Raw genomic sequence first — 62502 nt, 5'->3', positions numbered from 1 at the left:
AAAAGAAATAAAAGGGATGCACAACTGAGAGAGTCGATCAGTCACAAAACCTTCTCTCTCTTCCACCTCTCTATAATCTCGAGCTTTTGCTTATGGCAGTGAACAAGCTGCCAAACCCACAACCTTTCAAACAGACTGACTGCTTGCTGCTGTAGTCAAACCCCCAAAATCCCCCAACCAGCCTCAATTTCCACCTCCAGCTTTAACCCCCCCATTCACCCTTTAACCAAAAGTCTTTCAAATCGAATCTAGTTTCAAAAAACGAAAAACAAATACCACTAGTTTCAAACAATTGAGTAATGTAGTTTTCCTTGAAGGGGTCAAAATATAGTGGGTTTAGAAATCTCAAACCTCTTCATAGTGGATGTAAAATATTGACTTAATTTTATCCAGCAAATACAAAATCAAAGAAAAAAGATGCAGAAACACACTAATAGTGTTGATATTGTGTTTCGCACACCCTTGGGCCAGACTCCAAACAACTTAGGTCTTCATGACAAGCCCTGCAATGAGAAGGATGAATGCAGCTTGAGAGGGTGGCCTGGGAGTCGGGAGCCTCCAATGCCAAAGTCAGTAAATATTTTTGAAATATAGTAAATAAGTAAGGAAACTTCAAAACTAGTGAGAATCCTTGTACATGGGATTAACTATTTATACTATAAATTTGGTGAGCAAATCAAGTCTGTTGCTATGGGATCTGGAGTCCTCGTATTGTTCATTCTGTCAGATTCTTTAAATGTGGCGTGGTTCTGCAACGGTTCCATTAATGTGGTGTGCTGCTCGGGTGACAGGGCCATTAAATGCGGCGTAGTTCTCCAACCTTCTTCTCTTGGTCTGTTCTTCCCCTGGTCCATCCATGCTTTCTCTGTTAGTAGATTGACGATCCTCCGCATGTTGCGCTTGCCAAGTGGGCGAGCACTTGATGTTTGGACATTACTCGAGGGATCTTAGACCATTGAGTCCCGGTGAGTCCCATCTCCTATTGCATTGTCTCCTTCCTCAGGTCGTGTACAAGGGGTTCTCTTAGCAAGTCGGGTCTTTTCTCTTTTGTCTTGGGCTAGGCTTGGCTGGGCCTCCTTGGCCTTGAGTAAGGGAGGAAATCCCCTGTACAAACAGCATCAAGTGAAGGAGAGCAGCCCAAGAGTTTTTTTTTAAGAGAGAGCGCACTTGAAAATGGTGGAAATCCCCTTTGCTACAACCCAATAAATGAAATGAAATGCACAAAATAGAGATGAAATGAAGCTGAACACACGAGTTTGGGCGACCTCTATTTCCAACTGGTCAAGGGCAAGTTGGGAGCTGGGAAGAATACAGAGATGAGAGGAGCATCAATAGCGAGAGAGCGGACGAGAGAGAAATTACTTCTCACCAAAAACATTGTAATATTTTTTATCTAAAATAATAGATAGCAAGCTGAATCTCTTGGCCAAATTTAGAGCATTAATAGTAGCCTAGTTATTTTTTAGCTAATATTTGATTAGAAAATTCATTTTTTCTAATTTAGCTAACCACTTTTCAGCAATCCCGAATGACAAATTCTCTAAAACGTATCACTATTCTATTAAAATATCTATTTTGGCATTTTTATTTATTTTAATTCTAATGGTAATTAGAATATTTATTCTTTATTAAAGAAGCACACATTACTTAAGCGCAGTAATTTACAATAAATAATAAAAAAGTCCAAGGATGATAATAACAAAATCGGTGATTAGAGTGATGGCCCAGTGCACTACCAAAGAGTCCAAATTTGCAGATATTTTCACTAATAATCATACCAAAAATCCAAACTGGAAACGAAAGGCAGGAAAATAGAATCGAATAGTGATGGACAATCGCTTGGGAGGTTCTGAACTGGTAAAAGAAAACAATGAAACCGAAAATAATAAAACAACCCAAAATAAACGGACCGAACAAACCGAAAATAAAATACACGTGCCAAAAACAATGAATATTTTAATGTAAAAATATATATAGCCAGCTGAATCTCTTGGCAAAATTTGGCCAGCTGAAATAGCCCAAGCCAAAAACACTGTAGATATTGCCAGTTCATTATTTGCTATATTTTGAAGGAAATGGCCATACTTGAGCTAACATTTTACTTTATATTCAGCCCACTACTAATGCTCCAAGCCAATAAGTTCCTACCAAACATCCACTGGTTTTGAAACCTTTCCTTTTTCAAGCTAACTTCTCATAATCTGTAAGAGGATTCAGCCTCATGTAGTGGAAAGGCCAAAAAATAAAACAAATTCATGTATAAATTATAGAATATAATATCAGGATCAAGGGGTGAAGAAAATCGGCGGCAAATGCCTTTAAATTACCAAGAAGAACCAGCAGCAAAGCATTCAAAGAGGCCGCACGCCATATAACATCAGAAACTGTTGGTATATTACATAAAACTTTGTAACAACAAATTGGGATACACAACACTACCTTGCATTGTCACCAAGAATCTACTTGGACAAGTATTCCATTCGGCTCTTGATCGTGACCTTCTTCCTCGTTTCTGGATCAACTTTATCCAGGTCTGAAGCAGTTCCAAGATAACCATAAAAGATCCTTGTTTTCTCTCGTGTCTTCTCATCCACCTGCATAAGGTTTGGGTTTTTCTCGTCGTCTCTGCTAAACGTCAAGGGCTTTACACGAGCCCAAGCATTCCGTCCATGATTTTCTTTCTCGAAGAATTCTGCAAGCTGCATGGCCTCCTTGAGGCCTAATTGATCACCAGAAAACTTAACCAGTGTTATACCCAGATGACCATCTTTCCCATACACAGACTTTGACTTGCCACCCCCAAATCCAAGATCTGAAACATGAACACAAATGGTTTTTTTTTTTTTTTTTTTTAAAACATAGTTGTCAATAAACTTGTCAAAAGGAATCCATTAATTCATAGTTAAGAGTGCATAACAATGCACAAGGATCATCGAGGATAAATGTAGAATTATCTTCTCAGATTCCACCCGTGATTGAACTCCATATCAATGCATCACAATACAAGGCAGTTTCCATAAACCACAAGTGATAAAACCACCGGTTTCACATACTCTAAAAGAAAACCAAGGCCCCCCAAAAGATCCACTATCATTAGAATCTTAACAGTTCTCACTGGATGCCTACGTGGCTGGGCAAAAGAAGCATAAGAACAAAAAAAACAACTCTACTATATGAAAGCAAAACACAGCATTTAAGTACAACTGAAAAATATACTCAGAAAATGTCTCAGATAGGAGATGAGGAATAAACAAAACATGCAAATCGAGGCACTATAAATGCTTAAAGGAATCAGTAAAACATTATAACGCCCTATAACACAGGACAGAACGTAAAACACCCTAGCAATAACTATTATGTAACAGATTATCCAACACTGACAGGAAAATAAGGAACCGACTATCCATTTACAAAGGCTAGGATCATTGAAATACAATTTACAGACCATTAGGTGGTTCTGCCTGAACAAACAAAATCTAATTAGATTGGCCAGCAACTACTGATGTGGGAAGCTTCAACTTCCTTGTTTTAGCTCTTTGATCAGTAAGTATTAATATATAAGTCAAAGAAAAATCAAATTCTTTTTATAAGTGAGGAAAAAAATCGCATTCTAACCTAGATGCTTGCTCAGAAAGCTAGCAGGCCCATTTCATAAACATGGAAGCAGCATCCATCATATCCATCATTACCATAGCAAGATGCCAAAACAATCACGACAATAAAGCATAATAACCTCAAAAGAAATAACTCAAACTACATCAAAGACACTGCTACTGCAGGACTTGTGTACTTAACAATTTTTGTATCAATGTCAAGGTAGGGAATAATGATAAAAGTATATATCTTCAATAAGATCTAAGCTAGTATCCTACTGCTTTCGTAACACAACTGCACAATAGCTGTCATTGACATATTCATCAGTCAATGAATAATCTCTGTTTTTTTAAAGTAATCAATCAAATTAATCTAAGTTATGATTCCTAGTTCATGATCAGTGGATATGTGTAAACGTATAAGCTGTTATGATCAAACTATCAAACTGATTCAGGTATCGTGGACGGTGAATTCCTTTTCGGACTTTCAGTTGGGGCAACAAACACCGGCACATTGGATATCTCTCACCTCTTGTTTGCAGATGACACACACTTTTTGTGAGGCTAAACAAGATCATGTTGGAGCTTTGTGGCCTCTTGTTTGCTTTGAAGCCGTCTTTGGATTGAGAGTGAATCTAGCTAAGTCAGAAATGGTCCCAGTGGGAAATGTTACTAGTATGGAGAATTTCCTCCCCATTGGGTGCCTCATTCAAGGCTAAGTCTATTTGGGATGGGCTGATTGAAAAATCAAGAGAAGGTTGGCAAGTTGGAAAAGGATGTATCTATCTACCTTGATCAAAAGTACTATTTTCAACTTGCCTAGTATTTCTTGTCCACGGTACACACCCCAATCTAGGGAGGCAGGCTGGGAGTATGGAATCTGCTGGTTTTCAACAAGTCTCCATTAGGAAAGTGGTTGTGGAGATACCAAATAAAAAAGGGGGGGCCTTATGGAGAGCCGTAATTGATTCTAAGTTTGGTGGGGCTTGGGGTGGATGGTATTCGAATAAGGTGAGTGGAGCACATGGGGTGGGGCTTTGGAAGCATATTAGAAGAGGATGGGGTGCTTTTTCTAGGTACACTTGCTTCAAGGTGGGTGATGGGTCCAGAATTAAATTCTAGCATGATCTCTGGTATGACAACAGGTCCTCAAGGAAGCCTTTCCAGAAATCTAACATTGTATTTTCATCTTCACACACTATTCAAAAGATAACAAGTAGTTCCACTAAATAGGAACTCAGCTTAATATATTCTCACTGACCACATAATTTATCTATTACAGTTCACTTCCTCTCCCAAGCATTTTTTTTGTTTTTTTGTTGGGGAGAGAGGGGGGTGGGGTGGAGGGGCTAAAAGCTCATCTCCAAAACCTATTCAACTTTTCTTGACTCAGCATGAGGAGGCCATTAAATGTTCAGAACACAAGCACTGATTCTAAACGTCTGAATCAGTATGGATATTTTAATACTAGTGAACTTTTTTTATTGGCACCACTCATTTGAGAACAAAGTCCCGACTAATCCTAGGGGTGCACAGACTCTTGGCAAGAACTTTCACACAAATGCACCTCAAGTAATTCAGGGCGAAATTCCCTCATTCCGATAGCCCCTAAAAATTGTTTGCGCCTAAGGGTAAAACTGAAGGGAGCATACCAACAAGACCAAGGCTTTTACCATGAAACAATCCCTAGGGGTTAATGCCAGAGACAACACTTGGGAGTCAAATCTCATAAAAAATAAAAATAAAAATCAAAGCCAAGCATGAACTTATGTGAATGTTAACCAATGCTTGGAGAGAGTGGAGTTGGTGGACCCACCAGATCCAGAAATAGGTTAACGCATTTTGGAATTAAGTAGACACAAATGGCAGCTTTGGGAGGTTTGGATAGTGAGTTGAGACAAGATGAGATGAAAGTTGAATAAAATATTGTTAGAATGTTATTTTTTAATATTATTTTTGTTTTGGGAGTTTAGGAAAGTTGTAATGATTAGATGAAATGAGATGAGATGAGTGAAGAGGCTTCTTGTATCCAAACAACCCCTAATCATGATTTAAATACCATTTCCTGTAACAAAAGTACAACCAACGGATCACGTGGATATAGCATACTGAAAAAGATATAATAAGCTGATCCAAATCCAGATGTTTGGGGATCTGCCTGTGAATTAGTATGTTGACTGAACCAGTAAGGAAGAGAAAATGTTCGGAAAGGCACATTCAACAGATGCAAATCCACAAGGTGAAAATCCAGAGGCTTGCATCGGTGGAAAACAGCACCCCATTTATAGACATGAAAGAGGCACACATGTGATACCCAAGATTATGTAGATTGTGAGGTGATCTACAGGCATACATTGAGTCCCACATTAGAAACATACCAAGTCAATCTAGGCTATATAAACAATTAACTACTTTTGTAGAATCACACAAATACAGATAGTGCATCAAATCATGAAATAGAATAAAAGGCAAGTTAGTAATGCCAGGTGGCATACGGGTACTACAACTCCCCGAAGCAGTTCGTCACTTACTACGCCCTTCCTCATCTCGGGTGCCTAGGTATCCACAATGTAGGCTCTAACAAATACATCAGGGTATTTCAATAGGGAAAATTATGTAGTTTGTGATGTGCATTGTGTGGACACATGCAAGTCCCATATCAAGTATATACAAGGCTGATCAAGCTACATAAATGCTAATGGGAAACCCCCAATGGTGACTGGTCCTTTAATATCATGCAGATCTAGCTAGCGCACCCCCAGGTTGCACTCTCAATCAATTATAACATAAAAAGAAAGAAACAAAAATCACCGGAGGAAGAAAAAGATGAGGAAATAGGGGGCAAAGGGAAAATTGTACAATCTTACTGGCAGTTGGACAATAACAACCATAAAAAGGGCCTGCAATTGTTTTTTTAAGTAATAGTTATTTCATTAAAAATACTTATAAAAAAAATTTCTTTCATTAAAAACCCAAAAGACGCAACCCAAGTACACAGGAATCATACAACAAAAACCTATCTTGAAAGAGAAAAAGATAACAACAAATTTTCAAACAAGGAAAAGCATGGAATCAGATCTGTGGTGTAGGTAGTAACAAAGAGCTTCAAGAACAGACAAAAGCTCAAGGTAATAACCAAGAGCTTCAAGGCGAGATAGAAAGCTCAACAGTAAGAAATGCAACTCTTGCAAGTACATCCATCAACAGAAATAATCTTAAATCTTGGTTATTTAATAAAGAAAAAGCTTAGACCCAAACCAAGCACCAGATCGAGCCTATTATTCTGTTAGTAGTAAATCTTGGCCACCAAGTTCCAATAATACATAAATAAAGACTTGGCCACCTCTGTTAATTTGGGGCCTCACATAAGCTCAACTTGACACAGACCTCATCCATAATCATCTTTAACCATACATTAACAACAATAGAATTTAGTAAGCAGCCAACCAAACTGCACGGACCCATTCCTTCTAAACCACACCTCTAATTCTATACATTTCCTACCAAGATTTAAATACCTAGAATCAGCCTCCTTCAAAGTGAAAGGTTTGGAGCACAGTGCCAAGTGAAGTCATCCATTTGAAGACCTGATATCTCTCTTATAGCTAGCATCATCATTCTATGAACCTTCAATAGATTGATACAATTTTCTGTCATTGTATCTATTTTTATTTTTAATCAGGTGATTCTCTTATATTCGTCTTATTTATATGGGCTAACCTATAAAAAAAAACCTATCAAAAATTTATATGGGCTATGCCTTTTGTGTTCTTCACCAAAATTTTAGATTACCCATAAAGGTTTTCCAAAGAACCTCACAAAACCAAGACATTCCTCTCAGGCTGGTTTTCTGAAGAAAGGAATGCTTGTGACATCTTATCAAAGCAAATAAATCTAAAATTATAAAAAAAATATATATCGTTAGAAGGGTAGCATGACAACTAAACTGGAGAGGTTTGCATATAACTTTTCCCTGGAATGAATATCCCTTTCTTGATAAGTAGAACAGATATCCCTTAGAATCTAATAAAGTTCATTATAAAAATATCATATGCATTCTGCTATAGAGGACGGCTGACAACTAAACTAAGATCAGATGCATGCCTCTGACCTACATGATCAGGGACCAACTTTTTGCAGGGACATTTTTATACAAATAAAATAAAAACGATAATATATGGAAGGGCACATTATACCTCTAATTTTATTATCCATTGTTTTGTTTCCCAAACCCTCCATGCGCCCATCCTTAGCCTTTCCCGTAATGGTATTATGAATAATCACCAGAGGTGGCCATACAATCAGATCATCCTGGTTTGCTATGGCTTCGTCGGCAGATAGAAACTGATATGCCTTTGAGCTATCAGGAGGCTTCGAATAGTTCCACCCCATTAACACGCACAGAGCTTTGTGTAAGCCCAAGTGATCCAGAAGCAAGTCAGCACTATCTGAGTTGTAAGCGTGCATTATGAGGCCATGCATGTCCTCATAATCTTTTGAAGACCTGAAATAATGCATACCAAGGGCATTGAAGAATATATTTCAGGCTTTCCTCTCAGATAGCAGTATCTGCCTACAAGTTTCAACTATAAGGGGGAATGAAGGCAATTGATTCACCAGTTTAGAGGAATAGTCAAGGCAAAGGTGAAAAGTCTAGGTATCAGGACTAAACAAAATCGTAGACTGGAGCTAGATAACAAGCATTAATTTATCAACTGCATTACAGGAACAATACTATATACAACAACAATAAAGTCATTCTATTGTGTGCACCCAAAAACAGGAAAAAAATAAGCCTAGATAATTATAAATGAGTTCATCTCTACATATGGAAAGATCTAGTAGAAAGTTAAAGTGAAATAATTTGACTTTCATTTGGGCGTGATACCACAATTTTCTGCAATGATGCTCACCTGATGTGATGGATTTGTGCCTCCAAATCATAAAGAAAGAGTAGCACACAAATTGAAACTAGGGATCTCCAAATGCACACCAAAAAAACATGTATTATCATTCTTATAGACAGCTTTATTTCCATTAAATAAATAACAATAACGCAGCATGCCATCCATGAGTCACCAGAATCTGAGTGAATATGACCTACATAGAGCCAACAAGTTTAAGTACCATAACCAGTGCCAAATAAATCCATTCAATACACCAGCACAATTCTTTCTCTATATCTTTATAATGAAGCTGCAGTATCTGTCCATAGACAGCACCATAAAATGTTGGAAATGTTTAGGGATCATAGGAATGGACAGCAAATAACTAGGAACACTTGATAATTTAGTTAATATGGAATCAGTTTACGGCCAGTATTGCAGTGGATATAAGGTTTGATTTCTGTCAAATAAAACAAAAGGGCAATCAGCTTGAAACAACAGCACATAATGGCAGTTAAATACCAGAAGAAAAGGACAATTACAGTAATTGAACCCGTGTTCAATTAGATCAGACACAATCCAAATCAAACAGACTGATAAACTAATCAATACATCATATTCCACATCTTATGCTCTACCACTACAACCTCTAACTTAACTTCAAGACACTTTAAATATCATTCTATCCGTTTGATTATCACTTATAAAGCTTAACATCCATGCTTTATACACAATCGTCTTTTAAACAAGTGGGGTAAATGACTTGAAAAAAAAGGATTATTTCTTTTTGATAGGTAATCAAGAAATTTTATTCATAAAAAGAGAAGGCATAGCTCAAGTACATAGGAAATATACACAAGAAGGACTTAACTATGGTTTACAACCGAAAGTAGAAAATCATGGACATTTAGTCCATTAAAATCAATGGCCCCACCCATAAGAACAAGGTTTTAAAAAGGAGAACTTTAAGCTCTCATCAGTTGTCCTCTCGCGATCCTCGAAGTTTCTACCATTTCTTTCCAGCCAAATGCACCAACACATACATATAGGAGTCATTCTCCATATTGCTGCCACTTGTGGATTACCTTGGAGGCCTCTCCAGCTTGTTAGGAAATCCAACAGCCTACAAGACATGACCCATGATAATCCAATCCCCGCAAAAAAATATCCCACATGGTCCTGGCCACCTCACAATGTAAAAGTAGGTGGTCTACTGATTCCTCATTCTTCTTACACATGCAACACTAGTCCAACATTATTACCCCATGTTCCCTCAAATTGTGTGTAGTAAGAATCTTGCCAAGGAGGCTGTCCAAACAAGAAAAAACTGCTTCTAGAGGAGCTTTCGTCTTCCATATATTCCTTCATGAAAAAGTGGTCATACTCGAGCTCATTAGAACTTGGTAGAATGATCTAATTGCGAATCTACCTTTCTTGGAGGGACTCTAGCTGATCTTGTCTATGGTACCCTCAATCACTTTTACGGAATATAGTAAAGCAAAGAACTCGATGATAACCTCCAACTCCCAATCTCGTGCAACCTTAATGAAATCTACATTCCATTGAGAGGAGCCGCGAGAGAAGACCAAGAGATTAGCTACTATTGCATCCTTCGCTCATACAAGCTTAACAATGATAGGGAATGTGTCTTTGAGGCTTTGTTCATCACACCATTTGTCGTACCAAAATTTGACACGAGAACCGTCACCCACCACTATATGTGCATGTCTTAGACAGATCTCCTAGCATTTTCTAATGTTTTTCCATAGACCTATATGGCCTGTGTACCTCATTCGAGCACCATCCTCTCCAAGCCTCACCAAACTTGGAATATATAGTTGTCTTCCATAGTGCCCCCCCCCTCTCTCCTTTTTCGTGTTGGTACCACTACAACCATTTACCCGAAAGAGCTTGGTTGAGCCTAATCAAGTTACGGATCCCAAATCCACCCCCAAATATTGGTGTGAACTTTTCATTATTGTCATGGAAGCTCTCGGCAAAATTATTTGAGGCCTTGTGAAAGGTGGTTTTCTCTATGGCTTCTCGGCACGGAATGATGATTACGGCTCTATTGATATTTCTCATTTTCTTTTTGCTGACGATACTCTCATCTTCTATGGAGCAAATCTTGGGTACATCCAATCTTTAAGGGCTCTTGTCCTTTATTTTGAAGCTGTCTAGGGTTTGAGAGTTAATCTTTCAAAGTTTGAATTGGTGCCAGTAGGGGTTGTCCCGAATGCCGTGAGTCTAGCCCGTCTCTTGTGATGTAAGGTACCTTCTTTACACATGAAGTATCTTGGCTTACCGTTGGGTGCTTCCTTCAAATCAGAGAGGATTTGGAATGCCGTGGTTGAAAATGTGGAGCACAGCTACGCAGATTGGCTTCTTGGAAGAGGTTATACTTATGAGGTAATTAAATTTAAGCAAGATTATAGCTAGGTATTAAATTTAAGAGTTCATTTGCGTTCTACGACCACACGATGCTATGGAGCATCAATCCGTTCTAGGACGTCTTAAGTGTCCAATCTTCACTTCCTCAAAAAAAAAAAGTCTATCTGCAGTTAGTTTTTAATATGTAATTGGAAACTTTATTGAGGAAAGCAAAAGACATAGCCCAAGTACACATGATGTATACAAGAGAAACACTTAATGCAAAGAAGAAAAATATACAAGGAAATCATAAAAACTTGGCACATTAAAATATATAACAGCTGCCCAGAGAAACAAACTATTGAAGAACATTTTAAGCTCTTCCATCTTCCGTTGACGATCACGGAATGATCAGCCAAACAGAGGCTAGGTCTGCTTCCTTCCCACGACGTCCTTTCAAAATTTCTATAATTCCTATCCCTCCAAATACACTACACTCGACAAAAAGGAGCCATCTTCTACACCACATTAGATATGCATGTAGGTGTGGGTGTGAGTACACTGCTATACATATTGCCTACGAAAATCAAAAGCATGGAGCCCAACCATTCAATTGCTCCACAGGTCTCGACACATATTCCAGGCAGAAAACAAATTAGAAATATCAAATTTGTGGTGACCTTGATACTATAAGCCACTTATCAAACAACTGACTACAAACGGCATCCAGTTATTACAGATGGCAAGTAACAGAATAAAGGGTGGGTAACCCCTAAATATGCATCTAATCTGTTAATGCATGAAAGAAGATAACGATACAATTGCAACTCTGAAATTCTAAATCAAGTATAAACATTCGCAACTATGCAGTTGGGAACTAATTCAAAATTAAAAAAAAAAAAAAAAAAGCCATAAATGAGATCTGATTGAAGGCTGATCACTGCACCATTCAACAACCAAGTTACAGAGTACAAACAAAAATTTAAAATACAAGAGATGATGCGATCATCAGCACCATTCAACAACCAAGTTACAGAGTACAAACAAAAATTTAAAATACAAGAGATGATGCGATCAAGACAGCATGACTCCAATGCAGTAGACATTAGACAACACAGTTACTCTACCACTGATTAAAACACACAGATCTGAACCATGCATACTGGCTCATCATGCACTGGTAAGCATACAATTTAATATACTGAGATTCGAATGGGCTAACATTGAATAAATTATCTTTCCAAATCTACCCCAATCCTACTAAAGCACAAAATGTGACTGCACAAGCTTATTTTCATGCATATCCCACATGACTAGTTCCGAAATAATCAGGCCTGCTAAAATTTCAAAAAGTAAGATTTAGTGCAAGAAATGGTGCCCCTAGACAACAATAGCTGTAAAAAAGAGAGCATTACGACAAGTTAGCCAGCATTAACATTGATTGGAAACTTGATACATTAAACACGCTTATTCACAAAAATTTACATATTCACAAATACCAAAAAAAATAATCTGAACAAAGCCCTAGAAATCAGGTCATAATCATTGGACAGCTTTATGCCCAGGCATAGAAGCACATATCAAAGCTAATACCTTAATCCATCTCCAATTAATTGCTATCATTCTCTACATCTCTAAAAAAATAAAAAATAAAAAAGAAAACTAGTTGCCATCATGATTGCATGCACCTATCATAATAGGAAAAGAAATATATAAAATACATAAACACTAAAGTAACTCACAAATTCATCATCCAATCTAGAAGCTGATCCAGTGCTACATATCTGTACTAATATTAAGTAGTTACAAATCAAATATGATTATAACTACCTAGATAGGGACTACAAATCAAATATGATTATAACTACCTAGATAGGGACTACAAATCAAATATGATTATAACTATCTCATAAAAAAATAAAAGAATACAAAGATCTGCACAGCTAGGTGAAGTAACTGAAAGAAAGCACATACAACATAAATTGAGCAACTATATGGTCAGACTTTCACAGTTTACAAGGCACTGAATGTTGCAAACAATATAAGATGACAAAAGAAGCAACTACATCAATTATAGCAATCCTATGTAGGGGTGAAAGTTGGTCGGTCCAGACCGGAGAAACCGACCGGGTCAACCCGCAAAACCTGCAATCAACTCGTATAACACAAATAAACTTTATTTTAAAATTTTATTCCTTTTTTTGTTATTAAGAATATGTGATATTAATATTAGTATTTGACTATATTATATCTCAAACTATTAAACTTTTTTTGTTCATATGTAATTTTATTTTATCAAAATATTAGTTTTCTTATATATCCTTGGTTTGGATATTGATAATAAAATATTTTATCATGAATCAAGTTGTAATTGTAAATTATTTATATAGTTATCCTTGTATTATATATGAAATTATATTAATTTGGTTAAGTAATAAATATATGGGTCAACTCAACCCATATATATGAAATGGATTGAAGCGATTGTCCAAGTTAATTACTAAACAGGTCGTGCCATGTCACTCGTTAATTAAACGGATCGGGTTCGAGCTGACCCATATGGTCTAATACCCATGGCTTGACATGACACGAACATGAGCCGCGAATACGAATTGACATCCCTAGTTTAAACCCTTGGGTGCAAACAATTTTTAGGGGCAATCGGACTAGGAAAATTTTACCTTGAATAACCCGAGATGAACTTGCAGGAAACTCATCGCCAAGGGCCTGTGAACCCCTAGTACTGATCAAAACTTTATTCCGGACACCAGGTGCCAATAAAAAGAATGTATCAAAAAGTTACATAGTGACTTCTTATGGGGTGGTATGGGAGAGGTGCATAAATTTCACTTGTTAAATTGGCCCAAAGAATGTTACCCAATCTCTGATGGCAATATGGGCATCGGAAGATTGATTACATTTTAATAGAGCTCTTTTGTGGAAGTGGCTTTGCAGCTACGCCAAAGAAAGAGATGGTCTATGGAGTACAATGGTAGCCAAACAGTATGTTAATATGTGGGGCGGTTGCAACTCTAATGAGAATGGGAGTAATAGGATTAGGAGAAGGAAGAACATCCAAAGGGCCTAGGGAGAGTTTTCCAAATACCTTAGATTTGAGTTGAGCGCTTAATCCAAGATAAAATTTTGGTGTGATATTTGGTGCAAAGATCAGCCCATTAAAAAGGGTCTTCCCATATCTACTCAACTTGCTAGGGCCATAAGCATCATTGGCAGAAAATTTCCAGCTTTCAAATGGCTTTACTCAATGGGAAGAAGAGTTTATCCACACAACACAAGACTTGAAGAGGAATTTGTTTACCTATTTTTACACTTGGTTGTATTCGACCCAATTGAAACAAGGTAGTGCATACAAGATGCACTAGAGCGTTTTTAAGAGAGCCGTGTTTGAAATTAAATTTTTTTATATGTAAACATGAATTTTACTGATAAAAATAAGTAGGCCTAGCCCAAGACACGAGACGTATAGAAGAGAAAGTACCTAGCTAAGAATTAGAAGCAAGTACAAGGATATAAAACCCCTTCCCGTAGGTCAAGAATCATCCTAGGTATTTCCTATCTTAGAATCCTTGCCTCTAAAAGTTTATAGAATCTCTCGACCTGAGCTTTGATACCAAATTGTAACACCCATTCCCATAGGTCAAGAATGTCACGTACCTTCGTGACATTATGCTCGGTAAAGAGATTCGACATCATAAAAATCTCATTTATTTAATCATAAAACTTGCTTAGCATAACAAAATTTCATATTATAAAGGCTAAAACTTAATAAAGTAACATAAACTATCCTATGTGGCAATAACATTTATTCAAATGTCTAAGCATAAACTAATCACATCATATCAAATATCACCAAATCCGCTAGGAGATGCCTCCCTTGAATTTCTATTGGGCAATTTATAAGCATTGAAAACTATGTGCACACCAGTGGATGTAGCAACAGACAATGTACAATCAAGATTTTCCGGTGTTCTCACATCCAAACAAGCATAAGAACATGATATAAAAGAGTTGGTGGTACCTAGATCAAATAAGATTGTAGCATAGCGAGAAAATAATAGAAGAGTACATGTAACCACATCATTAGATGCTTCAGCATCACCAGGAGTAAGAGCAAAAACTCTAGCCGATACAGTAGTCCTCTACCTACTTCCTAAAGTGTTCTTTTTCGGGCAATATCGTTTGGTTCTCCACACTTAAAACAAGCATTCTGACCCTGAAAACAATTTCCTGGATACATCATTCCACAAGTCTTGCAAATTGTGTAGGACTGACTACCGTGAGATGGCCTCGAGTGGTTGCTTGGAGTAGGCTTCTTATTTTGTTAGGCCTTTGTAGTAGTTGTTGGCATTTCTTCTTGTTGTAAAGTTCTTTGTTTGCTCTCAAATCTTCCTCCACGAGTGGCTCAAGTGATCAATTAAGTGAAATTGCAAATCCTGAGTGGTACTAGGCGACTCCGTATCCTCGGATGTAGTCCCTGCTCAAACTTTTCTACCTTCTTCACTCCACAAATCTTGCAGCATAGCGCTCGACAATCATTGTCTCTTGAACTAACTCAGCAAATTGTCTAGCCCTTGACTCCTGAAGTGTCTAGGAAAAGAAACAGTCTAAGATTGCCGGCTTGAAGCGATCCTAGGTGATGGGTACTCCTTCACCGAGTTCCTACTGCAAAAGCTCTTGTGCAGAATACCACCACTCATCAATTGCATCCACCAACACATAGGTGGACTCTCTAGCTTTTGATCGTCAGTACAAAAAAAGCGCTCTAAAGATCTTCTCCATCCCCTTTATCCAGCTTTCAGCACTTGGAGCTTCCGACTTGCCATCAAAAGTCGGAGGCTGTTGTGGAGTAAACTGATCTAGGGTACACCCAACTTGGGGAGCCCTAGGTCCCATGGGCCATTGGCAAAAGTCCAGAAAAATCATGTGGTAGCAGCAGCCAGAATGTTTCTTGGAATGTCCGAGGGCTTAATGAGGCAAATAAACGCTTTTGTATAAAAAATTTGCTTCGTGAGTGGAGGGTGGACAACGTATGCTTACAGGAAACTAAATTGAAATATGTTACAAGAATAATTGTTAGAAGTATATGGAGCTGTACATATGTGGATTGAGCTTATCTTGCAACTGATGGGGCTTCGGGAGGTGTATTAGTGATGTGGGATAGAAGAGTGGTGGAGAGAATGGAGGACTTTATAGGGGAGTACACAGTGGCATGTTCTTTTAGAAGTGTGGAAGATAATTTTATGTGGGCTTTTGCTAGTATCTACGGGCCAAACTTGGACAACAATAGAAGTATGTTATGGGAAGAATTAGCCGGAGTATATAGATGGTGGGAATTACCATGGTGCATAGGTGGTGATTTTAATGTTGTAAGATTTCCAAGTGAACGCTCAAGAGATAGTAGAATGCGACCAGCAATGATAAAATTTTCTGAATTTATTTTCGACTTGGATATAGTGGACATCCCTCTCTTGGGAGGGGTATTCACGTGGTCAAATAATCATACGTGGTCTAGATTGGACAGACTTTTAGTATCCTTGGATTGGGAAGCTCAATATCCAAAAGTATGTCAAAAAAGGCTGTCTCATCTGTGCTTGGATCATTTTCCTATTTTGCTTGATTGTAGTGGTATCCAAGGAGGGCGTAGGTATTTCAAATTCGAAAATATGTGGCTGAAGTCTGAAGGTTTTGTGGACAGGATTCGGCAATGGTGGTCCTCATATCAGTTTGATGGAACCTCTAGTTTCATTCTTGCAGGTAAACTAAAAGCTCTAAAAAACGACTTGAAGATTTGGAACACACAGTCTTTTGGCAACATATGGGAACAAAAGAAGTCCATATTGGAAGATCTTCAGGAGCTAGAGAAGACACAGGAGGGCCGAGCTCTTTCCTTGGAAGAAATATCTCGAAAGTCAGAGGTAGTTACTGAATTAGAGTGTCATTTTGCTAGAAGAGATTTCGTGATGCCAAAATTCCAGATCTTTGTGTTGGGGAGGTGTTGGGGAAGATTATAACAAAACCCCAAAACGCATTTGTATGAAGAAGGCAAATCCTAGATTTAGTCCTCATTGCCGATGAGTGTCTAGATAGCAGACAAAAATCTGGTAAATCGGAGATCTTATATAAGTTAGATATGGAGAAGGCTTATGATCATGTTAATTGAGATTTCCCACTCTAATTGCTTGGGAGGTATAGGTTTGGGGAGAGATGGTGCTTGTGGATTAGATGGTGCATATCAACAACGAGATTCTTTGTGCTGGTAAATGGTAGTCCAATTGGCTTCTTCAATAGTTCGCAAGGTCTAAGACAAGGGGATCCACTGTCCCCACTCCTCTTTGTTATTGTTATGGAGGCACTGAGCAGAATGACTTCGACGTTGGTTTGCAGTGGTTTCATGGCTAGATTCTCGGTTGATGACCCCACTAGGGAGACTATTAACATTTCTCATTTGTTATTTGCAAATAATACACTTATATTCTATGAGGCAGAACAAAACCAATTGCAGGCATTGAGGGCACTCCTACTTTATTTTGAAGCGGCATCGGGTTTGAAAGTGAACCTTCAAAATCTGAATTGGTGCCAGTTAGCAATGTTCGTAATATCAGACAATTGGCTAATACTTTAGGATGCAAGGTGCTACCTTACCTATGAATTACCTACGTTTACTGTTGGGGCCTGCCTCAAGGACAGTAACAATATGGGATACAATGATCGAGAAGGTCGAGTGTAGTTTGGCCGGTTGGAAGAGACTGTATTTGTCGAAAGGGGGCAAGATCACTTTAATCAAAAGTACTCTCTCTAATCTTTTTTTTTTTTTTTATAAGCTACTCTCTCTTATCTATCAACGTACTTTTTTTTAATCTCTATTCCCAATTCCAGCAAGTGGAGACCCGGATTGAGAAACTGTACAAGGACTTCCTTTGGAGTGGCATGGGGATGACTTTAAATTCCATCTAGTCAAATGGACTAAGGTATGTTCCCCACTTCCCATGGGAGTGTTGGGTATTAAAAATCTAAATACTTTCAATAGGGCATTACTTGGAAAATGGTTGTAGCGATATAACACGGAATCGGAAGCTCTATGGAAGTTGATGATTGATTATAAATATGGAAGTGTGTGTGTGTGTCTTGGGGGGGGGGGGGGGGGGGGGGGGGGGGGGGGGGGGGGGGGGGGGGTTGAAGTAGTAGAGAGGTAAATGGGCTTGACGAACTGGGGATGTGGAAACATATTAGTTGGGGATGGGAGGTGTTATCTCGTCACACTAGACTTGTGTTAGGAGATGGTTCTAGAATAAAATTCTAGAGCAACATATAGTGTGAAAATAATACACTCAAAAATTTATTCCCTTCAGTATTTAGGATGGCATGCAAGAAAGAAGCTTCAGTGACTGATTTTATGGTAATAGCTGGGGATCAAATACAGTGGAACATAATCTTTAGCAAGGCGGCTCAAGACTGGGAAGTTAGTAGTTTTGAGGATTTCTTTCGACTTCTGTATTCTGTGAGACCGAGCACCTAAGGAAATGATAAGTTGTGATTGGTACCGGCAGGTAAAGGCACATTCTCGGTTCGATTGTTCTATAAGTCTCTCACACAAGTGCAGAACACTCAGTTTTCATGGAAGAGGATCTGGCGTAATAAGGTGCCTCCCAAAGCAACTTTCTTTGCATGGATAGCTTCATTGGGAAAGATCTTGATGACGGATAATCTGCGAAGGCGCAGGGTGGCCATATTAGACTGGTGTTGCATGTGCAAGAAGAGCGGTGAAACTGTGGATTATCTTCTATTGCATTGTGATGTTGCTAGAGCGTTATGGGTTGAGGTGTTCAGCAGATTAGAGGTAGTGTGGGTTATGCCCGCCACAGTGGAGGCGCTCTTGGCTTGTTGGACAAATCTAGAAGGTATTCCACAAATCAAAGCCGGCCGTGTGGAAGATGGTTCCTATTTGCATTCTATGGTGCTTATGGCAGGAGCGGAATGACAGGACGTTCGAAAACAAGGAGCAATCATTTAAGGATCTTAGATCTTTTTTAGTTAGAACGTTATTCCTATGGGCCATAGCTATAGATTTTAATGGTTTAAACCTGCATGATCTTCTTGTTTCCTTTTCTCCTTCCTAAATAGGTGTTTTCTCTTGTATATCATCTTGTGTACATGGGTTATGCCTATTCTGTTAATACAATAACTTACTTATAAAAAACAAACAAAAAAAAAACAGCTAGAACCCCAAACTCGTTGTATTGTGATTCTATGGACTCAGGACAATGACTGTCGAATGCTATGTTGCAAAATTTGTGCAGTTGTTTTGTTTCGCGAGTTATCTAATTCCTAATAAAGTGAAGGCGGCAAAAAAGTTTGACTGGGAACTACATTCGAGGATACGAAGTAGACTAGTACCACTAAGAATCCACAATTTCACTAAATTGATCACTCGAGCCACTCTTGTGGAGAAAGATTTGTGGGCGAACACATAGCTTTACAATCAGAATAAAAGCCAATAGCCAATTCAAGGGCCTAACAGAAACAAGAAGCCTACTCCAAGCAATCGCCCGAGGCCATCTCAAGGTAGTCAATTCTACCCAGTTTGCAGGACTTGTGGAAAGATGCATATAAAAAATTGTTTGCAGGATCAGAATGCTTAAAACAAGTGTGGAGAACCAAACCGTATGGTATGAGATTGCCCAAAAAAGAGCACTTTAGGAAGTGGGCAGAGGACTACTGCACTAGCTAGAGTTTTTGCTCTTACTCCTGGTGATACTAAAGCATCTAACGATGTGATTATAGGTACTCTTCTATTATTTTCTCGTCTTTTATATCGTGTTCTTATGCTTATTTGGATGTGAGAACAATAGAAAATCTTGATTGTATACTATACGTAGCTACACCCACTGGCCAACACATAGTTTGCAATGCTATACTTCGAAATTGCCCAATAGAAATTCAAGGGAGGCATCTCCCAACGAATTTGGTGATATTTGATATGAAGGAATTAGTTAATGCTTAGACATTTGAATAAGTGTTATTGCCATATAGGATTATTTTATCTTTACTTAGGCCTCATTTGGTTACGCAGTTCAGATGAGATGAGATGTTTTGTTGAAAGTTGAATAAAATATTATTTAGAATATAATTTTTTAATGTGATTTTTATTTTGGGAATTGAAAAAGTTGAATTGTTTATTATATTTTGTGTGAGAATTTGAGAAACTTTTAATGATGAGATGATATAAGATGAGATAAGATAAGATGGTTTTATATATCCAAACCGGGCCTAAGTTTTAGCCTTTATATTATTAAACTTTGTTATGCTAAGTAAGTTTTATGATTCAATAAATGAGGTATTTTATGATGTTAAATCTCTTTACCGAGTATATAATGTTACGAAGGTACGTGACATCCCAAACCTACGGGAAGGGGTGTTACAAAGGAAATCATGGCAACTTCGCCCATTGAAATCTATAACTATTGCCCACACAAATAGGTACGGATGAAGAGAGTTCTAGTTCATCCACTGATTGTTCATGATCTTTGAAATTCCACTTATTTCGTTCCCTCCAAATACATCATAGTAAGCATATTGGGACCATTTTCCACACAATTGCAACTTGGGGATTGCCATGTAATCCTCTCCCATTTGCAAGAAGATCAACCACCCTTCTAGGCCCATGCCCCATGCAAGGCATGCCCAAGTTACCTTGAATAAAATACCTTAAGAGCGGCTTTCTTTATTTGGACGACTGTACTTGGAAAGATCCTTACTTTGGACAATTTAAGAAAGAGACATGTTATTGTAATAGAACGATGTTGTATGTACAAAATGAATGGGCAATCATCAGATCATCTCTTACTCCACTTTGAGGTAACTACAAGGTTTCATGTTGTCATATTGGGTTCAAATCATGTCGAGTATGGGTCATACATAAGTCATCCTAACTAGGCCAATTTAATTCAATGATTCAAACCCCTCAACCCTACTCCTACAATTTCATATTGAGTTTGTGTCTGGTTCGCAAATTGTGATAAAATAAAAAATAAAATCAGCTCTACACGTCATGTGTCAGGTTCAAGTCGTGTCAAGTTGAGTAAAGGTTGTATATTAGTAAATCCTACTCGACCCATTTAATTAACCAATCTAACCCCTCAAATCTAGCACATTAACTCTGTGTGGGGGTTGTGTTGAATTCACGAGTCATGTAGAAAATTACCAACCCTAGTTCACTGTGCCAAATTGTTCATGCTTTGTTTGATGTGATGCATACGGAGTGAAATAATTGCTCGAGGTTTTGAGATCACAAAAGAGCTCAAAGCATTGTTTTTCAATTCACTTTGCCAATGGATAGCAGTGGACCCATGTACATCTAACTTTAGTTTCTAGAATTTACTTGATCTCTTTTCCTTTTACGCTCAGAAGCATCATGTATACACCCTTCCCTATGTACTTCAATGATGTTTGTTTCTTCTTGATCAAGAATAAAAGCTATCTTGCTTATGAAAAAAGCACGACTAAAGTTACTACAATCAAAAATATAAAAAGTTTGTTGAAAAAAACAATTAATGCATATTGCATAGATCTCACAACCACCTTTCTCAACTGCATATGTAGGTCAAACCAAGATATATAAAAGCCAGGAAACTTTCTCAAAAAGCACTATAAATAGCTGACACATAACAACAAGCTGCTGTTTAGGCAATGAAGCAATAATAATATCATACACCTAAATCCAACTTTCACACTGGGCACCACCAAGGGTGTTAGCTCAATGGTCCTTGGGTTAGTCCCAAGTGATTTATCAAGCACTAGGCCCTAGGTTCAAATCCGAATATAGATTCATCTTAAACTATTAGTATTAGCTGCCTAAGGATCCATTGAATTTCCTAATAGGGCTAGGATCTAAGCTATGGCTCAAACCCGACTTGAGGGAGTGCCAGCGGATTCCCGTTGTTTAGTCCTCTCCTGTCCGATTCCCAACAGATAAGATGCCACTATGGTCACGCCCAGGTAGGGAATTCACCTCTAGTTGCCCCATCCTACCTTTTTCAAGGGGGAAAAACTTTCGTATTGGGCAAACAGTAGTTTCAAAGGTCACAAAGTATAAACCTAATAAGAGAATACCTAAAAAGTTATATAAGGAAATGGAAGCGACAAGGAATGAAAGATTCCCCTGTTAAAGTTTATATTCTGAAATAGAGGGAAAAGACTTCCTTGATAACAAATAATTTCTTACCACACGACTTGTCAAAAAAAAAAATCTAACTACATGACAAACCAACCAAGTAAGATTGGTCATCATGAAACAGCAAAAACTAGATATATACTATTGAATTCTATGTGCACACACACAAACACAATGCTTAAGCATTAGCTTTCTTTCTTTCTTTTTGATAAGCGACTCTTAAGCATTAGGATTAAAAAACCTACCCACAATTCCAAATGTTGCATTAAAAACTATAGGCGATGATCAATTTTACTCATTGCGTGAAGTGTATTGTAACGACTTGGAGAAAACTTTATCCATCTGTGGTTTAACCTCAAAAAGCTAGTCAATTTGAAAGTTCCCTAAAATTACTTATAGCTCAGTTTCCTTCACTTAGTAATTTGTCAATGTGGGACTTAGCACCCATAACCACCTTGATAACTTACCCACTTTGTGGGTTATTCATATTCCCAATATGGGACTGGGGTCTTACATGTGTCCACAAACTACAGTAGGAAATCCCACATGATGTCAAGATCAACTCTTCAAAGCCCCTCTTTCAACACAGCTTTATAGATAGACATAGTTGACAAACTTGCCACAGCACAATCTCACGTTGTAACTGGATTAACCATGAATAAAACAGCCCATTATGGAAATTAGTCCTTGAATCTTGAAAATCCACCTCAAAGTAAGAAATACCGAGAGAAAAATAAATGGAACTAACTAATTAACTAACAACAACTTAATAGATCCTTATATATCACATGAATTCCTAATGCATAGACCACTGCACAATGCATGGATCTCTTCATGGCTCAGCTGAACGATATGTACAAAATACTCTACTTATTACTCAATCTAATAGATTATACGAGTCACATACAAGAACGGAACACCGATCGAATACTCATCCCAACTCATACGAGAGAGAGAGAGAGAGAGAGAGAGAGAGAGCCCATATATTTCCAAACTCTCTCCACCTAGCCCATCTGGTATGACTCTTATCCGTAGGTCAAAACGTATAAGGCACCAAGGTACTACATGATATGTTACATAGACTAAAATCAAATGATATGGTCAAGAAGAGTCAAAATCACCCGCACTACGAAATCTTTCGTCAAGATCCACTGTTATAATCATGAAGATTAAAGGTTTAACCAAATTAGTATCCAACTGTCCTAAGGTTTTTGGATCAATGGTTGGATACTATTATAGACATAGTGTTAAGTCATTGAATACTGATAGATGAGTGAAGCCGCCAAAAGGAAAAGAGCTACTATTGGGTTAGTATTGATAGAGTGAGCCTCTATAGAGTCGGATTCGGAAGCATGATGAAATATTATGATCATGAGGATTAAATATTTAACTAAATTAATATCCAATAGTTCTATAACTTTTAGATAATGGTTGGCTCTTTAACATCTACCTATTTTTCCCTAATAACCTATCCCAATCACAGCAGGGTTTTTTTTATGAATAAAAAAAACGTATCCATGGCTTTTTTCAAAGCAAAGCAGCGAATTTAAAACAAATAAAAGAGAAGGAAATAAATGGATCCAACTCGACTCAAGCACACCTGCCACAAGCAATGCATTGAAGCCGCCCATGCTTTCCTTCCTCTAAGTAATTTTTCCTTTGACTCGCATTCTCATTGACTAACTTCGCAAGTTGAAGAAACACCGCCTTCAAAGCGTTCTGATCAACTTCAAGGTGCTTTAGACCGACATTATCACCACCACCAACCTTCATGTACTTGAATGCCCTATATTCATCACCCTGGTCAAACGGACCACTGGTTCCCGCCCAAGACTCGCCCCGGTCACTGGCGGAACCGAACGGAAGCCGGTTCGGGTGGCCGTGCTGCGCGAACTCATCCTTCTCATCCTCCTTGGTATACTTCCTCTTCATCGATCCCTCGGCGGCCCCATGCCCATCGAGTCCAAGCGAATTCCAGTAATCCCGATGCCTACTAAACCCTCTGGGACTCGCAGGCGGCGGAGCCGCTTATCAAACCCACCCAATTCTGGCCCACGGCCCATCGGTAAGAACCTCCCGGCGGGGTCTATGTGAGGCCGCGGCGGTGTAAAATCGTGGTAATCGAGCGGGAGAGCGAAGTAGGACCGGACGCTACCGTCGGCGAGAACGATGGTCCGCCGCTCCAGCATGTGGAAATCGTATGCCGGCAGAGGCGGAGGGCCCAGAGCGGTGGGGTCCGGGAAGGGAAACGATGCTCCGGGTGAGGGGATTGGACCCGGGGCGGAGTGAGGGGTCGGGTTCGTCTTGGGTTTATGATGGGCCAGGCTTGGGGTCGGGGCGGGTTTCGGGATGGGTTAGACGGGGTTTTGCCGTGCTTCGGAGCACCGGATTTTTTAGTATAATCGGAGGGAGGCTTATCGGATTCCCACTGGGATTTGCGTTGAGGGAGGAGGCTGAGGATGAAGAGGGTCTCTTGTGGCCATGGGATGCGCTTTTGTTATGGTTACCTCCGGCCATCGTAGAGGCGTGTGGGGATTGTTTCTTCTATCAGATCTGATTTGCGGGTAAGCACCCTGCCACCCGCCAGGGTATAGGTTTTATGAGTGAGAAAAAATAATGAAATTTATGAATTGTTCGTCCTTAGCTTTGACTCCACATTCGTAATGTTTTTACGCAGAACTCGTGTCGACGTTTGGACGAAGGTGAATTGACATAAGATAAATATAAAAGTTGAATTAATTTTGATTTTAAAATTTTAAAAAAATTAAATTATTTATTATATTTTATATAAAAATTTATAAAAATTATAATTACAAGATAAGATAAAATGAGTTTGAATGAGTTTTGAATCCAAATATCCCTAAATCAAATGGACAATAAATTAATTTATTTAGAGTAATACTTTATAATTATAATTTGATTAATAATTGTATATATAAGATCCATTATCAATTTTTTTAATTCAAATTTTAAAGTTCAAATTTCATATTTTGTCAACGTATGAATGATTAATCCGTCAAAGTAGGGCGAAATCCCTCCTCCCTCTTCTCTCTAATTTTTTCCTTTTATTTTTTTGGTTTTGTATGTTTTTCTTTCAAAGTGTGGCGAAATGCCAATATGTTGTTTTCCAGAACCCGGCGACCACCACGTGCCTCACCGCAAGATTTTCAAAATTCCGATCTTTTAGATGGACAAATAATCTCGTCGAATGGAGTGGCACGTGAGCCACACGCACGGTCTAAAATGTGCGCGTGACATGCGCCACCGCAAAGGGAGCTCTACTGCCACCACACGTGGCATTACTGGGACCAGGGTCATCAGTTTCTTCAAACTCGACTATCCACTGTACTTCCAGGGTGGCACGTGCCACCACAGTCCTTGTGTTTGCTTTTTTATTTCCTTTAAGGTTGAAAATACAGATCTACAGCTTTTCAAATTGTATTTCGCTATTTTCCCATCCTTCTCATCCTCATTGCCAGTTCTGCCATGATCTGGGTCCGGGGCCATACTCTCCGCAAGAGTGCTGCCAAGGTTATTTTTTCTTCTTGGTTATTTGTTGGCATACGTTCTTTGTTGAACCTGAACAAATATGCCTCTAGAATCTCATATTCTTTATGTTTAATGGTCAAGAGGTACGCCGCAGGGTGTCTCTTTCTCTTGTTGGCCATAAACTGTGTGAGGAACAGGCGAGCCAACTCCCCGAAACTATCTATGGATCCGGGTGTTAAAGACTTGAATCATACTCTTACCGGTCCCTTTTAAGTTAACAGGAAAGCCCTGAAGGTGACCTCCCCAGGAAAACCTTACAGAGTCATGTGGGCTCTGAAGGTCTCTGGGTGTTCAAGGGGGTCCCTAGTCCCATTGTACATCTCTGTGAGGGAAACTCGAAACTTGGGTAATAGTGGCACAACCATCACCTTTGCGTTGTAGGGCAAGCCGATGCTGGTGAGCAGCTCGTCTATTGATGATGATGTACCCATCCTTTTCGCCATTTCTTCATACTTCCCATTGAGGTTACACAATTCGTCCTCCATGTTTTTCCTCTCTTTATCAGTGTTACCTACTCCTCCAGAGTTTCGGGATTCCACATGCTCGCTATTACTTGGTCCTGCATCGTTCTTTACTCTATTTATGTCTACCCTGAGGGTCTCATTTTATTTCCGAAGAGTTTCCACTTATGTGGTTAGCTTGTCTACCAGCTGCTCCATCCCCGTGAGCCTTGCTTCCATGTCTGCGAATGTCACTTCTTCTTGTCCCTGAGTTGTCTAAGAACGGGTTATCCCAGGCATACGAAGGACACGTGAAGTCTATAAAGATCCCATAGATGGCCCCGCTGTTAACTTCGTGTTTCGCACGCCAAGGCTTGGTTCCAGCAACCCAGGTCAAGGGCTTCGTGCATGCACACAAATGAAGATAAGGGTGGCTTGGTGGTGTCCAAGGAGCCTCCGATACCTAAGTTAGTTAATCTTCTTAGTAAATTGTCTTAGAGTGTGAGAATTCAAAGAGCGTCCTTCATACTTGGCCGGGTCAGTTTTTATATGAGGTTTTTAGGGGGACATCCTGTACCCTATGTTAGGGAGTTCATGTCATTCCCACTTTAGTTGGGTCAAGATCATTTAATGCAGCATGGAGTTTGTGGTGCGGAGTCCAGGGGATGGCACCATTAATGCGGCGTTGCTCCTTAAGTGGCATCTTATCGATAGATAATCAGCGTCGTGTTCCCCCATACCCTCTGTTAGGGAATCAAGGGTCGTCCGTGTTTCCCGCCCATATGTCGATGCAGGTATTCAAGTGCTAGGTGTCACTGGGGGTGCCAGGGGCGGTGAGTCTCATATGTCCTTGTCAATTGTCTTTCCCACGTGGGGCTTGCCTCTCGGATTGGTGCAGTTCACGGGCTGGGTATCTAAAGTGGTGCTTGGGACCCCTTAGGGAATGAGGCTTAGGCTAGGTTGAGCCCATCGTTGTCCTGTATAGGCCCATCCCAAAGGCCAGGGGGGATTTTCCTCACATAATATATATAATATAATATAAGAATTAAAAATATATATACCGATCCAGTTCGGTTCACACTGGTTTTCAAAATATGAAAATCGGTTTCAGTTCGGTTTCGATTTTAAGAACTGGTATCAAACCGAACCCTTTGGGATTTTTCCAATTTACTATTTTACACGTGTGACACTACATAAATTGAGACATGAGAGCTGATTCCTCTAACGTCTGTTCTCCTCAAAATTAAGTTTATATTAATAACTTGATATTAATGTTCATATTTAAGATTAAAACTTCATGTTATATTAATTTTATGTTATAATATTAAAATTTATATTTTATATTAAATGTTATATTAAAAAAATTATAAGATTAATTTTATATTATAAGTTTAATAGGCATGAATAATAAGATTAAAATTTCATGTTATACTAATTAGCAATTTAGTATATAATTCAGTATAATATAATATATAAATATATATAATATAAAAAATGAAAAATATATATATATATTCCAGTTCGGTTTGATTCACACCGATTTTCAAAATATGAAAATTAGTACTGGTTTCGATTTGATTTCCATTTTTAAGAATCGGTACCAAACCAGACCAATTACGAATCGGATTAAACCATTGGTTCGATTTGTTCAACTTAAGACTATTCATCCGGGTTTCGACCCAGGAATCCAGGTATACCCGAACCAGAATCCGGGTTTTAAACTCGGGCTAGAACCCATACCGGGTTAGCCTGGGTCAAACCCAGATGAACCTAGGCTTTTAAAAACCCAGATTCCAGGTTCAGGTTTGAAATTTTTTTTTTTTTTTTTTTTTGACATAAAAGCCTAGCATTTTCCTCTAATCATTATATATTAATTCTAGCATTTTCCTCATTATCCAACATATCAAAATATTTAATTAAAATGAAAGAAATATGTAAAAAAATGTTGGAATTGATATAAAGATTTCTATTTCGGCAAGTAACCAAATTCTCTCCACGTTTACATCGCATATTCATAATTCCACACGAAAAATGATGCACATATTCGAACAAGCTGCGAGTCTTAATGACTATAATTCCTAGGCTACCCTCCACAATTTATAGTTTCTCAAGAAAGAAGAATTAGACAGAAAACATAGTGACAGGTGACTATAATTACAAAAATTGAAATAAGAATCTGATGTGATGTAACTTAATTACATTAATAATGCGCAGGAATTTATATTTGGTTTTGAGCAACACTACTTTCCACAAATGGTGGAGCCGTGGAGGTTCAGGAAAACTCAGGAGATTTAAGAACAGAAAATAGAGTAAAAACCCAGACCTAAGAGGTTCAAAAAGTTTTGACGACCTGGGTATCGAATTTTAAACCCGGTACCTGGACCGGGTAGGTCCGGGTTTGGGCAACCCAGGTTCCGGGCCAGGTTTGATCCGGGCCAAAACCTAGAATCGAAATCCGGTTTCTCAAATTTCAGACTGGCCCGGGAAAAAATCCGACCTGGATGAATAGTCTTAGTTCAACCAGTTTTTCAAATATTTTTTTACATGTCTAGAGACGGTAAAAAAAGTAAAAAAGTTACATGACTTGGAAGAGGAGGAAAAAGAAGAATCCTAGGATGTTTTGTGATTTTTTTTTATTTATATTAAAATTACATGCAATATATATAGTGGCGGGGCTAAATATGAGTGAAGTGGGTAACAAGTCAGTGATACGCTCTTTTACTTCTTATATTGTTTAAAGGTAAATGATAGTTTAGAATGAAAGTATAAAATCCCATATAGTTTAAAGGTGCAAAGCATACGCTTCCTTGCACACTTCCCTTGTTTCAATGACCACAAGCGAAATATAGTGTCCATAGCAACTTAAGTACAGGCAACCCCTGCTTGGAACAAGTCACCACCTCAACAATTATGAATAAACGAACAAGTATGAAGTAAAAGGCATAACTCACTTTCAACTTATATATTAATGATTAGTGTAATCACACACCAAAATCTCTTGGTAAGATAGTTCATAGACGTATGGAAAGCATAAACATAGCTAAATAGCACTGCATACATCCACCAAAAAAAAAAAAAAAAACAAACATGAACCCATGATATTTTGAAGGGCAAAATGGTATTAGCAATGAAAACATGACATCCTTGAAAGAAGAAACAAACTCAATGCTTATTTGAAACACCGACAATCTTCCCACTGGTTGTCTTTGTATGATGCCTACGCACTCGAAGACCTTAGTAATGTCGCAGACCGCGGTGGTTCCTACGCATCAAAAACAAAGATTATACTCGCTAGTTAGCAAGCGTAACTTATGAAGCAATCTATGTATCTAGACCGCAGATAATATAACAACAAATGTCATTGACAAATCAATATTTAGTGAGAAATTAAGAATTCTTATTGTATGTACCTTTGGTAGATCTAAACAAAACTAGTCCTCATAGGCTCATCCAATATAATCACATGAAATTGCTATGGGGAAACTAATTATTAAAGCAATTGCCATAAACTATTTATCAGGCAAAGTGCTGATGCAGTTCTAACTACACACCAACTTTGAGACTCCTTACTTTCAACATGTTTTTGTTATTGTTTCAAATCATTGATAAAAGCTGAAGGCTGGTCAGCCACCTCAACTAAATTTGAACGTTTAACTGTCGAGGGTTATGTACTTAAAAAAAAAATGTCAAGGGTTATGCACCCTTCACTAAGATAAAAAAATTCTACCAGGCTAAACAATCAAGATTGGTATCTTTACAAAATAACCGATTGAGAAGGCAAAGGGGTAGGGCAACTGAACAACCTGAGTCACTGTTGAATAACTTGCTCCACCATATAATGAGGTTGCACATCTTAAACTCATCTATTAGAGTAGCTTGACTCATGGAGAAACTAAGTAATTCAACTGGAAATATCATAACACATGCCGCATGATTTAGGTATCTCGTGTACACATATATAGCATCCAAGTCATCAATGAATTACCAAATAAGTTGAAACAACAAGGCTGAAGGTATTGGAGTTTTGTGACGAAAAAAAAAATGAAGGATACCTAATCTGCTTCAAACGCTCAAGATTATCGTTGGGCTTCATGTCTAGCGCATTGGAGACAACCTGGGAATATTTATCATCCTTGTAATCCTTCTTCCTGTTCAAAAACCAGTCAGGGATCTTGAATTGGCGTAGGTTTGCCACAATCACTATTTGGTTATCAAGCTTGGCAGTTGTCAACTCACCAGCCCTGCAAGAACCAGTACCATCCAATTTTACTAAATATTGAGAGAATGAAACAGCAAGGAGAAAAATGCACCAAACAGTACATTAGCTCTCTAAGTCACCCCTTGCGCGATGACATAAACCTTTATATTAAAGGAAGTTCCAAAATACAGTTAAATCACGCATAAAAAAAAAAGTATGGAAGGGATATTTAGGTCCTTTGGTTACAAGCCCATGACTAGTGGACATGTTCGACCTATTGGCCCGAGACTGGGGGACGCACTGTCCAAGAGCCCATGTGACCCATGGGCTTAGTTGTGTGATATGATAATGCTAATAGATTAGGATGGTTATCTCGTCTGCTTATTACGGGATAACTAGTCTTTATCTATGTCTTCAACATCTCTATAAATAATACCTAAAGATAACACTAAACTCTAACTTTTGCATATATATGCATATTGAGATCACGTTTCTCTAACTTAGGTATCAGAGCTTCCCTAGGCAACCAATGCCGCATTCTCATCTGTTGCAGGTCATTCTAATAGTTGGTGGTGTGAAACACGTCATTTACAAAGTCAATCAGGAAAAATCAAGCAAACCAAGGAGATAAGGGATTGAGCTATAACAGCGAGCATGGAGTGCCTAAATAAACTAGAAATGAACATTAAAAGTATTAAAGCATATTAGCTCGGAATAACCAAAATTTATATGAAAATCTCAATCGAGAAGTTATTGATCATCCAGTAAAGATGATTAGACCAAACACCAAACATAATTGAAATTTTTCTAAAGATAGGTTTTCAAATCCTTGACACAAATTCTATTCTTTTTTTTAACCCTTAACAAAAATAGTCTTAAGCAGGTCCCACAAAAATTAGATGAACTTAATGATCAAATACCATAAAGCCAAGTCCATGAATAAAAAAATAATTGCCGAAACTCATGCTTAAACTGTCATTAAGCCCATCAAAAAACAAATTGGACTAATATTCACATATGCCAGAAGGTAGAAAAGGTACCTCTTGTTCATGTCTACGTAGGCTTTCTCGTAGACGATGTTGGCTAACATTGACCGATACCTTTGATGGAGGTAAGGGCGAACATTATTTTCTACTTCCCATCCATGTGTAATGATTCTAGTCTATCTATAAACTATAATAACTGGAAGGAATAGGGCGATGTGATGTATTCAATGGAAGGTAATGAAACTAAGAATGCATGGAAGTTGTTTGAGAAAGAGAAGCAGATGATTGTATTGATAACTGGGAAATAGTTTCGAGGCAAATCCCAACCTCGAGATGAACAAGGTTCTTATAAGCAATTTCATAATCTTCCCCCATCATTTTTCCTTCCCTTATGCTCTTCAAGAATAATAAACTAGACTAATTAACAAAAGACACGTGTATTGTAAAATATTGAATTACAAAAGGGCAAATTGGTAATTAAGTAATATTTTGAAAATAAGTAACTAGTTTCCAAAACACTTAAAGATGAAACACAACATTCCATCCTCTCAGCACGTCACTTATCTTTACCCATTTCCACGCTGCGTTTTGACTCCAAGGCTTAAGGTAATGGGAAGAACCTGTAGTAAAATACTTGGGCTCCTAGCTGATCTGTGTTTTCCTCATGGGCCTCATTACAAACTTTCCCACTCAAAGAACCTTGTCCACAAGGTTTGCATTGGTGCAATTGTCACACACCTCCAAGAGAAGAGTATAGACACTGAAAAACCATTATCCATTGTCAAGATACTAACATCAAATGTCCAACGACCGGGGTAAAAGACAACTATATTATTTTTGTCTAGAGATACACATGCCACAATTGTTGTAAAGGAAGGGACGAGTGAAATCATTTACGAGCCAAGTAGGATAAACATAGTCGTAATATCAAGTGGAAAAATGGCGGAAGCCATCTACATGGCAAGTTAAACTGGTAAGAACACCAGCACGATAATCAAACTCCCATAAGCAGCAATTGATAGTAGAACCCTACAAGCATGCTTGTGCATAGGGTCATCAATCAAATCACGAAATTGATTGTAGTTTGGATAAGAAGGATCATAAGGAAAGTACATCACTCTATTATGCAAAATCATTCTAAGAAGGCGGACGAATAGGCTTATTTGTAGAATGTAAACAATTCCAACAACCCAACCAATGAGCTTGATAAAGGAGAAGTTGAGAAGAATTTGAATTCTTTGAGCTAGGGACTTCCCAAACATCCTTATATTACTGATATCTATCCACCATCCACATATCAGAGGAAACACTCCAAGTTCAATGACAAGAAGAAAAACAACCTTTATCATGGTCATCAAATGCCTTATTGCTACCAAAAACTGCTTGAAGAGAAATGGAAATATCTTTGCTATTGAAGCAATATCATAGAATCTCCCCATAGTCAAAGGCTCACCCTTAGTGTACCTATTCAACGCCACAATGCCAAGATAGAAGAGAACTAGAGAAAAGATAAAAATATATTCAACAACGAGAATAGTAACATAAAAAAAGCCATGATACCCCAAGACATATAAAGTAATAGAGTTGTAACTAGCAATGCCAATGGCTTAGCATATGGATGGACTGATAAAAACACATCCCAGGTGTTCCATCCAAACCCATCCAAATGAGCCGGAAGCTTCTCATTTTCTATGTTACTAAATGTACTTTTGTGCTTCTCCAATATCTTTATAGAGCCTTTAATTAATGCAAATGGGTTCTTCCCTGGATTTATTAAAATTATTCCCTAGATCTTACAATTCGTTCCCATAAGATTCATTTCTCTTTCTTTATCAAAGGGCCAAAAAGCAACCTTAAGGGGCAAAACATCAAGCAACTGGGGAGCCAAAAATTTCTTGCTCTTAAATTTTTTAGCAAACTCAACCATGCGGCTTGCTTCATCAATCTTCCTTGGCCCACATGCATTGACATGCTTTTCAACCATGGGAAGTGCGGCCACATACAACCATAAATACTGTCTTACGACATCAACTTGTCAAAGAGCACTGTCATCTCTATTGCTAGAAACATCATCTTCATAGGCAAACACATTGATAGCATACTAAAAAATAGAGGTAACCTCTTCGCCCCTTTGTATCACATGAACAGAAAAATTGTAATTTATGTGGTTGACAATGGGAAGATGGAGACGTACTTTATCTACATTAGTTTTGTAGAATGGGGTTAGAACTTCTCTAATTTGTGAAACTCGTGTATATTCAAAGATGTGATCAATTCTCATGAACCACCACTCAAGTTCTTTAGGGTGGAGCTGGAATTCTTGGTTTCCCTTTCCTTCAAATCCAATAAAAAAGAAATTCACAGGGATTGCCTTGGTGTAATTGAGTGCACCCATTTTGCTTAAAGATTCAAAATCATTCAAATCTCCATGTATAACAGCCTCATCCTAGAAATGAATATTCTCCTTAAGATTAAATAAAGAGAAAAAAGATGGCATGCCACTACTATGAGTTTCGAGGTTGGATCCAAGTGCCCCAGTTGCTTTGACACTGCTTCTAATTGGCATTTTCACAAACAACTGAGGTACCATTGCTGCCCCTTTTGAGATGGTGAAGTGGTATGAGGGGAAGTGCCATATTATCCATCCCACCTTTGAGAGCACGTAGAGCAATGATGGCATCAAAGACTGGTATTTGAGAACCTCACAAATTGTAATGGCCAGGGTATTTAAGGCACTACCCATAATCGATTTAGAGAGGCAAATACGCGGGAGATTTTGTAAGTGCCTTTCTTGAGCTGAGGATCCCATCGGCAGGATAGAGAGGACCATACATGGTGGTGGTCGGATCCAAGTTTCTGGTTAGGGCTTTTATTTAATGGGGACAATGACTCAGATTGGAGGAAGTGAGAAACTATGGTTTGGGATTTTTTTGGTTTACTGGGCAAGTGAGGGACGTCTCTTGGCCATGGAAGATGTCGTACGAGACGTGGCCTTTTCCCTCCTAGGTTGACAGTGGTGGAATCCTCTCTTAGCTTCAAAGAACTACTGAAAACAAAGAGAAACGAAACTTTCTCCCCTTCAATCGGACATCATTATTTTCTTCATTCACTAACAATTTTTGTGTTTCTTCTGTTGCATCTGTATCTGCTTCCTTCTCTTCTTTTAAGTTTTGAATTCATCAGAATCTTCTCTTAGCTTCAAAGAAGGACTGAAAACAGAGAGAAACAGAACCTTCTCCCCTTTCAATCAGACATCATTATTTTCTTCATTCGCTATCGATTTTTGTGTTTTTTCTATTGCATCCGTAGCTGCTTCCTTTTCTTCTTTTAATTTTTTTGAGCTGAATTCATCACCCTTCATCTCAAGAAAGAGATACCTATTTTCAAATATTTTCATCTCTGTCAACGTAACATTGCCTTCCAAAAAGAACCTCTCCGTGCCACAATTTTTGTTGCTCTAATGGAAATATATTTCTTCCATAGGTGTATTAATGTTCAGCTTCACGTAGTAAATGGTGTAGGAGGGTTCCACAAAGATCTTTAAATTTTTACCATCCACATATTTCACTGTGAGAACCTTTTCTCCAAGCTCTCTAAATGTTTCATCATAGAGTGCACAATGATAATTCTGGAAACAAATTTGTAATTCTGCATTACTCAACTTAGCCATGAGAATCAATGGCTCTAGATACCAATTGTAATGATTCTAGTCTATCAGTAAACTATAATAACGGGAAGGAATGGTGCAATGTGATGTATTCACTGGAAAGTAATGAAACTGGGAATGCAGGGAATGTGTTTGAGAAAGAGAAGCAAATGATTGTATTGATAACTGGAAAATAGTTCGAGGCAAATCCCAACCTCGAGATGAACAAGGTTCTTACAAGCAATTTCATAATCTTCCCCCATCATTTTCCCTTCTCTTGTGCTCTTCAAGAATACTAAACTAGACTAGTTAACAAAAGACACGTGTACTGTAAAATATTGAATTACAAAAGGGCAAACTGGTAATTAAGTTGTAACACCCCGTAAATTAGTGCATTTTTAATGAAGCATTTTTATTTATTTATTTAAAATTTATTCTCTTATTTTATAATTATCGGATATTTTAAATGGGTTATTTTATGATCTTTAAATTGTGGGAATTAAATTGTTATGTTTTCTTAATATTTATTTATTGTTATACATTTAAATTGTTCTTCTTTAAAATTAATTGATTGTGGAATAGAATTATTTTATTTTCATTGTATCATTACGTTTAAATTATTTTAATTGATTTGCTGTTTTAAAATCATTTCCGTTGGATCATTTTCATGACTCAAGATGTGAGGACTGGACCTCATTTCTTTCACTCCATTTTCTCTTTCCTCTTTTTTTTTTCTTTTCTTCTTTTCCTTTCTTTTTTTTCTTTTTCTTCTGCTTTCCCCCTCCCCGCGGCGCGCACAACCCAGCTCCCTCTCTCTCCCTCTCTCCGTCCGTTTGCCTCATCTCCACCCAGAGCCGCCGTGAGCCGGCGGTGGTTGACACTGACCGGCCGACCAGCTCTCCCTTCCTCCGGCGACCTCAACCCCCAAATCCCAGCCCCTACCTCGCCGCCGGTAGCCCGCACGCACCCCACGAAGTCGAGGGCCACTTTCACGCAAGCGCCGCCGTGAGCCAGCGGTGGCCTTCACCGCCCACCCCATTGTGTTCCCCTGCCGCCGGCGACCTCACCCCACCAACCTCACCTCCATTCGCGCCGCCGTTAACCACCAGTAGCCCTTCAAGCCGCGGCGTCACTTTCGTTCCAGCGCCGCCGTCGCGCCACCTCCGGCCACCATCTTCACACCACATCATCCTCGACCTCTTGGCAACCTATTGGACCCAACCCCAGCTCCGATCCGCCACCGGTGAAGCTCCACCATCTACATTTCTGATTTGGGCATTTTGGTCTTCTACCGCCCATTCCGCCGCCACCCACGGCAAACCACCACCACCACTAGTTTCACCGACCTCCCTAGGCCCTACCCTATCAATCTTAGGTCTTCGTTTGCCTCCGTTTGAAAGTGAGTATTTGAGACCCACGGCCACAGTGTATTTTACACTGTGTTGTTGCTGAGTCGCTACCTTTTGCAACTCCGTGATCCTCCAGAAATCATATTATAGCGCTGTACGTATTTTCCTTAAAGAACTTTTGTGATTTAAATATATTTTTGCACTAACGCATATTATCTGTGAATTGGTTTGTTTTACCGGACTGAGTCCGAGGAGTTTCGGGGTCGGATGGATTGTGGACGGAGTTGTTGTGTGTCTGTTTGCATTGTGAATTGTGGTTGTTGGTTGTTGGTTATGGCTTGTTCATGTACATCACATATTGCACGCGGTAGGGATGGTGGTAAGCAGGGACGGTGGTAGAGTCCCGCCTCTGATTCCCGCCTACAGTGCTTGGTTAAGTATTCATTGTGTGGAAAGGAACTGTAGGGATGGTGGTTAGCAGGGATGGTGGTAGAGTCCCGCCTGCGATTCCCGCCTACGGTGCACGCGATAGGGATGGTGGTTGTGTCCCGCCTGTGATTCCTGCCTACGGTGCACGCGGTAGGGATGGTGGTAAGCAGGGACGGTGGTAGAGTCCCGCCTGCGATTCCCGCCTACGGTGCACGCGATAGGGATGGTGGTAAGCAGGGATGGTGGTTGTGTCCCGCCTGCGATTCCCGCCTACGGTGCACGCGGTAGGGATGGTGGTAAGCAGGGACGGTGGTAGAGTCCCGCCTGTGATTCCCGCCTACAGTGCTCGGTTAAGTATTCATTGTGTGGAAAGGAACTGTAGGGATGGTGGTAAGCAGGGATGGTGGTAGAGTCCCGCCTGCGATTCCCGCCTACGGTGCACGCGATAGGGATGGTGGTTGTGTCCCGCCTGTGATTCCCGCCTACGGTGCACGCAGTAGGGATGGTGGTAAGCAGGGACGGTGGTAGAGTCCCGCCTGCGATTCCCGCCTACAGTGTCCGATAAATGGGTTGTTTGTGTGAATCGTTTTCTGGAAAAATGTTTTACGGATATTTTGGGCCAAAATGGGATTTTTGGCGTGTGTTGGAAATAATCATTTTCTGGGAAAAAATGGTATTTTATGACTAAATGTATTTTGTCATATTGTTGGTTGCATTAATGTATTTTTATCCCGAGAGTTGTTTGGTTTATACTTACCTGTGGTACCATTTTATGGTATCGCAGATTTTGATGCAGATGATGATGTCGAGCCCTAGCTTGGCTCCGTTGGTGGAGTGATCTGGGATTGCTCCTGTTTAGTGAGTTATGTTTTTATCAATTTATATATTGCCTTTGTAATATATTTGGGATGACTGTATAACTCTTTAAAGATAAATTGTGTTGAATATTTGTATTTAAAATTTTGGTACTTAGTTGACTTATTTATATTATCCGCTGCGACTTTTATTGTGTACCTTTGCATGTTGCACACACATTTGAGCACTTTTCATTGGGATGCATGACCGTGTTGTCACCATCCTGACGTCACGATTCCCTTGTTTTTTGTACGTCGGAGTCGGGGCGTCACATAAGTAATATTTTGAAAATAACTAACTAGCTTCCAGAACACTTAAAGATGAAACACATAATTCCATTATCTGAGCATGTCACTTATCTTTTTCCTTTTCCACGTTGCGTTTTGACTCCAAGGCTTAAGGTAATGGACCGAATCTGTAGCAAAATACTTGGGCTCCCAGTTGATCTGTGCTTTCCTCATGGGCTTCATTACACCACGTTTGTGTTCAGCACACACGCTGGAAGTCCTCGTTTGCCACTAGAGACTGCAAAACCCATATTCCAAATCAATAAGGAAACCAAAATAAAATTAATCCAAGCGAAAGAGTGGATCGGAGTGAGTCAACTCACCATAGCTAGGGTCTCCTCTGCTCTGTGCTCTCCTTCACTCTCTCTATCTCTTTGATCTGGCCGACACCGGGAGTGTAAAATAGAAAGTGAGCTCAAAACGACCCCGGGGGTGGGGTGTGTTCAAAAGGGCAATGAATGTGGGCTACAAAACCCTAGAGGGCTATTACGGTGTTATTATTGTTATATGCAATAATGCTGGGGGCGTACTTGAAAATTTTATTAATAATCAATTTTTTTTAAGGGTAGTGCCATTGTGCTATTCAAATTTGTCCACTTAGTGTGCCTTAGTGTAAATTGTACTTGATGTGTCCTAGTATAAATTGCACTTTTTTTTTTTTTGTTTTAAATATTTTTTAAACATCTTTAATTTTTTTTAAAAAAAGGCCAATATATTAATATTCACTTCTTTAATTATTAAATAAAAAAATACATGAACGGTTAAATTGAAAAAACAAACTTAAGCAATATTAAATTTTTTAATCATAAAATTTAAAAAAAAAATACATAATCTATAAAATTGAGGGAGCAAACTCGTTAATTTATTTATTTTCTCTAGAAGCTATGATCACGATGCCGGCATCCGTTGGATCGATTGAAGTGACGCATTAATTGGTGGGCCGGGGCCCAAGATGAGGTTTTTTTTCAAATTAATTTTTTTTACAGTTATTTTATATAGCTCATGAATAAATATAATTATATCATTTCGGTAATTTTATTTTTTCATCAGCCAAAGTTTTTGATCTTCCCTGACTCCATGCATTTTTCTTTTTTGCTAGGTTGCCCTGATTTTGCCTCCTGGATTTGACCTTTTGTATATTTTAATTTTTTTTAATGGTTACGAAAATTATTACTAGTAAATTTGTATATTTTTTAAAAATGTTTAAAGATATTTGAAAAAAAAAAAAAATGCAATTGCACTAAGAGACACGCCTAGCAATACACGCTAAGCGGCAAAATAGCTTGATCCACGTATTAATTAAAAAAAAGGTACTTCCTGTTCAATTTGGTTGATGAGACCCGAATTGGGATTATATGGCTTTCATCATATAGCGAGATAGGCAAAGCCGTCCATCCATGATTCCATTTCAGGACATATTACAAAATTTACAAGTTTCCCTTTCAGAAGACAGTATACACGGTTTGCATTCACTGCTGTTTCGGCTGCAGGATTTCAAGGAATGCTTGCCCTTGTCTATATGTGCATCCCACGACCCGAGACATGGAGCTAGGGCCACCTTAAGAGGCACTATCGGCCAGTATCACCTCATCTCGGTCGATATTTTTGGTCCCATCTCTCTTCTTCCCTTTCTTTGGTTAAGTTGATATGCTAAACCCATGTTTGCTCAAGGACAACCGACGGGGATAAAGAAGCAGCCTCATCATAAAATCCTCAAATGATCTTATGCAAGATAGAACAAATCTAAATGTTGTCAAAAGGCTCTGTAAAATTGAACACTGGTGGTAGCAACAAATTAAATCACACAAGCTAGAAGGTACATTGATCCATCTGCATGGGGTTTAACGATTGACTGGTCTCAACAACCAATAGAAGACAATAGGAGCACCAAACTGTTACGTGTACATCAATTCATACAAGCAATATTCCGCTTGGACACTCATTGCTCAAGCGGTAGCCCCCAGGTAAGTATGTTGTTCTGTCTCAGCTCTGCAGGGCTTCAACTGACGGTCAATGACCATATACATGTGGCATCATCAACCAGATTCTCCCAGAAGCATGCGTCAGGAAAATAAGGATATGGCTAACATTACCACCTCAAGGCATTATCCACCTTTAGCTTGATAATGACTAAAAATCAAGAACGTGATAGCACGCCTTTTGAACTGCAGATTCAAATGCAAGACGTACTTAGAGTGAGTTCGCATGTCATAACTTATTCAAGTGTTCTAGCTTTCCAAAGAACTAACGCACAGCCACATGCACAGAGTAAAATAATATGGGAAAGAAGCCCTTATAATGTCAAACTAAACATCATCGTGCTGCATAATTGGCAGTAAACATGACTGTAGAAATATGAGATTAGTAAGAACATAGAAAATGATTCAAGTTCCCCACTATTCTGAAGGAGTTTACTGCAACAAAATATTAAATTATTATTATTATTATTATTATTATTATTATTTTTTTTAAAGTAAAAGAAAAAGAACCTCTTAAAATGGATACCATGGAGTAAAACTTGTAAAAGCTCAGAAAGTAAAAAAAAAAAAAATCATCTTTCATAAATAATTTTGATGTGGATTTGATAGGAAATTATATTTGGAAGACAGAATTCAAATATAAGAATAGATGAGTATGTGGGGAGTGTAGTAAAGATAACTCTAGCAACATAGACGTGGCTGCTTCCCATTCATTCTTTTATAAGGATGCCCTTTGGCTGGTCAATAAGGCATATTGCTTTCGCTTCTATAATAGAGGCGCTGTAATGGGCACTTGGCTAACGAATAAGGCATCCAGAGAATAATAGTCGAAGATGTGATGAACCAAGGAAATGACGCTAAAGCAAGTAACAAGCTATAACATCAATAAATGAAATATATATTAACGAATGCACATAAAAGAAGGGGTAAACTGTATATTCTACAATCAAACTACTTGCCACTATTACAGTGAAGTTTAAGGGCCTGTTTGGGAACACAACTGTTCTAAAATGTTCTTAGACTACTTTACTACTATTTACAAACTATTTCACTACTATTCACAGATCATTTAAGATACTATTAGAGGACATTTGGTAATTTTTTCATCTCATCCCATCTCATTTCCTTTCCAAACATCACTCAAACACAAACACTTTCAAACTAATCATTACAATTTTTTCAAACTAATCATTACAACTTTCTTAAAATTTAAAATAAAATACAAAAAAAAAATTCAACTTTTTCAAATCCCAAAACAAATCTAATATTAAAATTTTTTTTCTAACAATATTTTAACTTTATAATATTTTTATTTAACTTTTTCTCTCATTTTCCAAAACCTTATAAAATATCACAACTCAAACTATTTTATTAAAATTCATAAATCATTTCACTACTATTTACAGATTTCTCATTTCATCTCATTCCCCAAGCATCCCCTTAGTATCCAAACAGAGCCTAGGCCTTGTTTGGCAAGTGAGAGTACTTGAGGTACTCTCACTACTATTCTTTACTTTATTATTACTTTTTACCTACTTTTCTACTATTCATTACTTTTCACCTACTTTTTAATATTTTATTATTACTTTTTCATTACTTTTTCACTACTATTCATAAACATTCTCAACACTTCTCAGGTATTCTCACTACCCAAACGTAGCCTAAAAATCAAACCTTATAAAAATTGTAGGATTCAGAGATGTATTGAACCTAGGAGCATCTATCAATGGCAATCATAAATTTAATTGAAAGGGAAAATAACAAACCTAGGAATTGTCCCACGGCGACGTGGGTCATATTCTGTTGCTTGCCGAAGAGCTCTTGCAAAAGCTTTGAAGGTTGCTTCAATTATATGGTGAGAATTTCTTCCAGAAAGCTGTTGTCAACCACAATAAAAATGCTGTTAAAAAATTTAAACGGGAGTGAAAAGCCGAATAAAATTACTGCTGACATTCCATTACTTGTTTTCTCTTTTTGTCAATTTCTTTTTTCAATGGAGCTCTACATACTTCCCTTTGCACTAGGGCTTTGCCCTTTCCTATTCTTTCAATTCTATTGTATGCTTATCATGAAAAAGAGAAATGTTTTCAGTTCATTACAAACAGAAATCATGGGCATAATTACTAATAATTAGAAATATAAGAATAGGATGGAAGTGCATGGTAATGCTCAAAATAACATTAAACATCCATTCGCATAATAGAGTTCATCAAGTACAAAGTGCATGAACCTTTTCTCCAGTAAATTTTTTATTTTTTTATTTTTGTTTCAAAGGATCTTTTTTTTTTTTTTTGATAAGTAAACGGTAGTATAAATAAGAATAGGCAAAGCCCAGGAATACAAGGCGGTATACAAGAGGTAAAACCTATCTAGTTGCTAGAAAAGAAAGAAGAAAATCATGTACATTTAGGCCATTAAAATCTACAGCAATAGCCCAAAGAAGTAAGGTACGGAAAAATAAAATTCTAAGATCCTCTATTGTCTGCTCCTTATCTTCAAATGTCTGCTCATTACGCTCCCGCCAAATACACCACATAATACAAATACACCACATAATACAAATATGAACCATTTTCCACACAACTTTGATTTGTGGAGCACCACCTGGCAAATACCCAGCTAGCCAATAACTCTACCACTGTAGCAGGCATCACCCAATTTAACCCTAATCGAATGAACACATCGCTCCACAGTGCTCTAGCTGTCTCATAATGAAGTAAAAGATGATCCACTGTCTCGCCAGCTTTCTTGCACATACAACACCAATCAGGAATAGTTACCCGACGCTTCCGCAGATTATCAGTGGTCAAAATCTTACCCAGAGCCGCTGTCCAAGTGAAAAATAGTGCTTTTGAAGGTGCCTTATTCCTCCACAATCCTCTCCAAGGAAAATGCGTGTTTGGAAGTAAAGTAAGGGACTTATAGAAGGAGCGAACCGAAAAAACACCCTTACTTGCCAGATTCCACCACAGTTTATCTTCTCTCAATCTAGACATTCTTGTAGAGTACACCCGACTGAAAAACGCCTCAAAACTATTTATTTCCCAGTCTTGAGCTGTTCTACTAAAGGTGACATTCCAATAGAGTTGATCCCCTGAACGAACCATGAGATCCGCCACTGAAGCCTCTTGATCACAAGCCAAATGAAAAATGGAAGGCAAGGCGTCCGCTAGAGCCTCCTCCCCACAACAAATGTCCCTCCAAAATTTTATACGAGTGCCCTCCCCCACCAAAAATTTAGTATGGCGAGAAAACACCCCCAACCACATCGTATGTGCTTCCAAACCCCCACCCCATAGGACCCATTCCCCTCTCTAGTACACCAATCCCCCCACCCCCTTCTCCCTCTTACCATATTTGCAATCAACCACTAATTTCCATAGAGCTTCTGGTTCCAAGTTGTATCTCCAAAGCCATTTCCTAAGTAATGCCCAATTAAAAGTTCTCAAATTCTTTATCCCCAACCCACCTGAAGGAATTGGTCTGCACACCTTATCCCAACTGACTAGGTGAAACTTGAATTCATCTTCCATCCCACTCCATAAGAAATCCCGATAAAGTTTTTCGATTCGCGCCGCCACACTAGCTGGAATTGGAAATAAAGATAGAAAGTAAGTTGGCAAGTTAGAGAGAGTACTCTTGATAAGAGTCACCCTTCCTCCTTTCGAAAAATACAGTCTCTTCCTCCCAGCCAATCTTCGTTCTATTTTCTCAATAACTTTGTTCCAAATAGACAAAGCCTGTGAAGCAGCCCCAATGGTAACCCCAAATATGTCATAGGGAGAGAAGCGACCTTACACCCAAGAGTGTTAGCCAACTGCCGAGAGATGCTGACGTTCCCAACAGGCACTAACTTTGATTTATCGAAGTTAACTCTCAAACTTGACACTGCTTCGAAACAAAAAAGAAGCGCCTTCAATGCCCTAAGTTGGTCTTGCTATGCATCACAGAAAATTAAAGTGTCATTTGCAAATAATAAGTGGGAGACCGAGGTGAGACCCCTCTGTAGATCACCCACTGAAAAACCAGCCATAAAACCATGACTAACCACAGCCGATAACATCCTACTCAAAGCCTCCATGACGATAACGAAAAGCAGAGGGGACAAGGGATCCCCCTGTCTTAAGCCTCGAGAGCTATTGAAAAAACCCTCTGGGTTACCATTGATCAAGACTGAAATTTACCGTTGAGATGCACCATCTGATCCACATACACCACCTCTCCCCAAAGCCAAATCTCTTCAATAAGTACAAGAGAAATTCCCAGTTTACATGAACATATGTTTTTTCCATATCTAATTTACAAATAATACCTGGAATGTCAGACTTTAATCTACTATCCAGACATTCATTTGCAATTAAGACCGAGTCCAGAATCTGAAGACCCCGTACAAAAGCATTTTGCGGCTTTGAAATTACTTTATCAATTGCCACCCCTAACCTATTAGCTAGCACATTTGAGATGATTTTGTATATCCCATTAATGAGACTAATAGGCCTAAAATCCTCAGCTCCACCGCTCCGGATTTCTTCGGAATCAAAGCAATAAAAGTAGCATTCAGGCTTTTCTTGAATTTCCCAGCCAAGAAAAGCTCCTGAAACACATTCATAATGTCATCCTTTACCACCTCCCAACATGTTTAGAAAAACCCCATCGTAAAGCCATCCAGACCTGGTGCTTTATCCTTTACCATCTTTCGAACCACATCCAATACCTCCATCTCCTTAAAAGATCTTTCCAACCAGGATGCTGTCTGTGGTTCTATGGACTCAAAACCAAGTCCATCTAGCTTGGGCCTCTAGCCCTCATTTTCTGTAAATAGGTGTTCATAGAAGTTCACCACATGTTCCCGGATCACAAGGGCCTCTGTACAATCACTACCATTGATATTCAGCATCTCAATAGAGTTAGTTCTCCGATGGGAGTTAGCCACTTTGTGGAAGAATTTTGTGCTTCGATCCCCTTCCTTCGACCAAAGCACTCTTGACTTCTGTCTCCAAGAGATCTCTTCTAATGTTAAAACCCTTTCCAACTCTAATGCCAGCACAATCTTACGTAAAATTTCCTCTGGGGTAAGAGCCCTATCCTCAATAATCTTTTCAAGATTCTGTAAATCCTCCATTAGAGTTTTCTTTTGCTCCCCAATATTTCCAAATGATTGGAAATTCCAAAGCTTTAAATCTTCCTTTAATGCTTTCAGTTTGCCTGCAAGTATATAAGAGGGGGAACCGTAAAGCTGATAAGAAGACCACCAATTCCTTACCATATCCACGAAGCCATCACTTTTAAGCCACATATTTTCGAACTTGAAATAACGACGACCTCCTTGAATACCACCTCCATCTAATAATATGGGAAAATGATCCGAGCATAAGCGCGACAGTCGCTTCTGACATACCTCCGGATAATGGCTTTCCCATTCCGGCGATATTAAAAATCTATCCAACCGGGTCCAAGATTGACTATTAGACCATGTGAAAAGACCGCCAACTAGAGGGAGTTCAACAAAATTCAGGTAAAAAATGCATTCTGAGAATTCAGCCATGGCTGGATGTAACCGATTGCTTCCAGATCTTTCACTAGGGAACCTTACTACATTAAAATCTCCTCCTATGCAACAAGGAGAATCTAATGATCGAGAATAGTTAGACGAGTTCTCTGACAATTTTAAGAAGCTCCGAGTATTATTACCTGGCGGATGTGAAGTGTCATGCCAGAAGTATTCACCAGTGACTGGAAAAAATGCTCCACCAACTACAAATAAGAGTTCCAAACAATTCATTTCCTCCAGTAACAAGTTCAGGAAGACAACTAAAAAAACAGAGATACTAGACTCTATAAAATTGAATGAAGAGTACATTTTAAACTCTCAGAATACCAACATTTTATCAATTTGCACCTTAAACTGCCAAAATTTTCAATTTGCACCTCAAAGTACCACTTTTTAACAATTTGTCAAAAAGTGGTAGTTAGGGGTGTGAACTGATGATTTTGTTAATTTCAGGTATAAATTGAAAAAATGGTAGTAGAATGGGGGGTTGCAAAATGCAGTTTCCCGTAAAATTGCAAAAAACTCCATAGGTGCACAAACTTTCACATTTTGTCAATGTCTCAGCGGGGGTAGTTCTAACACTGCCCCAGAGATGAATGGTAAATGGAGACATCCACACTGTGTGGAAGTAAACAAGAACAACACCTACCTGAGTGTCATATGTTCCGACTCTCTGAGTAGGTATTTGCAGATCATAACTTAAATGCGGTCGTCCAGATAAATCCTGAACAAACAAGTTCTTATCATTAAGTAGTTATTTCAAACATCAAGAGGACTTAGCTTTCAGTCTCTCACATATAAATTCACCTAACACGTAAAAGAATATAAGCATCAGAAAGCTGTCCTAAAGACAATCTTCTACGACTTGATTTGTTGTATTGATCTACACTAATACCATTTTTTTGTAAGTGATCAACACTAATACCTCAAAAAGAAGACTAGCTGTACATAGCACTTTCAAAGTCACTTTGTCCTCAAACTACACAATTCTTTAGAGGATAATTAAGGACCCAACAGCCACAATGTCCTAATTCGGTTTTGTCAAAATTTTACAGTATACGATATAAGTTGGTGATAGCAAACCAATTTCCAATATGTGCAAAAAAAAAAACGGCTAATCTTATCGTCAGTATATTTTTCAACAGTTAGTTTGTGTGGACAGTCAAGTTGAACTTACCAGCACAACGTGTATTAGTGCTTCATCAAGAGGGGCAGAGAAGTCACCAAACCGATTTATTCCTTTCCTATCACCAAGTGCCTGCAAAAAAGCCTGCCGACCAACCAGAACTAACTTATTACATCTCATACCCAGTAATACCAACAGGATGATCCAAAAATGAAGCTATTGAAGCAATAGGCTTTGGATGTCTGATTTGGTCCATTATGTCAAATACAATATTCTCAAGTAATGAACATAAGTAAAACTATTTCAAAGACATTTTTTTTCTGTAAGTAAAATCTAATTCAAAGACATATGAGACTAGATGTATAACTGGATAAATAAACTAAATTATGGAAACAACTAAAATTATTTGAATACCATCAAAATTTTTGTTTTTTTGACAAGTAAGATTTTATTGATAGTAAAAGGAATAGCCCAAGCACACAGGGAGACCATCAAAGAAGCTTTTTTATCTTCATAGCTTATAATAAAAAAAATGGACTGCCTCAATTTCAGTAACATACAGACAAACCATAAGTCATAACCAAACAATTGCTGTAATGTTTTTCTTTTCAATACCGTTCCAATGGCAAGAGCAACATCTTCATTTGTGTGATGATCGTCAATGTGGATGTCCCCAGTAGCCTTCACATGCACATCAAATAGCCCATGCGAAGCAAGTTGCTAACATGAAACAAATAAATATAATCATCAACCTTTTCCTATAAGAGAGATAAAGAGCCTGCCCAAATAGAGTAGTAATTCTTAAGTGTGTTTTCCAAACCATTCCAGCATAATGAGCTGGAAGTGGAGTGCGAAGAAATATATATATGTATATATATCGAAAAATATTTTATGTTTGCTGGGAAATCATAAAATGCTGAGTAGAATTCGCTTTTGCTCTTCCCTTAACCCACCAAGAAAGCATTTTCTAAAGCTAAACTAGCAACATCCAAAGATAAAAAGCCAGCACCGTTCGTAAAATACTGAAGTTGGAAACCACAACTAAGTGCAGCTTAACCAAGATTGAGAAACAAATTAGGAAATCAGTAAAATAAAAGCAATTTTTAAAGCTCAAATCACTAACATCCAACATGTGATCCAGGAAGGGAATCCCAGTATTGTTCTCAGCAATCCCTGAACCATCCAAATTTATTTTCACCGACACATTGGTCTCCTTCGTGACCCTTTTGACCTCCCCAATCCGAGCGTTTATCGTCGAGACATTCTCTTCGAGCGATGCAGGACAGGAAATAAATCTGTGTGGGTCCTCAGACATTCTCAGGAGCAGGCCGTGATTTAGTGACGAAATTGGGCGTTGAGCAAAAGATGTGAGAGTGGAAGCGAGGGGTCTCTGAGAAATCTTCACCCTAGATTTTAGCATAGGAGAAGAGGTGGGATGGTACACAAGACGTAGAGCTGCGGCCAGCTCCATGTTCAGAAAATAGAAAACAGTACCTCCCCGAGAGAATTGATATGCTGCAGTTGCACAAGGCAAAACTCAGTCAACCAAAAACGCACCGTTTGTTTGTTTGGAATAATGGTAGGGGTAGTAGGGCTGCCTAATTTTCGGTTTATCTTAATAAAGAGATAAATTATAACTTATTATTTAAATTGAGGATTAAGTGATAGTTTTCATAGTTTTATGGCCATATTGTAAAATGAATAATAGTTTAGAGAAAATAAAACATCAATTCTCGTCAATTTCTTTAATGGCTATGCGTATAACGAGTGGGTCAAGGAAAATTAGTTTTTTTTTTTTTTAAATGGGAAAAATAGTTAGATTTAGATAATTTATTTGAAAAAAATAAGACCAACAAAAAAATGTGACTTTTTTTTATGTAGATACTAGGTATCCCACTTTTTTTCAAAAGAATTATGTAAGACTTGTAGTCTTAGCTAGATTGAACTTGTACATCTTAAAACTGCATCAACATTACTTTGTTATTTTCAAAAGTTGCTGCTTTGCTAATTTAAATATCATAATCTACATGCACGTACACATTCTGAGCAATACACATTCTGAGCAATCCAAGCCTCTGATTACAAAGAGCATTGTGCCTCGTAAATATTTTATGCTCAGGAAAAATTATATTTTCAAACCGATGTGTAGAGCATATCTAGTCAAATGTGACATAAATTAATTTGGATGATAATTTTTTTTTTAAGGTTACAAATTAAATCTTATCATTTAAATTATGTGGATATTATAATCTACACACCAGCTTGAAAATAGAATAACTCTTTGCTCAGTATCATTCGGAAAAAGAATGTGAAGTTTCTATTTACTTAAATGTCTAACATATGTAAGTTTGAGATAATTAGGCCATTCAGCAGAGTAGCAAGAGCAGATAAATCCAACTTGAAGAGCTCAGAGGAAAAGGCAATCATACAACAGAGATACCATTAACGTCCAATGAATCTAAGGATCTCAAGAATGTTAAACTCAGTGCAGGATATCCTCATTCTCATTTAAGTGCCTTGAAAAAAATATTCATATTAGCAGAGCCCGTCTTCATTTCAGATCATGACCCTAGCCCCAACTTGAACATTTACAACATGTTGGCTTTCAACTTGGGAACTCAGTCTTTCGAAGCACTATCAAGAGCATCATGTCTTGTTGCTCACAAGGTAGCCGATGAGCAGATCAAAATTTATCCAGGCAAGCAAATTGTGGCTGACCTATATTTAGGAACATGGTGCCAGCACTAGAAACAAAGGCGAAGATCTACTCGAACATCATCCATAACAACCATGTCATGTGACAATAAATAGCAAAACTCTGCTGTAACAAGGGTCTTTGGAGTGAGAAACTCTACAACTCTACAGCAGCAGAGTCAGGTATATAAACCGTGAAGCGGCATGAGTACTTTCCGATGATGTGCTCAGAGCATTTCAAAATGCCACCTCAAACCTCCAAGGATCCTCCTTGAACTGGCAACACCACCATCGACTTTGTGAGCACAAAATCATATCGCTTGGATCAAAAGGCAACATCCAAACTTTCTGTAACTTAATCTTGAGATGCATAGAAGTTAGTCTAGAACCTTATAGATGACACTCGTTAACAAGTCTTCCCATCAAGTGCATCAGTAAGAGAATTGTCATCAGATGCATGCAATCGGCTTTTTCGGAGTCCTGCAACTAGAATAGTTTAATCAGATTTAACTTGCGAGGAACTCTCAGCAGAACCGGTTTGACTAGAATCAGAGACATCTAGATTTGATTGATCTCCTTGGTGGTGTTCTCTGCAGAAATTTCCCCTAGAGATGGAACAGACTCAAGACAGTCAATGTTAATGTTTACTTCCAGGGCTTCATCCATATCATTCTCTTTCCAAGATTGGCCATCATCTATGACAGGACAATCCATTTCCAGTTTATTTCCTTGCTCAAGTGCATCATGAATCATATCGGAGGGGGACATAAACTTCTTGCCAGATGCAGATTGAGCTAGCTTGTCCACCAAATAAGAATTGAAACATGTAGTCAGCTGAACTGAAACGGGAATATTAACTTCATATGAAGCATCTAAAGAACTAGAATCTGCAGCTCCAACATCATCATTTACCTCATTGGCACACGGCAAACCAGCATCATCACACCCAAGTGGATCATGCACAGCAGTGGAATCCATGCCAGATTTATTGTCAGTGGCTGTAACTTCATCAGTTAATTCATTAGAACAATGACTAGCACCGTCAAACCTATGAGGATCAGCATGCAAATTGGATTTATTATCTGTAAATGCACCTTCATCAGTTATCTCATTAGCACAGCACAAACCAGCTTCGTCACACCCATGAGGATCATGCCCAGCACTGTTACACCCACGAGAATCATGCCCCACTGGAGAATCCATATCAGATTTACTTTCCACCTCAGGCTTAGTAGAAAGCTTGTTGTTGCACACCTTTTGCTTTGCACCTATTGGAAAGAATCAAATACAAACTTAAACAGCAGGCCATCAATATAAAGTTAAAGGGAAAGGCAACAAACACCACAGCTAATACTTGTCTTGCAGGTCACATTCCCCTCAATGCTCTCTTGCTCCAGTAGTGGCTTCTGTAACATATCTGTACCCGGGAAGACCAACATATTCATCGATATCATTTCTTGCTTGAGTGATTCCTCGAGAGGAGCGAAACCAAAAACCACAGTCCATGTATGCATGAGTTCAGCAATAGCAGGAATAATAAGTTTCTCAACCTTGAGAGAGCAGAGAGCCTTCAAATGGTAGAGAAACAGGATGAAGTCAGTAGCATATATGAAAGCAAGCAGGTAGAAAGAAAACAAATATACAATCTTTTCAATCTCTTTTCCATGTTAGAGAAATCACCCAGGACATCATTCTTGTAGCTTACTGATTCAATAGCAGCAAAAAGCCGACGGCACATCCCTTGACGCCTATATACATGCCGAGTTCCAATAAATGGCATCTCTGCTAACTTGGTCCCATGGAACCTAACCAGGCAGTAGACACTGTGACGGTAAGAATCACAATCCACACACTCAAGCAGGAATCATATAAATCTCAAGAACCGCCAAACAGAAACACCTCCCTCATACCAGAACTTAACCAGACAGTAAAAAGAGAATGGTAAGAATTTAATTGCATGCTAATCTACACATGCACACATACAAAAAACTTGAGACACCATTGACAGGAGCTTATACTTCATAAGGGACATTGGATAATTAATATGAGAATTCTGGTCAAGAAGCACATAACATAACATTATTCCAATTATTGAACAGAGTACCGTTCCAACATCTAAACCACTGACCCAGGAAAGCTTCACTCAGAAGAACACAAAAGAATAGTAGTGAGCTTGAACCTACCATCTCAGCTAAGCACGAGAACAAGATATATAAAGAAAACATCTGTTGAACAAAGCTATTAGTTACTGTGTATAGAAACATATTAGTGACATTAAAGTTTATGGCACAGCACCTGATAGATGCTGCAGAAATTATTTCATCACCCCTCTCCAAAATAGCAGTGTAGAAGCCACTATAGTTTAGCCGATTAAAGTTTGATCTGAAATATAAAATGGGAAACATAATTAAAATCAGATGAGTGGGACAACATATATTTCGCAAAAAAAAGTAACATGGTTTAATAGCTTAAATACTCCAGAAAAGTGATCAGCAGTGACACACAGATACACACAAAGAAACATTTACCTAGAAACTATGGTACATATGTATATCAAGAAGGTTAACTATGGTAAATATGTATATCAAGAAGGTTTGATGTTTGAAACCAGTTACCCATCAAAACATCTCAGCAAAGGATACAAAAATGTAAGTCAACACAAGAAACAAGAGTGGACCATAAAATCTCGATCACTTCCAAGTGAGCCAGCATGCTAACACAAACTTTACACTACAAACCTCAACAAAGCATCGCTTCACACTTGGAATTTTTCATACCATTGTTTTCCCATCAAATTGAACATTTGTTTACAAAAACTGGCTAGCAATGCAGCCTTAACTGGTTTCAAAACAATGTAACTTTAATTTAAGAGCTCATAAGCTTTGGGTGGGCCAAATGTAAGGAGCAAGATTTGTTATTCATCCCAGGAAACACCAACAAAATAATTATAGTAAATCTTCCATGCTAAATGAGTCGTGACACTGCATATCCAATTAATTAATTAATGTCAAATTTATGTTTTCGCCTTTACATAGCATGGTCCTTCCTCTCCACTAGCCTGGATTAAGTATGCTTTTGGTTGCTAAATAAAGCATGATCAGGTCCAAGCTTCATGACTGATTAGACGGTGAGCATATTAGAAGTTTATGCTACTTTGTGCAGTGCCCGTTCTATGCCCTTTTCCAGAGCAGATATGTGCTACTGTTTTCAGTTTGTGGGAAATAAATGTGTTTTTTCTTTTTCTTTTTTTTAGTAAGAGGTTTGTGGAAAATATACACACAGAAGAAAAATCTTACAATTTCTTCCTTTCAAAGGCAGGTTAAAATATAGGTAGGTAATTAACAAGTAGGACACTTCCTATCACCATTTTGCTCAACCAACATAACAGAAACGTATCACACCCTCCATCATCATTTTCTAACCCATTTTAGATACAACTTCCTTTTCTGATGATATTGAACTGCATTGTTGTACAACTTGTGATTCATCATAATAGATATGGTTAACTCAAACCAATATTTAGAGAAAATACAGTTTGTTTTTTTTATAAGTAGAAGCAGTACTTAATAAAACTTGGGTGTAAATACAGTTTTTTTTCCGTAAGCCATGTTTCCAAATCTTCAATTAGAGACGTTCAGATTTCCAACACCGTCTATCCAAATCAAATGTGTCTCACTGTTCTAACCAAATGTTGATTATATACCATTCTAATTAGTAATATAAAAGGTCAAATTTTTGTTATATAAAGTTTGAGGACTATATGCAGATGGGATGACATATAATAAGGTAAAAAGGTCAAATGATGAATGCATATTTTACATGGAAATAAAAAAGATACAAAAAAACCATAATACAACATTAAAGAAATCAAGCATCATAAAAAAAAATAAAGAAACCATTTCCAGCAAGCCAAGAAATAATAAATGTCTATTTCTGCAAAAGCTGAAAACCTTATAACTGAAAATCCTTAGTCAAAGTTGGCAGCATTTGTTAAGATCAAATACGTCAATCACACAGTCTCTCATGTGTAAGCTCAAACCAACACATATTCCTATTATTATTATTATTTTTTATGTCCAAGAACAGCATCCCAACTAATCCCGGGGGTGCATAGGCCCTCAGCAAGGAGTTTCCTGCAAGTGCACCTCGCGTAATTCAAGGGAAAAATCTCCCAGTCCGATGGCCCCTAGAGATTGTTTGCACTCAAGGGGATTTGAACCTTAGACCTGGGGGGAGCATACCTCCAAGCCCAAGGCCTTTACCACTAGAACCAACCCCTAGGGGTTCCGTATTCCTATTAATAAACAGAAAAGATCCAATATGGGAGGAAAAAGTACTGAGATTGAAGGGCTGAACCACTAGGGGTTGGCTCAAGTGGTAAAGGCCTTGGTATTAGTGGTATGCTCCTTCTAGGTCTAAGGTTTGAATCCTCAAGTGAAAACAATTCCTAGGCGCCATCGGACTGGGGGATTTTTCCCTTGAACTACCCAAGGTGCACTTGCGGGAAACTCCTTGTCGAGGGTCTGTGCATCCTCGGGATTAGTCAGGAAGCTATTCTCGGACACCTGGTGCCAATTAAAAAAAAAAAAAAAAAAAGGAGAGAGATTGAAGGGCTGAACCATCCGTGTCGGGAATATAGGCTAATGCACTCTTTTTCCTCCGCATATACTCCATTCTCTTGGTCAAGGCAATTTGCTTTAGATAAGGTACAAAATTTAGCACTTACCCACTGTTATAAAGAACATTATGTAGTAAATTAATCCCACTCCTCCTGTCCACAATTGGCAAGAAGCATTCATCCATAACAGTCTGTGCAACAGCCAGCTTAGAATTGCATTCCACCCGTTGAGGAAGCCCTCGAAGAGATGTATCTGAGTCTTTGTCCGTTCTATGAATAAGAGACCATGAAAAGCCTGCTTCCAGCTCATGTCTGACACCACGATACTTCTGCAAATGCTCAAAGAGCTGCAGAAGCAACAAGGATATAATTCAAGAAAGTGCCTTTGGAAATGTCAGATGAGAAATTTACAAATTGATGTGAGATTGAGAACCATACCTACAACTAACAAGACATATAACATACACCAAAAAAACAACTGATCTATCTATGCTAAATCAAGAGAAGAATTTCTAGTCACTGGAAGGTTAGAAGGAAAAAATACACAAAAACATGCAAACAAATGTCATTATATATTTTTTGATCAATAAACAAAATTTTATTGATAATAGGGATAGGCAATTGCCCAATTACATGGGACATATACAAAAGCATCATCTATGCTTGATAATCTAGTAGATGTCATTCTATATAAAACCTCCCAAATAATGCAAGTATTATGCCATAACTTCCTCTTACTATTCATTATATTCCATTATGAACTTCAAAGGGTAAAGCCATATGACATCCTATTACATTAATCTAGAATACAGACCGAGGTTTGTACTCAAAATCTGCAGAAGGTCCATTAGAAAAGCACTCGTGTATTTATTTATTTATTTATAAGTATAAAAGAAAAGCACTCACATATTATATAACATCACACAGAGTTTTATCACTGAAAGTATGCAGGTGTTATCATGTGATTGACACTCATTACTAACCCTAACTTTTAGATGGACAAGAAAAACACTAAAAACAAAAACTATTCTAACAAGCCTTGATATTATAAAATATTTGGTTATAAACTACTGAAGTATTGAATTGTGATGTTCTATCTCCAACTCATTATGTCACCTCAAGGTGCTACGCACAACTAATTAAACATAGCAGATACACTATTTGCATATTTTGAGATAATTAAACACAGGAAGCCTAAATAAAGATACCTCTTTACATTTTTGCTGACAAAAAGAAGAGACTAAACTAGAAGAATCAACATGAATAGCATCCATCTCCAGCATGCATGATTTATGATCTACAAAAAATTTCAACCAAAATATTGTCAGTGCAATAATAAAACAAGAGAAAGTATATAATCCACTGAAAGAACTTCAAAACAAAGGAATGAAAAAGTTACTACATTTTTTCTCACACACACTGCATTTGAGGAGTGCGCAGGCATCTCCTTGAGCACCACTGCCACTAACAGCCCCACAAAATTTGCACGTGCAATTTGGACAGTGCCAATCGCCAGGTGGAAGCATCTGTAGCAAGAAAGGTATGAATGCCTTAAGTACTGGAGACATATATGAGCAAATGCAACATTGCCCAAATATTTAATTAATTGTGCATACATCTCCAGTGCAAAAGTGCCCCTCAAGTTTTAATAATGAAAGATGAGGCAATATTTCTCCTCCCGTCCGAGTACTCCCTACATCACAAAACCTACAACCATCACAAACTAAATCTAACTTCACCAAACAGCATTCCCCAGACCAACACAACACATGGCAAGGACACCATATCATAATTCAATGCCTTTTGTGCACAGGTTCCCACAAGTCTCAACCCTGAAAAGATATTTCAAAAGTCTCCATAGACTCTCCTTCCACACTAGACCCCAGTCTAATAATATCACTTCAAAAAGTCTCAGATCACCAACAAAAGAACAGCACAGGAAATCCAAAACAAACTCAAAAAAGAAATATAATACAAGAAGGATCATGTAAGGAACCATATGGGGCGTGCAACTGGAGTGAATTGAAGTACACATACCCGTATATCCAAGCAACTCAGATGAAATGTTGATGGACACCCGTCACAACAGATCAAATCCCCACCATCTCCACAGATGCCACAAGTGTCATCGTTTGGATCATCTCCATCTGTGTCTATAGAGTGAAAATCAATGCGTAGAGAATCTTCTTGTCTATTCCATGCATCTATCTGGCACTGCAAAAGAGAAACCCCAGAGTCCAGATATATGTGTTGAAATGGCTGGCGCAATTTGCTCCCAGCATGAATCTCAAACTTTGAAACTGTGAGGATTTTACTACAGCAACCACAGTGAATGCCATCTCGTGTAATCCAACCCTCCAACATTACTCGAGTCCGCCGGCGGTTCATATACTGCACCTTTTGGCTTAATCCCACAGTTCCAGAGTCAATCAGCCATGAAAGCAGTGTCCGTTTTCCAGTATATGGAACAAAACCATCAGCATCCGAGCTTTGTGCCTTGTTAGAACTACGAACCAACAAGGTACATCTGCCAAGTTTTCTACTTTTTCTTGCATGTGGCATACGAGGGTTGGATCCAGAGGATGGTTTTTCAATGCCATCATGCATATATTTAGCATTCTGACCTTTTGATTTTGAGTTGACACTGGCAGAGCCATTTTCAGTCATTCTATTCTTCAATGATTTACCACCCTGCTTTATGAAGGAGCTTAGTTTCTCTTCATGACTGATACTGTCCATGCTCTCCACATCACGCTTGGTACTTGCAAATCTTTTCTCAGCAGCTTCTGTTGCATTGTCACTGTCACTGCAATCTCTTTGCTTCTTTTTCATTTCTTTCTCAATTTTCTTTCGAGTTTTCCTAGTTAATTGGCTAAGTATCTCATCTGATATGGGAGAAAATGAAGAACAGTCCCCGCTGGGTTTAGCCTCACCATCCTCATCTTTCAATTGCTTTTGATATGCATCATAGGCCTTGATGATTGACCAGTATGCTGTTCCCGAGGGGTTAATGTACACCGCATCTAGATAGTCTCTGTTCCTCCTAGGCCTGTAATCTATTGTCCAGCCAGCACTCAAAAGCATCTCTCTAATCCGTTCACGCAGCTTTTGCTTCTCTGTGCCACTACCACGCCTAGCTTTTCCTTCTTTGATTATAGCCTGTGGGAGGTTCTCAGATGGAGGAGTCTTTTCCTCTTCACATCTTATCCTCTTTCTAGAACTATGAGCTTCCACATTCTTCGATCTTAGCTTCAATGATGGAGAAGTCTTTTCTTCTTCACTTCTTATCCTCTTTTTAGAACTATTAGCTTCCACATTTTTCAATGTTAGCTTCAATGATGCATCACTGTTCTCTGAATCCCATTCGCCATCCTTACCATTCTTACTTGATAATGATTTCTGCAAAGCCATCTGACTCTTTTCTGAATGGAAAACTAAACCTGGTTTCTCAAATTTTTTCTCTGTGTACGATGATGAATGAATCACTGCATTCCTCTTAGCAATATCTTCAATCCTTGAACCCTTTCTACTTTCCTCAGCAATGTGGTGATCAAGATCTTCCAACGGCCCACCAAACCTCTTCTTCTTGTTTACCATCACCTTCAAAACACCATTTTTGCCCTGAACTCTAATGGGTTTATCTGAATGGCCCATTAATTTTTCTCTTAAAAGCGAGAGGGGTAGCTGAGTTCCATCCCTATTCATCTTAACCCTAGTATTATCAACACCATCTCCTAAATTCAAGCCACCTGCAGGGTCACAATATAAATTCTTTCTCTTGTAAACACCATGTCTACTCGACCCAGTTTCATATTCCCTATCAATTCCACTCCGGGCCATGTCCATTGATCCCAAAAACCTTCTTCCCCCAACTTTGATTCCACTGTCATTGAAATGTTTCCTCCGCATTCTTTGTCCACCAAACCCATCATACTCATCAAACTCAAATATGTCCAAGTTACCTCTCTCACTTATGCTCTCGTCAAAACCATTCCTACCAGTCATACCCTCTTCATAATGTCTCACATGGTCCAACCTATCCCTCTTTCTACCAATTTCACTCTCATCTACAATATCCTTTTCAAAAGTGGATAATCCACTACAGACCCTTATAGTTTCGGGGCCAACCCTTCTTTGAGGGACCGGAAAAAGCTCGTCGCTTGAGCCTGAATCGCTCAAAACCAAACTCAACCTCTTCTTCTGCTTCTTCGACTCGAAAACCTTTCGAGAACCAGCAGGACCAACCCCACCCACTCCATCAACACTTTTCTTTCTAACAATTAAACAACCTGATGAGCTCCTATTCTTCACCACAAGCCCTGAAGGACGATCAGATCTCAGTCCCTCTTCCATCTACATCCAATACACAAAATAAAGGTTCTAAATCCAAATATCTACCTTCAAATCGATACCAAGTAAATCAATTGAAACCCTAGTTCTCTCTCAAACCAAATCAGCCAGATCTGAAGAAAAAGAATCCGAATGCTGACAATCCGTTTGACGACAATCAAAACCTCACCCTCAGATAAAAGAAAAGAGTCAGGAGAGCTTACCTCTTTTCGGAAGGTACTAAGATTCCTTCACCGGAAATTCACCGTTGGGTATGTGCGATCGGTGAAGCCACTCTCCGGTGAAAGAAAGGCAGAGAGATCGAGGGTTTGGATTGTAATGGCACTCGAGGAAACCAAAACCTTGATTATTATTTATTTTTCCGTATTTTCCCATCCTGGCGTTCACGTTTTTAATGTCTATGTATCCCTGTACATACATACACACACATTCTTTTCCTCTATTTTCCCTCCAAATCTGGGAATTCGAGACGCTGCAGGACTGTTAAATAACGGCCTTGATCGTTCCACGTCGGAGGGTCATATGAATCGCTGGCTTTGACGGTAACGTGGCAAGATCGTAGTGGGCTTCAACGAGGTAGGTATCTGTTTTAACAGTTCGGCCGTACCGCGACGCATTGATTCTTCCAGTTAAAGGGGGAATATACTATGCACGAGCGGAAGAGAGCGCGTGAAGCTAAGGTTAGGATCAGATAATCGTATCTATCTCTCATGGATTTGCAAAAGAGTAATTACTAGGGAGAAATTATTATAATAGTGTATATTTTGTATTTATTATATAATTATTTTTAATTTTTTAATTTTTTAATTTTAAACTTAAAAAATGTATAATTTAGATGATATCATATTATGTGTACAAAATAATTATTCCGAAAAATAACTTCTATCTATTTATTTTTTGAAAAACTCTCGGTCATAATTTCAACTTCTCTTCGGACTGCTACTCTTTCGGTAAAAACTAGTTTTTTTTTTCTCTTTCTTTCTTTTTTAAAAGATTGTACTATAAAATTTTTTTTACTTATTATCTCTTATATCATATATAAATATATAACTTATTATTTTTATTCTTCTATTTAAATATAAGAACAAAATTGACAAATTACATGTTAATATATAGTATAAAAATGATAAGTAACATTTCTCTATGCTATATCCTACTTACTCATATTTTAGATACTACTATTAATTTTTTGATAGACATCTATTTTAAAAAATAATATCTATAGTAGTTCATAGACACCTCAGCATCAGTGCGTGACAATTTTATTTATTTTTTGTTTTTCTTACCATTTTGAGTTAAACAGATCGAATTTTGTAGTCCAGTCTTAAGACAACGATGGCATCGACTATTATTTTAGTGTGTGGAGGGTGTGATCGAATATCTGTATATATAGTTTGCTTGTTTAGAGAAATGTTATTCATAAAATTTTACTTGCTATTTTTATATCAAGTGATTGGCGAACAAATGAAATTTGTTAAAGTCTCTTAATTGAGCATTTAAAATTGTCCTAAAAGTTGTAGAATCCATTTAGTGTGGAGGTTTTTCTATAATTACTTTTAGATCTATAATAGTTCTATGGGATTGAGTTCATCCAGTCTAGTTTGCCATCACAAGCAATACTAATGTACAATGTTGACTTTGTGAAGTCGGATTTATTGTTATGACGGTCCGACTTGATGATCCGACTCAACAATGATTTATTATGGCAACGCCCCCAAGAAAATTTTTGGCATTGTTTTTTTACTCAATAAGCACCAAGACAGAGAGTTTGTTTGACTTTTAGCTTGAGTGAAGATCCAACAAAGAATGCGCTCGACATTGGGCTCGAGCGAAGGCCAGACAGAGAATTTACTTGACAGTGAGCTCGAGCGAAAGCCAGACAAAGAGTTTGCTTGATGGGTGCTCAACACGTCGCTCGAACGAATATTGTAGAAAATTGAAAATTAAGATTTCCGTCGTGTAACCCTATAAATATGATTGCTTTGTACAATATGGCTGTTTTGAACAAAGAAAAATGTCTCAAAAGTGTACCTTATGATTTCTCAACATAATAAAATCATTTGCAACTCCGTGGACATATGCACGTTACCGAACCACGTAAATTTATGTCGTGTGATTGATTGCTTAATTATTTATTGTTTACTTTTGCTTATTGTCATCTTTTTTTTTACCAACAACTCATATCAAGAACTAAGGTTTGGGTCTGAGGGAGAACGATGATTGGAGAAGAAGTGAAGGTATTTGGAATCGAGAAGCTTGACGACATAGACTTTGGATACTGGATGATGCTGATAGAGGACTACCTCTATGAGAAGAAATTCCATATTAACTATTGGGGAAGAAGTCAGATAGCATGAAAGATGTTGATTGAAGCCTGTTAGATTGACAGGTCCTGGGGGTTATTCAGCTGACCTTGTCGAGATCAGTTGCACATAACGTTATCAAAGAAAAGATCACATTGGATCTTATAATGGGTTTGTCAGGTATGTATAAAAAGTCGTATGTTGATAACAATGTGCACTTAACGAAGAAGTTATTCAATCTAAGGATGACAGAAGGTACATTTGTTGCCAAACATCTAAATGAGTTCAATACTATCACCAACCAAATATCTTCTGTTGAAATTGAATTTGATGATGTAATTCATGCATTAATATAGCTGGCATCACTGCCAAATAGTTGGGAAGCCATGAGAATGGTTGTTAGTGATTCTGCCAGAAAGATAAAATTAAAATATGATGATATTCGTGATTTGATTTTGGCTAAAGAGGTGCACAGGAGGGATTCCGGCGAGACCTCAGGGTCAAATTCTACACTGAATGTTGATGCTTGGGAGAGACCACATGACAAGAACTCAAACAGAGGTAGATCAAAATCAAAGAACATGAGTAAGAGCAAGCTAAGGTCTAGACAATAGGCGACCTATTGGAACTGTGGCAAGTCTGGTCACATAAAAAGGAACTGTAAAAATTTGAAAAAGACAATGAATGACAGTGCAAATGTGGTAACTGAAGAAGTATATGATTCACTACTACTTGCAGTTTACATTCGATCAAGGATTAGATATTGGATTTAGGGGCTTCCTTTCACACCTTTTCGCATCGAAAGATCATGCAGAACTACGTTGCTGGTGACTTCGAGAATGTGTACTTGGCTGATGGAGAGGCACTGAACATGGTGAGAATGGAAGACGTTGACGTTGTACTCCCTAACATGAACGTGTGGACATTGCAAAAAGTCAGACACATTTCAGAGTTAAAGAAAAATCTCATCTTTATAGGACAACTCGACGACTATGGCCATTTAGTAGTGTTCTCAGATAGTATGTGAAAGGTTATTAGATGAGCAATGGTGCTGGCTCGGAGTAAGAAGACTGGTACTCTGTACATGACATCAGGTTCGAGTGACACTATTGCTACTACTGCAATATAGAGCACTGCAGAGTTGTGGCATTGCAGGCTTGACCATATGAATCAAAATGACATGAAAGAACTACTGTCAAAAGACAAGCTATTGGAACTAAAATCAGTTGATTTGAGTTTGTGTGAGAGTTGTATACTGGAGAAACAGAAAAATATCAGTTTCTTAAAGAATGGTAGGCATTAAGATCAATAAAGCTGGAACTTGTACACACAGACTTGTAGGGGTCTTTCCCAGTGCTGTCTCTTGGAGGCTCCCGATTCTACGTCACGATCATCGACAACCATAGAAGAAGACCAGGCAGATCAGATAGAGAGTTCTGCTTTGACAATTGCTTTTTCTTTTACATAAACTTATAAGATTAATTACTCTATATATTAATTAATAAAATATAATATTTCTAGATGTTTTTATTTCTTTAAATTATTTTTATCTTTTTCAGAAAATCTCTTCTTTCGTGTCTTCTAATATTATTTTTTAAATAATTAAAATCTCAATATTATTTGTTAGAGGATTTATGGGCTTTTATTTTCTAATAAAGGACATTAACAATTTCCTTTTTAATAGGTCTTTAGTGGTGTGGTCGCCTTAGCCATAGGCGATTGCCTAACTTGCGTATGCCTATCAGGAGGATCACTCCTGTTGTTTTGGTCAGCCATTTTGTGACTGTATTACATCGCACCATTATGAATTGATGACTCCAATAAGGTTTAGATGGAATGTGAACAATACAAGGATTAGACAAGTAAAGACGATCAAAAGAAAAGGGAAAGTTGCCAATAAGGGTTGGCTTCTTCTTCTTATTTCTCTTTAACTTCATCTTCTTCTTCGTCTCCTTACAACAAGAGCAAAGAGAGATTAGGAACTTATATATTACACCATTTATGGTGTATTTTACTCCCAAATCTCAAATCCCCGTAACATGGTGGTGTATTTTACACCACTATGTTAAATCTCAATGAGCTTCCATGGTTGCGATTTGCAA

At 38.2% G+C, this 62502-nt stretch overlaps 3 protein-coding genes and 1 pseudogene across 6 annotated transcripts; all 4 read right to left on the bottom strand.

The window, feature by feature from the left end:
* Positions 1–2243: 2243 nt before the first annotated feature.
* LOC121245915 (protein SUPPRESSOR OF GENE SILENCING 3 homolog) lies at positions 2244–24702 on the bottom strand. Its single transcript, XM_041143827.1, has 3 exons — positions 23641–24702; positions 7790–8097; positions 2244–2812 (listed from the first exon to the last, which is right to left on the bottom strand). The coding sequence occupies exons 1-3, from the start codon at positions 23970–23972 to the stop codon at positions 2460–2462; spliced, it is 993 nt and encodes a 330-aa protein (XP_040999761.1). The 5' UTR covers positions 23973–24702; the 3' UTR covers positions 2244–2459.
* Positions 24703–29191: 4489 nt separating this feature from the next.
* LOC121247386 lies at positions 29192–39439 on the bottom strand (annotated as a pseudogene).
* Positions 39440–39527: 88 nt separating this feature from the next.
* LOC121247085 (imidazoleglycerol-phosphate dehydratase 1, chloroplastic-like) lies at positions 39528–47961 on the bottom strand. The gene is made up of 7 exons (XM_041145417.1): positions 47559–47961; positions 47051–47155; positions 46487–46579; positions 45959–46033; positions 45450–45512; positions 41525–41634; positions 39528–39944 (listed from the first exon to the last, which is right to left on the bottom strand). Exons 1-7 carry the CDS (start codon positions 47904–47906, stop codon positions 39917–39919), a joined length of 822 nt encoding a protein of 273 aa, XP_041001351.1. The 5' UTR covers positions 47907–47961; the 3' UTR covers positions 39528–39916.
* A 772-nt stretch (positions 47962–48733) lies between these two features.
* Positions 48734–58515, bottom strand: LOC121245836 (increased DNA methylation 1-like). 4 transcript variants are annotated; one of them, XR_005937012.1, is made up of 9 exons: positions 55785–58513; positions 55150–55273; positions 54956–55044; positions 53856–54094; positions 51425–51511; positions 50835–50934; positions 50484–50697; positions 49519–50397; positions 48734–49405 (listed from the first exon to the last, which is right to left on the bottom strand). XR_005937012.1 is itself a non-coding variant. In XM_041143716.1 (9 exons), exons 1-9 carry the CDS (start codon positions 58098–58100, stop codon positions 49688–49690), a joined length of 3783 nt encoding a protein of 1260 aa, XP_040999650.1. In that variant the 5' UTR covers positions 58101–58515; the 3' UTR covers positions 48734–49687. The 4 variants fall into 4 exon arrangements, 3 of the variants coding, with proteins under 3 accessions (XP_040999650.1, XP_040999649.1, XP_040999648.1); XM_041143716.1 differs by having other exon boundaries at positions 48734–50127; positions 50224–50397; positions 55785–58515; XM_041143715.1 differs by having other exon boundaries at positions 48734–50397; positions 55785–58100; positions 58301–58513.
* Positions 58516–62502: the final 3987 nt, after the last annotated feature.

This window comes from Juglans microcarpa x Juglans regia, chromosome 1S (genome assembly GCF_004785595.1).
Source record: "Juglans microcarpa x Juglans regia isolate MS1-56 chromosome 1S, Jm3101_v1.0, whole genome shotgun sequence".
Lineage (NCBI taxonomy): Eukaryota > Viridiplantae > Streptophyta > Magnoliopsida > Fagales > Juglandaceae > Juglans > Juglans microcarpa x Juglans regia.
This window is presented reverse-complemented; position numbering and strand designations above follow the sequence as displayed.

Excerpts from the sequence above, each read along its gene's own strand:
- LOC121245915 (XM_041143827.1), bottom strand. The coding sequence starts at position 23,972 with ATGAAGAGGAAGTATACCAAGGAGGATGAGAAGGATGAGTTCGCGCAG. Across the intron at positions 8,098-23,640 it reads CAATGCATTGCTTGTGGCAG|GTCTTCAAAAGATTATGAGG; the intron begins GTGTGCTTGAGT and ends GCATTATTTCAG. Across the intron at positions 2,813-7,789 it reads AATGGATAATAAAATTAGAG|ATCTTGGATTTGGGGGTGGC; the intron begins GTATAATGTGCC and ends TTCATGTTTCAG.
- LOC121245836 (XM_041143714.1), bottom strand. The coding sequence starts at position 58,100 with ATGGAAGAGGGACTGAGATCTGATCGTCCTTCAGGGCTTGTGGTGAAG. Across the intron at positions 51,512-53,855 it reads AATGTTCTTTATAACAGTGG|ATCAAACTTTAATCGGCTAA; the intron begins GTAAGTGCTAAA and ends TTTATATTTCAG. Across the intron at positions 50,398-50,483 it reads GAATGTGACCTGCAAGACAA|GTGCAAAGCAAAAGGTGTGC; the intron begins GTATTAGCTGTG and ends TCTTTCCAATAG.
- LOC121247085 (XM_041145417.1), bottom strand. The coding sequence starts at position 47,906 with ATGGAGCTGGCCGCAGCTCTACGTCTTGTGTACCATCCCACCTCTTCT. Across the intron at positions 45,513-45,958 it reads TCGGAACATATGACACTCAG|TTGGTGGAGCATTTTTTCCA; the intron begins GTAGGTGTTGTT and ends TCTTATTTGTAG. Across the intron at positions 39,945-41,524 it reads CGCCGTGGGACAATTCCTAG|TTCAAAAGGCGTGCTATCAC; the intron begins GTTTGTTATTTT and ends TTGAATCTGCAG.